This window comes from Nicotiana tomentosiformis, chromosome 8 (genome assembly GCF_000390325.3).
Source record: "Nicotiana tomentosiformis chromosome 8, ASM39032v3, whole genome shotgun sequence".
NCBI lineage: Eukaryota > Viridiplantae > Streptophyta > Magnoliopsida > Solanales > Solanaceae > Nicotiana > Nicotiana tomentosiformis.
In genome coordinates this window covers 110,743,096-110,815,184 of record NC_090819.1, presented here as the reverse complement: position 1 = coordinate 110,815,184, position 72,089 = coordinate 110,743,096, and the positions used below count along the sequence as shown (strand labels likewise).

The window sequence follows — 72,089 nt, the reverse complement described above, 5'->3', positions numbered from 1 at the left end:
ATACGGAGAGAGATATTTTAAATAAGAATTATCTAATCATAATTACAAAAGCAGATACCTCTCTGGGCATGAGACATTTAGGAATCACACTGCCAAGTGCCAAGAGAAAAAAAACAAACAGCAATATTAGTACTATAAACAGTTGCAAGAAAAAAAGGTCTAATATACAATAAATAATAGCAGCTTAAAAAGAGAAATTTGGTACCCTAACACGTGGCGGCCACCATTAAAAACAGCTTTAGCAATCAAACCCATCAAGCCAACACTCCCACCTCCATACACCAAGTCAATGTTCCTTTCAACCTGTCATTTTATTTCAGGAAAAATAAAATTTACCAAAAAATGATTACTTGTATTAGTATGTACGAACAAAACTGCACGCTAATCTTACATATAACCACTAATTGTGATAATCTTGTAACAGCTAATTTATCCACCGTACTTAATCCAACAAAAAAAGATAAAGAAAAAAAATGGAATGGCACTATTTGTGATCCCAAATGAATCTTGATCTAAACATATTTACTGGTCCTTTTGTTTTGGATTATGTTTTCTTGTGTTACCTCGCGAATCTCTTCATACTCAATGGTACAGTTCATAAAACAACACGTACAGTACGTATGCCGAATTACGCTGTGTACATAAGGTTACTACACGAATTACAAAACTCGTCTCTTGTTCCATTATAGAAATATTTGTCCTCCCATGCACTCGAAGTCTCAGAATTCAGATGGATTCAATATAACTCAGAATTACGTAATACCACTTCATATATTGTTAATTCTTTTCTGACAATACGTCATGGGAATATTTAAAAAATTATTAATATATACAGTCAAGTCAATGTAAAGAATATTTTACATTATCAAGTACGTCACCTTTAAAGCAGAAAGAAAAAGGATAGAGTGGAAGTGATAATATATACCAGTTGGTTGCCAAGTTGAATAGCAGCAAGTTGGTAAGTAGGTTTGTTGCCAGGGCTGCTGCCGCAGAAAACACATATGCGCTTGAATTTTGAAGGCTTTATAATTGGCTGAGGAGGAAGAAGAAGAAGTTGAGGATAATATTTGTGATTATTGTTATTTCCCATAACATGAAATTCTGAATATCAAACTCCTTCCCTACTCTTGTGTCAAGCTTCTTGTGACTCTTAATCTTAATTCACTAACTCTTTCTGCTTCTGCGTCAGAGACAAAGAGAGTTTGGCTGGTAATAGCTGTGGTCAGTTTAGAGAAAGTCAACAAGTTTCCGTTTTTTCTTTAAAAAAAAAAGGTCTTGGAATTGACAGGGAGAGAGAGGATATATAGCCAAAGGGGAATTTGAGCTCGGAATATGCGAGAAGCTCTCATTGGTTCCTTTTTATAATGAATATTCCACTTCGGAAAAATACACTTGGCCATTTTTCTCATAAAGTAGTTCCCATTTGTTTTTTCTGTAGAATCTTCAAAATACTAAAGAAAAACAAAATGAAAAATATAGATTTACAAATAATGCTTTTTGAAGCTACTACGATCTTACAATTATATTTCGAGTGGAATACTTATACTCTATATGGAATGAATTCATCTAGTTTTTTTCTCCACAACCAAATCTGTCCAACTTGAGCATTGAAAGGTTATTTTCGGTCTAAAGCGAAAGAAGATGCAAGAAAAGATGGGTGGGAGTTATAAGCAACACCTTTTCGTGTTTATTTCTTTCTTTCCTTTTCTTCTCTTTCTTTATCACGTAATTAAGTCTTGATCTTAAATACGAGTTTTTTGTAAAAATTATCATTTATCTTTCTTTTAAACGTCTCACTAGATTAACACCATGAAGTAGCAAAGGTAAATTTAAAACAAAAAAGGGTAGTAATAAACGTCTTCAAAGGACAAATATTTTGAGCATGCGTTCGAGTATGTGACTGTGATGTATTATTAAATGCTTTACTTTAAAATGTTTGACTTAAGGGGTGATGGTGTGGTTAGGAAAAGAACACATCGCCCGATCGAAAACTCAAAATGTGGAACCTTCATTATATTTTTGTATATATATGGTTTATTATATATAATCATTTTAAAGCTAGCTGTTTGGTTGAAGGAGTGTTGATGTGGTTATGGAAAGATTAACTAATGACAAACTGAACTCAAAAATCGGCAGCTTCATTAGTATATTATACTCTTATGCCTTATTGAAATTGTTATAGGCTTATAGCTGTTTGATTTAAGAGATGAAGATGTGGTTAAGAAAAGAACACATCCCGAAACTCAGAAAGTGGGACTTTTGTTATTTAGGGTGTGTTTGGTATAACGAAAAATGTTTTTCGTGAAAAATATTTTTCGTGAAAATATTTTTTTGGAAAATAATTAGTAATTTTACTCATTTTCGGGTGTTTGGTACGCAAATTAAGGAAAATAACTTTTCACGAGTATTCATAAATTATAATTTAGATACAATAAACATGAAGCCATAAACTTTCGAACCAACAAACTTCTGAACCCACAAATTTTATAAACTTCTGAACCGCTAAACTTTCGAATCCGTAAACTCTATAATTTCTAAACCCGCAAACTTCCAAACACATAAACCTTTGAACTCATAACTTTGGAACTCGTAAAATTTTGAACCTTTAAACTGAAAAATAAAAATTTCAGAACTGAAAATATATTTTAAAAAAGAATTGCGAGGGGGGGTTAGGCGGAGGGGATGTGCAGAAAAGCGAAAAAATAGAAAACAGAAAATACAAACAAAAGAAAGCAACAATAAAATAAATTGCGGAAAAAGGAAAAAACAAAAAACTAAAAATACAAAAAACAAAGTGTGTGTGTGTGTTTTGGGGGGGGGGGGGGGGAGGGAGCGTAGAAAAATGAAAAAAAAACAGAAAATTGAAATTGGAGGGGATTGGGGGTTAGATGTGAAGCTAGGTGGAGTTTTTGAAAAATATTTTTCTAACTTTTTCTTCTAGGGAAGTAATTTTCCTTCAATTTCAGAAAAATGTGATATCTAGGAAAATATTTTTCAAATTATTTTGTGCAATCAAACAGTGAAAAATGAAAAAATAATTTCTGAAAAATTGTCCGCCATACCAAACACACCCTTAATCTCTTGGATTAAAAAGGGATGAGGAGGAAAAATCCGACCATCACAGGTAAAAAGAAGAAAGTACGAAAGAATAGTAAACGGAGCACACCGCAGAAAGATTCTAAATATGAGAAGTCTCCTTTGGATTCGAGAAGAAGGAAATGAAGAACGGGAACGAAACGAAATAAAGTGTTTCTAGCTCTAGTTTCGGATGAGTTTCTCCCGGTTATCCCACCAACTAAATGTATACATAAATTATACATTAATGATAAGTGTTATACACATATTATACAAGGATTATATATATATATATATATATATATATATATATATATATATATATTTGCCAACTATTTTTAATTTAATTAATTGAAAATGACTAATTTAATTTAAATTAATTTTTCAAAATGGGAATTGACAGGAAAAGGATAGTGTTATAGACAAGCTGTGGGAGTCCAGCAGAAGTTCGCCGTCAATTTTCGCAGCATGTTACTCCGTAACTAGATAGATTAGCACGGATTCGGCTAAAAGTGCAACCACAGAATTACAAGTTCCAATCCTAATTATTTCTTGATTACCGCTACTCCTTCGATGCATTTTAATTAATTTTTTTTTTGTTTTTACGCATATTAAGAAATTTATTTTTTTAATATTAATTAATTAACAATAAAATTGACTATATTAATTTTTACTGTATTTTTAATTTATTCACTGAAATTACAACAGATACTTCGAGGTTCTTTACTCCAAAGACAAGTTAATTCCTTCTTGATATCTGAAAAAATCATATATTGTGGACCACCAAAAAAGGCCAAAATTTTAATTAAAGTGGACCGGAGAGAGTATCTATTTAGTCTTTCTTATTAACTATTTACAATTGAATTTATACGCGATTTAAAGGATATGTGATTTAATTTAACACGAATGAACTATGAACAATAAATAATTGAACTAAAGGAAATCTGAGCGATCAAACCAAATGCAATTGCTGATTAAGTCTAGTTTCGCAATGGAGGTTTGAATATCAGTTCTGATCTAGCTCTCGGAACGGGCTCGATTACAACTCAATAAGCAAGTAACAGAAGAACACTTTGAACAATAGCTAAAGAATAAAATTGAACTTTATTTCTTTGATATGTGTGCTAACAGTGGTCCTTAAAATATAAAAGTTCTCCCCTTTATATAGTATGAGAGTTTCAATCATAGTACAAGTCTAAATAAGGGGAAAAAATCTAAATAAGTTAAAAAAATTTCTCCTTCCGATAAACATTGATATGCAGTTGATATCGAGTGAGATTCGCGTCGTAATATCCGGTTGAGGGCGGATATTTCGGCCCCTCGGTCATCTTTTCTAACCTTCTTTTCCCTTAGTCTCTGCTCTTCACTCTTCTCAGGTCCAATGCTCGGTCGTGTCTGGTCCTGGGAGAACTATTCGTCCTCCCCGGGCTCCGAGACGTGGAATCCCTCAGCTTTACGCGGGGTCATGTCAGATCGTGCTTTCCTCTCGTTTCTTTACCAGAAAATCGGGGGTAACTTTATCCTCGATTTTACCCGTACACATTAACAAATCCATCTATTCTGTTTTTTATCTTTAATTATTAGTCTATTTTTAAAAATATGATATATTTCTATTTTTATAAATACCTTTTGGTACATGTATGTATAAAATTTTCTCTTCAACTATACATCGTGTCCTTTACTTTTCAGTATTTGCTTATGTTCAAAACTTCTACTTTTCAGTATTTCCTTTGTTAGAATATTTGAACGTTTTAACCGGACACGATTATTCTTTACCAAAGATGGCTCTTTTCATGGCTGGGTCTGAGGTAATCTTTCATAACTTAAAAAATGTATAAGGACCTTACTTTTTATGTACGGGCTCAGACATCTCCGAGCCGTTTAAGTTGGTCGTAACCTTTCATGTTTGAGCCATTCCTAGTAGGCTCGGTGCCTACGAAATTTGGTAGTCCGAATTCCCCGATTTGATTATCGGGTAGCAGTCCCCGGTCCGAGAAGGCCCGTAGGCTTAAGAGTTTTGAACCCAATATTCACTCTAAGTAACTAAACGGTAATATTACTGGTGCAAATATGAACCGATGAAACATAGAATGCAAACTTCTTTTATTACTTTGAACGTTGTGTACATAACCGAAGGTATAAAAGCTATCTGTCATGGCCAGAATGAGCTACACGGCCACGGTTCGTTCGACCGCTTGACCCTTATAATTAAGTCTAATATTCAAGCCTTAGATTTCAATATGCCTTCTAAATTTCTGAACTCGGGACCTTGACTTAAGGTGTGATGGCCCCCTAGTATTCAAAACAGAATTTGTGAAGGCTCGAATACTATTGGTCCAATACGGGTGATCCGCAGCCCCAACCTAAGGCCGGTCTTCAAATTTAAGGTAGCACGTTTTAGTGTTGCCTCAATAAAAACCTTGCCGTAAAACCCACTTCGAAAAAAATTGGTCCAAGGAAAAAAGAGTGTAGGACGTACTTTCAGACCTAATCCTAAGATTTGACCTCGACTGAATACCTGCACGGGTTAGTTCAAAGCGTAATAAACTACAAAGAAAATTGTGTTCATACCTTAGCAGTAGTACCGCTTTAAGTGTGCCACATTCCATTTGTTGGGTAGTTGTACATCGTTCCCGGACTCGAACTGGTATAAGCCTTTTCGGATTATACCATTGACTCCGTACGGTCCTTCCCAATTTGGGCCTAATTTCCCGTCACTCAGATTCTTGGTATGCAGTGTAACTTTCCTTAACACCAAGGAATAGCTAGCAACCTTCACCCAGCCACCCCTGCCAAAAAAATGTTTTGATATAGATTATTGATCACGCCCAACTCTAGTCCTAGGATAAGCGATCGCTGCAAATATAATCCGGTCTAAGAGTCCAGAGTCGAATCTCACAGAGAACTAAGATTTTGCCATAATTGTTCAATATCGCTAAGAAGACAAGCTCGAATAAATTTCTAAGTTATAAAAAATAAAATTCTTATATCTAACTAATTAACTAAGAAACTAAAGCAGTAAATTAACAACTAAAGATACTAAGGGTTGGAGATTAAATTTAGGAGGTCTAGAGTTATGATTTTTCCAAATGTTGGAATCCTTCCTACTTTGTTCCCTACAACTTCGCCTATGTATTCTCTACTGATCATGAGCATTTTAGGTGCCGTAATTCTCTCTCGAGCAGCTACAATAATTTACTAAACATATTCTCTCAAACTACGCCAGTTGGATTTATCTAACCGCTCATTATAACCACGTCAAGGCTTTGTTATTTCTAAACCTACCTTTAAACCCGCTGTATTGATTTCTCACATACGTTAGGAGTGACGTTGTTCAACAACCACCTAAATATGTATCCTTTATGAAGCAACACATAATAAATAGGCACAGTCAATCGATGGCCATTCAATCAACTGAAATAAGCACGTAGTTGAACAAGTAGACATATTCATAGGTTAAATTATATTAAAACATAACAAGAATTCATCCTCCAAGAAGTTCCATCAAAACCCTAGATAACAAATTAACTATTCATAATAGTATGCATAACTACAATACTAGAATTCATAAGCAATAATGAAAATAGGAAGAAGGAAGTGAAAAACTCGTAGAAAAATTCCCCATCTTACTCCTAGTGTGTTCTTGCCTCCTTAGGTCTAAATATGTCAAAAGTATGTCAAAATACTATTTTTCCATGTATATATACCAAGTAGGGTCGGGCCCAAATAATTATACCTTATCCTACGCGAAAAAGGACACTTTTCCAGGTCAGGAGGTCCACGGCCGCAGATTCAACCGCGGATTTGGCCGCGGATTTTGACCAGTTTCTGCCTCACATCCGCGGCCAGTTCGCGGTCGTGCACTTGTCGTGCATTTTTCACCATGTTCTGTTTGGAATTTGAAAAAACATAAAACATGCAAGTTGTAACCCTTTGAATTGTATTTCCAACCATATATTGTGGAGCTCAAGTGGAGTTCTGAGCGAAAGGTTATGTGAATTTTACTAGACAGTACGCAATATGCCTACTTGATTCTTCGTTCGTTCGTTCTTAACTATCAAATTTAATCCTCGAACACGATCCCGGCTTAATTCTTTGGGTTTTTACTCAGACTTAAAGCTCCAAATCACTTGAATTCATTCCCCAACATCTACATAGCTCGGAATCACACCTACAAGGCATAAAACACATAATTAGTGTAAAACACTAGCGATTAAAGCTCAAACTCAATTAAAGTGCAGTAAATTAGAGTGTAATAAGCGACTAAAATACGTAATTATAGCCTATAATCAACACCCCACACTTAAACCATTGCTCGTCGTCGAGCAATCAAACTACACTTTATATAGACACGACCTTTTTAAATAATTCTCCTAACTCATCACACCAAGAATACTTAAAAATAGACAAAGCACAAAAGCGTAACATCTTCACCTCAAGATTTAACTTGCAAGTACCACACATTATTCACAACTCACCCACTTACTCTAACATAGAGGTCATTGACATTATCTTTCCTTCATGAATCAAGTGCCCTCACACAACAAAAGAGAGTAGTTCCACACAATAAAATTTTAGAACACTTAGGAACTCAAGATAGAAAGAATTCGCTCACTCTCGGAAATATTATTCATATGCCATAAAAGATGCACCATAGGCTTGTCCGTAGTGTACTACTCTACTAATCGAGCTCATTCAGTCTAGGATCAAGTAGGACTTTATTTGGTTGTAATGTAGGCCGCGGGACGAGTAGGATACATTTAGATATAAGAGTGACTACACCTCCCTAAGCACTTTAATATATATACTTTAACATTCAAACCCCATACTTATGTTAAACCAAACTCCACCTTCACATCAATGTATATTACCCCATATTTCTTTAAGCACAATTATATCAAGAGTCACCACTTATCAAGGAATATTATTTTATTTTTTTCACGGCAATACAACTATTTTTTTTTCCTTTTCTTTCTTTTTCAATTCAAGTAGCTCTTACTTTTTCAAAACAGTGCACATTTCTCCTTATTTCATTAGTTACACTTAAAAATCAAACCATTCGCCCCATACTTTAACTTTATACAGTTCATAATAATTCAAGTGCTCATGAGAGGTTAGAAAGTTCAAATAGATGGTTAATTCAAACAAATGGGTAAGGCTTGTAATGTGGTTGCCAAAGAAACATGATTACATGCTCAAATGGGTTAACTACGATACATAATAATTATGGGGTAAAATATATATATGGCTCAACAAAGAAACGCCTATATCACTTCCAAGACTAAACAAAACTACTATTTCGCTTTTCAAACACATGGGGCAAGTTTTAGGCATCAAATGTAATGCACAGAATACCACCCAAACCTCACACACACATGGCACATAACTCACTTAGGATTGGATTCATCAAGACATTCTAGTCAAAACAGTTAAGTAAATTTAAAATCATACAATTTAAGGTACTTATACAAGAGTCAAGAACTGAGCCTAAGCGTCACAACCAAAGTACTCACTATTCTCAAGGCATAACAAAGGCAAGAGATATTGCTTCAATTCAAAACACAACACAATAGCTCATATTCCTAAAAAAAATAAAACTAGCTACACCGGTTCAAACAAAACCCTTGGAAATGAACCGCGGCACAAAGAAAAACCAAGGGAGAATTACTACACTACCTACAAAAAAAATCTTTTTGTCTTTTTTCTTTCGACATAAATCCCTCAAGAAAATATCTAATAGATCCATCGTCGGGAAAAGTCCAATCTTTTCTATTTTTGTAAAAATAATAATAAAAAATTATTCAATTAAACTAACACATCTAAAATAGCATGGAAAGTCACCCAAACAACCTCTTCACCCCACACTTAAAATTGTGCATTGTCCCCAATGCACACCCATACATACAAGAGGGTAAAAGAAACTCCCTGGAAGGCCAAAGGCTCGGCACTAGCATCTCATGGGGTACACAGACTTCTTCCAGTCCTGGTCCTTCGTGCGGGTACCTCACACTTAGTTCCAACCATCTTGTTTGTTGTTGCATTCTTCCAATGGCTTTGCCTTCCATGCTCCTAAAAAATCAAAAATCGATACTACAAAAATAATACTATAATAATAAATAAATAAAATAAAAAATAATAAAGTTGGGTTGCCTCCCAACAAGCGCTTGATTTAACGTCGCGGTACGACGAAAACTACTTTTTGTCTCCACCTTGAACTTATGAATTGGACCCCAAGTTTTGATTCTACTCTGTGACCATGCTCTTATGGCGATACAAATTGTTGCGAGCCAAAAATTAAATGAATTCTCATCCATGTTTTGGCTCTCCACCGAGGAATGTCACATTGCCTAGACGACCTTGAAAATTTCAAAATATAAGGCTCATCTACCTCTTCCCTGGACAGCTTTTTATGCTCGTAAAGATCCATTACCATTTCACCGTCTGAACATAATGTAGAGAAGTGTTTGGAATGAGGTCCAACGCGCTCAAATACATGAACTTCAAGATTTTCGACATCCTCAACACCAATCACGCTAGAGTCAACTAATTTTATATCCTCAACTTCCTTGGTTGACTCTAGTATCTCTTATACAACATCGACATCCTCAAAATCTAGTTCAATTGATTATTGGTGTTCTACTCTGTCCTCCTCCCTTAGCACCTCAATTTTTGCATCTAATAAAAGCTCCTTTTGGCTACTATCCACAATATCTGCTGGTTGAGCATTAAATGCTTCAACTAATTGACGCACTTATGCCTCCAGGTTGCGAATAGCAACATCTTGCCTTTTTATGTGAAGTTGTTTCTCATTATTTTGCTCCACAAGGCACTTTAGCATATCCTTGATATCTTTCAGGTCATCATCCCTGGGTTCTTTATTCCTATTAACTTCACAAGAAAAAGAAGAACCATCATAGTAAAGGGTTGGGGGAAGATAAGAAGTATAAGTACAGCCATAAAAGTGACCATCTTAACCACCATACATATCACACACATTCCACACATAAGATTGAGTTGGTGTACATAACTCGCTCTCGGGAATATTTTGATAATTTTGCAATGGGTGGCTTCTTCTATAATATGCATAAGGAGGATCAAAAGTAGAATTACCAACATCAAAACTCTCATAATTCCAAGATGCCATGTCTCTCAAGTTAAAAATAAAAATTTAAAAAATAATTAGATACAAAAAAACAAAAATAAAAGTTCAAACTTGCAACCTAGAAATATGTACACCTACAGTTACACCGTTAGTTCGCCGACAACGGTGCCAAAATTTAATCACGCCAACTCTAGTTATAAAAAGGATAAGCGGTCGCTGCAAATATAATCCGGTCTAAGAGTCCGGAGTCGAATTCCACAGAGAACTAAGGTTTCGTCATAATTATTCAATATCGCTAAGAAGACAAGCTCGAATAAATTTTTAAGTTATAAAGCTTAAGATTCTTATATCTAACTAATTAACTAAGAAACTAAAGCAGTAAATTAACAACTAAAGATACTAAGGGTTGGAGATTAAATTTAGGAGGTTTAGAGTTATGATTTTTCCAAATGTTGGAATCCTTCCTGCTTTGTTCCCTACAACTTCGCCTATGTATTCTCTACTGATCGTGAGCACTTTAGGTGCCATAATTCTCTCTCGAGCAACTACAATAATTTGCTAAACATATTCTCTCAAACTACGCTAGTTGGCTTTATCTAACCGCTCATTATAACCACGTCAAGGCTTTGTTATTTCTAAACCTACCTTTAAACCCGCTGTATTGATTTCTCACATACGTTAGGAGTGACGTTGTTCAACAACCACCTAAATATGTATCCTTTATGAAGCAACGCATAATAAATAGGCACAGTCAATCGATGGCCATTCAATCAACTGAAATAAGCACGTAGTTGAACAAGTAGACAAATTCAAAGGTTAAATTATATTAAAACATAACAAGAATTCATCCTCCAAGAAGTTTTATCAAAATCCTAGATAACAAATTAGCTATTCATAATAGTATGCATAACTACAATACTAGAATTCATAAGCAATAATGGAAATTGGAAGAAGGAAGTGAAAAACTCGTAGAAAAATTCCCCATCTTGCTCCTAGTGTGTTCTTGCCTCCTTAGGTCTAAATGTGTCAAAAGTATGTCAAAAGTACACAAAATACCATTTTCCATGTATATATACCAAGTAGGGTCGGGCCCAAATAATTATACCTTCTCCTACGTGAAAAAGAATACTTTTCCAGGTCAGGACGTCTGCGGCCGCAGATTCAACCGCGGATTTTGGCCAGTTTCTGCCTCACATCCGCGGCTAGTGCGCAGCCATGCACTTGTCACGCATTTTTCACCCTGTTCTGTTTGGAATTTGGAAAAACATAAAACATGCAAGTTGTAGCTCTTTGAATTAGATTTCCAACCATATATTGTGGAGCTCAAGTGGAGTTCTGAGCGAAAGGTTATGTACATTTTACTAGACAGTGCGCAATATGCCTACTTGATTCTTCGTTCGTTCGTTCTTAACTATCAAATTTGATCCCCGAACATGATCCCGGCTTAATTCTTTGAGTTTTTACTCAGACTTCAAAGTTCCAAATCACTTGAATTCATTCCCTAACATCTACATAGCTCGGAATCACACATACAAGGCATACAATACACAATTAGTGCAAAATACTAGCGATTAAAGCTCAAACTCAATTAAAGTGCAGTAAATTAGAGTGTAATAAGCGACTAAAATACGTAATTATAATCTATCATTAATTATTTTCTTGGCTAATTCATAGAACTTCTGCAAATGGTTAACTGATAGTATAATATGCCAATTAGTTGATAATTAAAGCAATGTGATTATTTACTTTTCCATTAGTGCTCGTGGTAAATCAAGATTGTTTACGCTGGTAGCCTTCAATCTCTTGAAGGGTTAATTTCATGAAAATGTCGAAAACTTAATCTTTTCTTTCAGCATTCCTTGATATGCAATTTCAAAAAATTTCCCTCTCCTACCCCACCCTATTGAGCCCCGCCCCGTTTAGACTCTTTTTTATTTATTTCTCTTCTTTTTTTTTTCGGTATGCTTTTAATTTCTTTTACCTTTTCAATTTTCTATTGAAATATTTAAAATATTGTTTAGTTGTTTATGCATATTGGTTGAATAAAATATTTATTGTTGGTTGAGATTCAGATATTTGCCTAGCTATTTGTTGTTTAATTGCTTTAGTGTTTTTTTTAAGTTTGTTATGTGTGACTGTTGACAACTGTTTTCTTGTCATTAAATGCTCTGGATTATTGTAGAGTCAGATAAATTCGACCAACAGAGTAAAAACATTCTACTGTTGAACTTGTGCAACAACATTTGCTTATATCATTATTTCCCAAACTAAACAACAACAAGAATTTGCGATATTAATTGCTAAGCAAAGCCTCTAAAAGTATAAGTAACGTCTGCAGCGTTGCACGCTGCACTTGAAGCGGCGCACACAAGGCTTCACATCTCTTTTTCCATTGCACGCTAACTTGAAGAGGAGGTTTACTGGTTTAGTGCTTCAGATCCGGAAGATTTCCTTTGTCGGATACCACACATCTAACTATTTGTTCTTCATCAATTCCATGCATTTATGCATCAACTTCGCCTTCAATTAATTCCTAAATCATTAAATACCAAAATTAACATAAAACTGATAATAAAATTAAGTCAGGCATAATTATTACGAAATAGAGCCAAAAAACGGTAAAAATTCGAGTAAAATAACATTAAAACATATACAAATATGTCTGAATACGGTCGAAATAGATTTTGGCTTTCGTACGATTGATCTAGGTCGAAACATAATGGATCGAATAAAGACTTTGTAATATCAAGATGGGTTCTGAAGATGGTATGAACGAGCTTCAGATTTCAGGTATAGGTCAAACACCGAGTTCGAAATCGTTATCGAGCTCGGGTCCGAATCGCACTATGATGAGATGATTTGGAGCTTAAGAGGAAGAGGTCAACCGATACCCATCCCGAATCATCACATGATTCCGAGTCCACATCGAGCTCTAGAAGCAATACCGACCAGCATCGAGGTCGATCGAGCCCGAATCATCACCTGATTCCGAGTCCACATCGAGCTCTAGAAGCATTACCGACCGGCATCGAGGCCGATCGAGCTCGAGTTCACAGACAAGAGCCGTTGCAAACACACTAAAGAAGAGAATCTCAGCGAAAATTAGGGAAAAATTAATTTATCATGGGTTCTCCACTATATATTTTAATTATATCTAAAGTAGGATCCTCCACTATAAAGAGGATGACTACATTTCTATAGAATGAGGGTAGTTTTTTGCTTACATTATAATTCAAGCATCATATTCTCCTATATTCAAGGATTATTCTTTTTAAGCTTCATTAATTGATTCATTGTGCTTAGTCCTAAAAATCATCTTCTCTTCAACCTTGTTTATTTTGCATTCTTTGCAATCCATATTTAATATTTCTATTTATCCCTATGATTTGTATCAAGCTATACCACATATCCTTAGAACTACGTACAAATCTAACTCTATCCATTTTTCGGGTAAACAGTTTGGCATCCACCGTGGGGCTAAGGATAACAGTGGTTATTTGATACGAATCTGCAAAAACACACCGTTGTGCGCTTGTTTCCGAAAGTATCTTGGATTTCGGATTAGCAACAATTAACTATCAATCAAATAGACTTACCTAGCGACAATGAAGCTGGTCTTCAAGATAAGAACAACAACTTGACACCCAGTACCGAAAGACCACTTGTCAACGTCGCTGGAGCTCGAATCGAAGTACCGATAGACATCAATTCGCATGTGGCCATTGAGGCGAACCTACTTTCTGAACCTGAAAATAGCGTTCATGGCGGCACTCGATCTGAACCTCGAGACACCCATAACATTGAGGAAAACAGAATCAACTTGCGTATAATTTTCGAAATGTTGCAAGCTCAACAGGTAGCGATAACTCAATTGCAGAGTCAAACACAGGTACCGAGCAGACCGGAGCCCACTCCACCCCGAGAGATCACCCGCAGAACAGAGCCAGTTGTAGCAAGGTCAAACAGGCAAGAATCGAGGACTAATCTAGGAGTTGTTAAGATGTTTGAAGAACTGATAAAACGGATCGAAGAAAACAATAAAAAGGTGGAAGCGTACAACTCCAGGGTTGATCAAATCCCGGGGGCACTCCCGATATTGAAAGGCTTAGATTCTAAAAAATTCGTACATAAGCCTTTCCCTCGAGCGCGGACCCTAAACCAATCCCAAAGAATTTTTGCATGCCGAATTTCCTAAGTATAATGGGACGATCGACCCCAACGAACATGTCACCTCTTACACATGTGACATTAAAGGAAACGATCTAGAAGATGATGAGATCGAATATGTATTATTGAAAACATTCGGTGAAACCCTGTCAAAGGGGGTAATGATATGGTATCATAATTTACCATCTAACTCTATTGATTCTTTTGCTATGCTTGCAGATTGCTTCGTAAAAGCACATGCTGGGGCCATAAAGGTCGAGACTAGAAAGTCAGATATGTTCAAGGTAATACAAAAGGATAACGAGATGCTAAGGGAGTTCGTATCTCGTTTTCAAATGGAACGAATGGATCTGCCACCAGTCACAGACGATTGGGATGTTCAAGCTTTCACTCAAGGCCTAAACGAACGAAGCTCGATGGCTTCACGGCGGCTGAAGCATAATCTGATCGAGTACCCAGCTATTACTTGGACCGATGTGCACCATCGATATCAATCCAAAATAAGAGTCGAAGATGACCAGTTGGTTTCTAGGTCCGTTACTAAAAGAACTACCAACCAAAGGTCGACCAGAGACCGATACCGGCCATATAACGGAAATCCTACAAGCTTAGTGTGATATAATGGCAATTAACTACCAAGAAATTGGAACGTGTAACGCCTAAAACGATACTACTGCTAAGTTACAACTCCCCCCTGTTCAATCATATTTCGAAACTAACCCTTGCAAGTGTTCGACCAAAGATGGACGGATTATTCAACTCGAAGCCTTTAGGCTAGAGAGCATGGTTTTTATCCCAAATGGGTTTTTCAGCAAGATGTTTTAACGAGGCAACCATTGATCGTGCTAACTTAGAACAATTCAACAGTATCCGAGGCCTCCTTACAATCAACCTCGAATACTGGGGGGCATTTTCATTGAACATATCTGTGATGATTATCAAGTTCGGTGCAAAGGAAGTTACTTCGTTATTTCATGGCAGAAGTGTCTCGACAAGAAAATTTGTAAGGGCCACATGGTCAAACGAGCCATGCCCATATAGTTGGCCTGAGCCCTGACACAAAACATGAACACATGTATAATGACTTACAAAGAAAAATTTCTTTTTTACCAATATCTTATATCCAAGAAAAAATCCTCTATTTTTGAGATCTATTATACAAAGCTGAAGGGCTACCCCGACTCGAGTTCGAGCAACCATTCTCACTCGGGGACTATCTACTAAGCCTATAGACTACCTTTATTTCGAGTTCGAGCAATAACTCACTCGACCATTAAGCCTACGGGCTATATTACTTCGAGTTCGAACCATTCACTCGACTACTAAGCTTACGAGCTACTTTTATTTCGAGTTCGAGCAAGCACTCACTCAACCATTACACGTACGGGTTACATTACTTCGAGTTCAAATCATTCACTCGACTACTAAGCCTACATGCTACTTTTATTTAGAGTTAGAGAAAGTACTCACTCGACCATTACGCCCACGGGTTACATTACTTCGAGTTCGAAACATTCACTCGACCACTAAACCTACGGGATACTTTTATTTAGAGTTCGAGCAAGCACTCACTCGACCATTATGCCTACGGGCTACATTACTTCGAGTTCGAATTATTCACTCGACTATTAAGCCTACGGGCTACTTTTATTTCGAGTTCGAGCAAGCACTCACTCGATCATTATGCCTACGGGCTACATTACTTCGAGTTCGAATCATTCACTCGACTACTAAGCCTACGGGCTACTCCTATTTCGATTTCGAGCAAGCACTCACTCCACCATTTCACCTACGGGCTACATTACTTCGAGTTCGAATCATTCACTCGACTACTAAGCCTACGATCTACTCCTATTTCGAGTTCGAGCAAGCACTTACTCGACCATTTCGCATACGGGATACATTACTTCGAGCTCGAATCATTCACTTGACTACTAAGCCTACGGGCTACTTTTATTTCGAGTTAAATGAAGCACTCACTCGACTCTTACGCCTACGGGATATATTACTTCGAGTTCGAATCATTCACTTGACTACTAAGCCTACGGGCTAACTATTACTTTGAGTTTGGGGCGAATCACCCACTAAACCAATCAATGCCTACGGGCTACATTACTTCGAGTAAGTTACTTATTATTTCGAGTTCAAACGAACACTCGGCTATTTAAGGCTGAAGGTTGTTCGAGCCCGATAAAGCAAATGGGACTACCCACAAGGCCCAAAGGCAACAGTGATTAAAATTCAAACTATCTATTTAGCTTAAAAGGCTATTTTGCTTCAAAAGGAAGAAAGATTTATATTTACAAATATTTGTACAAAGGCAACTTAGCCAAAAGAAGTTCTTTATACAATGACCGAAAGCGGTATCAAAAGAACGCAACAAACCTCCAAATTTGACGCCAAACAACTCGAAATTAGTCAAACATTACATAAACTTTTCAATCTATGCTCAAAAGTTCATATTTCCACTATTAAGGTGATTACCCAACCCAAATTGCAAGATTCCTAAAATTTACCCCCCGGGCCCACGTGATGCAACACCGAAGCCTACAAACAAAAGGAGAAACATTAGAATTACCTATAACTCTAAGTTCAAAAGAAGCGGCAAAAACGCCATCAGAGTTACCCGATTCAAAGCATGTTGGGCCTCGTTGAAGAGACAGGCGGGCCCCACTGCATTCATCACTGATTGATCTTCTTCGTTCACCAAGGACCGAAGGTAACTGGAAATCCCCACGGGGGGAGAAACAATTCAAGTATTCTCAGGTACGGAGAGCACTATCTTCCGCCTACGGTCGGAATCGACACTCGGGGCTGGGAATCAGTCCACCAGTTTGTGAACCGATGAAGGCTCGGTAGAACCCGACCATGATGCTTTTTTGGGTATCGACATTCCACTAAAACTGGTAACCTCCTCCGAGGCACCTAACTCAAGCCCTTCCAGAAAACCGTTGAGATCGGCTGACTTCTGAATGCCCTCATAGGACCGATCCTCCAACATGTTGGCCACTCGAATCATGGCATCCAAAATTTTAGGGGATCCGCTAATATCAACTATCCCACACTCATCCCTTGAAATATCTTCTACTTCCAGAGAAGACCCACCCCCGGCATCCCTTTCAATCATCTTAGCTCGAGAAGGGATAATCTCAGCTTCTTCTTGTTCTTGGATTATGGCAAGGGTTCCCTGATTTGGTTCCACCAAATTGGAAGACTGTTGAATCACAACATTAGCCCATACACAGGCTAAATTCTCCTCTTCTTCTTCGGGCTCGTCCCTTAAATGGTGGACCACTTACGAAGACATAGAACCAGAGCCCCCCTTCGGCTTTCGAGATCTTTTAGCCAGTTTCTTTTTTTCCGAGCTCGGGGAGCCCGGTACGTCTTTTCTCTTCCTTTCTTTTACCTGCTTCAAGGCAGGAACTTCTTCACCACCAGATGGGGGCCTCATGACTACATCTTTTCCATGTCCTACAAAGGGGGAAAAGGGAGATTTACTAGACAAACCGATAAAGAGAAAAATCGATAAAAAGATTTACCATGACTGCGGGCCTCCCATCGACCCTTTGATAATTTGACCCAAGCACGCTCGGAGTACGGTCTCTGCAACACTAGACCTTCGACCCATTGTTTAAGATCCGGGATCGGTTCCAGCATCCGAGCTACAATTGTGATAAGAAAAGAAAAATAGATCAACAAAATGAAAGGCAATCACAAAATCAAAACGGGCAAAGAGAAACGTTTACTCACGGCTCATATTCCATTTCTCGAAAAATGACAAGTCATCGGCAGGAATCAGGTCTGAGGTTTTGATTCGAACAAAACGGCTCGTCCAACCCCAATCCCGAGTCTCGTCTATGCTCGAGAATGGCGCTTTGGTTGCTCGGCGAGCAAGCTTGATCAACCCTCCTCGATAAAGTCGGGGACTATAAAGGCGCATAAGATGATAGAGGGTGAAGATACGCCCATCGACCTTATCAAGAAAAATCGAAGAAGAATCGCAATCCTCCAAAAGGAAGGGTGGATCTTGCCGAGGGTCACATTGTACCTCTTACAGAAGGCAACGATGACAGGGTCTAGAGGGCCCAACATGAAAGGATAAGCGTAAACACTTAAGAACCCTTCGACGTGGGTAGTAATTGATTCATCAGGCGATGGGATTACTACGAGTTTATTATCCCAGTTGTATTCTTGTATGACTTTCTCGAGAACTTTCTCGGTAATTGAACATTGGTACCTCGACATCGGCTCACACAGACCCGGTATCGGAGAAGGCTTTTTAATTTTAAAATCGCCTACAGTCGAGCACCCTACCGGAATGAATTCCTCAGGGCGGGGCTCTTCCACATCCTCGCCACCGGCAGGTCGAGATGAAGAAGCGTCCTCTTTTTGCGGAACCGTTTTTGACGTTTTTTCCATCTAAAATTCTGTGAACGAAGAACAGAAGTATTTGGTGTTTTAAGAAAGAATTTGCAGTAAAATTCACAGATTTGCAGACGGAAAACTCATAAAAGACGAAAAGGAACTTAGAAAATTTGGAAGATTGAAGACGTAGAACTGATGAATGGTAGAAGGAAGGCTTATTTATAGATTGAAGCAATGATGGTTCAATATCAGCGGTGGCCGACCACCGTATGACACACATTAAATGCCTTGGTAAAACTGAACCGATGGGACAGATATCACATACGTCATGGTCGGGATCGATGCAAACGCTAGCGTATATCTAATTGAGCTGTTGGGAAATCATATCGTTTCTCGCCACATCCTTTCCCGAGAAACGAGAGGACTATCTGTATACGGTCGAAATAGATTTCGGCCTTTGTACGATTGATCGAGGTCGAAACATAATGGATCGAAGAAAGACTTTGTAATATCAAGATGGGTTCTGAAGATGGTATGAGCGAGCTTCAGATTTCAGGTATAGGTCAAACACCGAGTTCGAAGTCGTTATCGAGCTCGGGTCCGAATCGCACTATGATGAGATGATTTGGAGCTTAAGAGGCAGAGGTCAACCGATACCGAGCCCGAATCATCACATGATTCCGAGTCCACATCGAGCTCTAGAAGCAATACTGACCAGCATCGAGGTCGATCGAGCCCAAATCATCACCTGATTCCGAGTCCACATCGAGCTCTAGAAGCATTATCGACCGGCATCGAGGCCGATCGAGCTCGAGTTCACAGACAAGAGTCGTTGCAAACACACTAAGGAAGAGAATCTCGACGAAAATTAGAGAAAAGATGATTTATCATGAGTTCTCCACTATATATTTTTAATTATATCTAAAGTAGGATTCTCTACTATAAAGAGAATAGCTACATTTCTATAGAAGAAGGGCAGTTTTTTGCTTGCATTATAATTCAAGCATCATATTCTCCTATATTCAAGGATTATTCTTTTTAAGTTTCATTAATTGATTCATTGTGCTTAGTCCTAAAAATCATCCTCTCTCCAACCTTGTTTATTTTGCATTCTTTGCAATCCATATTTAATATTTTTATTTATCCCTACGATTTGTATCAAACTATACTACATATCTTTAGAACTACGTACAAATCTAACTCTATCCGTTTTTCGGGTAAACAATGTCCAAAAAACACAAAGATGATTGATATGTAACATTTTCAAAGTATTGTTCAGGTATATTCAAAAAAGCAAACGAACTTGCTGTGCGATATGTTGATACTAATAATGTTGTATTCTTTGTGTTTTCTTACTGTTGTACTAAAAATGTAAAAGCCTTTTGGAAAAAAAAAATTATTCCTATTTTAACATCACATAGCACAACAAGTTCTTCGCCTTTTTGTATAAACCTGAACGACACGTTGAAAATATTGCATTGACTGCCTTCGTTTTCTTTTTGATCATTGGATTTTTTCCAACTTTATTTAGTCTTCTTATTCCATTGATAGAAAAATATAAGGATTATTGATCAATTGTTTTCGAGAATCGGCACACATAAGAAATGAGATGTCACAATTATTTATAAGCATAGAAAACTTCTATACGATGAACAACTGGATTTCTAACCAAATATCATAACTGAAAGTAACTTTTTTCATGATAAAATTATAGCAGAAAATTAAAATTGATTTGATACTTACAATATGATTTGCTTGTCAGCAATATCAATGAGATCTGAACTTTTAAATTTAAATAGGCAACTATTTTAATATACTTGATAAAATTTACTAAGCCGATATTAGTAAGTGTGAATAAATTTTGAAGGAACATTAACTACATCCCAAAATTTTGCTACAGGCAAATCAAATTCTCCACTTTCATTAACCAAATTATAAATCTAAAAGTTAACCTGATAAGGAAAATGCCTTAATGTGCTTACCAAGAATTTTACAACATTAACATATTGTTTGCATGCATTAACGTGGATAAGAAATTGTAAATTAGTTTGAATAGAAATGAATATTTAACTTTAGGTAAATATTTAATGAATTGCAATAATGAAAGTCAAACTTTGAACATCCACTAACACAACCAAATCAAAAAATTTCACTCAAATAAGAAAATATTTTAATGTACTTACTGAAACACTGTGATGTAGTTAGCCGAGAGAATTTTCAAATTGTACGATTAAAACTCTTTGAAATGCATTAACATAAATGAAATACGATATCTATAGATGTAAATGTTGTTAGTGAACTTGCTAAAGTTGTAACGACCGGTTGTAACGACCTGACCGGTCGTTTTGAGCTTTAGCGTTCTATTCGGTGGTTTGAGACTTTGAGTAGTTTTATATTATGTATTATGATTTGCGTGTATGGTGATTTTAGTTTTCAAGCGGTTCGGGATTGATTTGGAAGAATAATTCTCGTTTACTTATCAAACGTAAGTTTCGAGATCATCTAGGACCTGAATCTAGTTGGGACAGCTGCTGCATTTTTTTCTTGTTTCGGAATTTAGTTATTTTTTCTCACAAGGTTTTGGAGCTCTAATTTGGATTAGGGTAAGTATTTTTTACTTGGGTTTGTTATTATTTCATGATTCCAACCTCGATTTTAGTATTTGAATAATAATTTAAATTGGAAAAATTGAAAATTTTAGTAAAACCTTTCTAAAACATAAATTGATGGTTTGAAGACCGATTTGAGGTCGGAATTGAATGATTTTGGTATGATTGAACTCGTATCGAAATGGGTATTCAGAATTTGTGAGTTTTGTAGGGTTCCAAGGTGCATGCTCGGGGTTGACCTTTTGGTTTTCATTAAATATCAAAACTTTATTATTCAAAATTATTTCATATGGTTTTTATTAATGATATTAAGTTATTTTGGCTAGATTCGAGCCGTCCGGAGGTTGTTTCACATGGGAAAGGCTTCTTAGAGTATTGATTTAACTTCATTGAGGTAAGTATCTTGCTTAACTTTGAGGAGAAGGGGGGATACCCCTTAGGATTGGGTTTGATTGTAATATTTGAACTATGTGAAAGACATGTACATGAGGTGATGAGTGTGTACACGTGCTTATAGTAGGGGAGTTTCAATCCTAGTACAAGTCTAAATAAGGTAAAAATATCTTCTTCTTGTGATAAACATTGATATGAAGTTGATATCGGGCGAGATTAGCGCCGTAATATCTGGTTGAGGGCGGATATTTTGGCCCCTCGCTCATCTTATCTAACATTATTTTCCCTTAGTCTCGGCTCTTCACTCTGTTCGGGCCCAATGCTTGGCAGTGTCCGGTCCCGGGTGCACTATTTATCATCCCCGAGCTCCGAGACGTGGAATCCCTCGTTTTTACTCCATGCCATGGTAGATCGTGCTTTCCTCTCATTTCTTTATCGGAGAATCAGAGATAACTTTATCCCCAATTTTACCCGTACACATTAACAAATCCATCTATTCCATTTTTTATCTTTAATTATTAGTCTATTTTATGAAGGATGATATATTTCTATGTTTATAAATACCTTTTGGTACATGTATAAATAAAATTTTCTCTTCAATTATACATCGTGTCCTTTACTTTTCAGTATTTGCTTGTTCAAGACTTCTAACTTGTGTTTTAGTCCTTAAAATATGCCATCGATGCCTTAGCTTAAAATTTGGCATAGCTTAGACTGTTCGTTTCCCCAAAGCCTGGAATCTGGATGAGTCCTGGGTTAAGTAATAACTCCGAGTTGCTTTTACTTCGGAGGTCCTATTAATAAATGAAGTCATTATTAAAATATTTAAGCGTTTTAACCGGACACGATTATTCTTTACCGAAGGTGGATCTTTTCATGGTCAGGTATGAGATAATCTTTCGTAGAAGAAAAAATATGTAAGGACCTTACTTTTTATGTACGGGCTCGGACGTCTCTGATCCGTTTAAGATGGTTGTAGCCTTTCATGTTTGGGTCCTGCCTAGTAGGCTCGGTGCCTCCAGGATTTGGTAGCTCGAATTCCTCGATCTGATTATCGTGTAGCAGTCCCCGGTTTGGGGAGGCCCGTAGTCTTAAGGGTTTTGAACCCAATATTCACTCTAAGTAACTAAACGACAATATTGATGGTGCAAATGTGAACCGATGAAACATAGAAGGCAAACTTCTTTTATTACTTTAAACGTAGTGTACATAACCGAAGGTACAAAAGCTATCTGTCATGGCGAAAATGAGCTTCACAGGTACGTTTCGTTCGACCATTTGACCCTAACATAATTAATTCTATTCAAGCCTTGGCTTTCAATATGTCTTTTAAATTTCCGAACTCAGGACCTTGACTCACGGTGTGATGCCCCCTAGTATTCGAAACTGAATTTATAAAGGCTCGAATACTATTGGTCTAACACGGGTAATCCATGCCCCCGGCCTTAGGCCGGCTAGGGTAGCACATTTTATTGTTGCCTCGTTAAAAACCTTTTCATAAAACCCACTTCGGAAAAAAATTGGTCCAAGGAAAAAAGAGTGCAACACATGCTTTCAAACCTAATCCTCAGATTTGACCTCGACCGAGTACCTGCATAGGTTAGTTCAAAGCGTAATAAACTATAAAGACAATTATGTTCGTACCTTAGCAATAATACCGCTCTAAGTGTGCTACATTCCATTTGTTGGGTAGTTGTACACCGTTTCCAGACTTGAACTGGTATGAGCCTTTCCCGGTTATACCAATGACTCTGTATAGTCCTTCTTAATTTGGGAAAGGACCATGTGAATTTTTTCCCTCGGTTGACAGATCATCGGGGTGTGCCTCTGACATTTGTTACACTTTCGAACAAAGTCTTTCGCATCTTTTTCCATCCCATTCCAGTAATAAACGGCTCTGATCAATTTCCTAACCAAGGGCTCTGCTCCCGAATGGTTCCTACAAGTACCCTCATGCACTTCTCTCATCGCATAGTCAGTTTATCCCGGACCCAAGCACCTTGCTAATGGTCCGAAAAATGATCTTCGGCATAGTTTCCCATCAACCAAGCTAAACTTGGCAGCCTTAGTACGTAGGGCCCTCGATTATTTGGGATTCGATGGTAGTTTCCCTTTCTAAAGGTAGTCTATGTACTTGTTTCTCCAATCCCAAGTTAAGCTTGCTGATTTTACCTCGGCATGGTCTTCCCCTATCACTGAGTTCATCAATTGCACCACTTCTCTGGAATTTAATTCATCGGAATCGACAAACGACCCTAAATTAGCCAACGCGTCGGCCTCATTGTTTTGATCTCAGGGTACATGTTGTAATGTATATTCCTTGAATTGGTATAATGTCACTTGCAACCTATCCAAGTATCTTCACATTCAGTCTTCTTTTACTTCAAATTACCCATTAACTTGGTTAACGACAAGGAGGGAGTCACACTTGGCTTCGATCACCTCAACCCCTAGGCTCTTAGTCAGTTCTAGACCAGCAATTATAGCCTCATATTCAGCTTCGTTGTTAGTCAATTTCACAATTCTAATAGATTACCTTATTACGTTACCCGTAGGTAGTTTTAATATGATTCCCACCCCAGACCTTTTCAAGTTAGAAGCATCGTCCATGAAAAGGGTCCATACCCTCTAGCAAGCCCCAAGGCGAGCATTAATTCTTTCTTGAACTCAGGGATCAAGACCGGCATAAAGTCGGCCACAAAGTCTGCCAAAATCTGAGATTATATAGCAGTCTGAGGTCTGTACCCGATATCGTACCCACTAATATCTAAGGCCTATTTGGCCAGTCGGCCCGAGAGCTCGGGTTTATGCATAACATTCCTTAGCAGGTACGAGGTCATGATACATATGGGGTGACACTGAAATTACGGTTTTAATTTTCTAGATGCGCTCAATAAGGTGAGTGCTAATTTTTCTAAGAGTGGATACCTTGTTTCGGCATCGCCTAGGGTTCTACTAACATAATAAATAGGAAATTGCGACCTTCTTCTTCCTAAACTGAGACACCACTTACCGCTACCTTGTAAACTGCCAAGTATAGGTACAATTGTTCGTTCACTTTCGGGGTGTGCAGTAAATGATGGCTTGATAGGTATTGTTTGAGCTCATCTAAAGCTTGTTGATAATCCAGGGTCCAAAAGAAGTCGTTCTCCATGATCTGTCATGCATCTGACATTAGAGGTCAAGGTATCGTGTAATTATTATTATTAGGCACGATGTCTGCCGAGGTCGTTCCGCCCGATCCAGAGTATCGCGTACACTGTCGAGGGATGTGTGGCACGATCTATAGATGAATCTATACTGCCGAGGCATTCGTCCCGCTCCACAAGAATGTAGGCCATTTTCTTATGAACCACCGGAATGACAAGATATTATAAGATTAACACATAAGGATGTACAATTTCCATTAACAGTCAAATATGTTTTACAAGAATTCAAATATGTGAAATTTCAGTCTCTTACTATTTTCTCTAACAATTTACAGTATAATTCTAATACTTTAATTAAATAAAGGATACAATTATCACAAGTAATTCATGATTTGAGTCCTAAACTACCCGGACATAGCAATATTAGTAGCTATGTACGAACTCTCGTCACCTCGTGCGTACGTAGCCCCCACAGTTAGTAATAATTATTAATTTAAATCACATATGGGGTAAATTCCCTCTTACAAGGTTATACAAGAGACTTACCCTATCTTAAAGTCCACTTTCCGATCATCACATCGTGTTAAATTCTCAATTCGATGTCGAAAAATCCGAAACTATCCAAATATTATACAAAATAATTAATACATGCTTAATAATTCAAAATTAGACTATTAAATTAATTACCCAACCCAAAATGGTCAAATTCCTAAAATTCACCAGGCGGCCACTTGCCTGGATTTCGGAAAATTTTGGAGGAAATCTTTACCCATAATCTCAAGAACTCAATTATATAATTTTCATCCAATTCCATAACCATTTTCGTGGTTAAAATATCTTTATTATCAAAACCAAGGTATTTCATCTAAACCCTTGATTTTCACTATTTACAAGTTATAATCTACCCATAATTTATGTATTTAACCAAAAGTGTGTAGAATTAACTTACCTTCAAGTTGCTAGTTGAAATCTTCTCTTACAAATCTCCAAAAATCGTCCAAGAATGAAGAAATGAACAAAAATGCTCAATCCCCCGTTTTAACACTCATTGCACAGCGATCTTCGTGCCCGCGATGGGAAACACCGCGCATGCGGTCTTCGCACTCGCGGCAAAACTCTCACGCCTGCGATGGATTTCTTCGCGCCTGCACTTTCTCACCCGCGGCAAAACTCTCACACCTGCGATGGATTTCTTTGTACATGCGGTCTTCGCACATGCGGAAATATTCTTCGCTCCCGCGGTGCCTGGTTAGCCCATGCATTTATACTTCTGCGACGCATGCCTCACTTCCGCGAGCTCGTACTTGCGGCCCTTATTCGCGCAGGTGCGATCGCACCAGATGCCTAACTGCTTCAGCTCCTCCTCCAAATCCAAATTCGATCTGTTAAGCATCCGAAACTCACCCCGAGACCCCCGGGACCCCATCTAAACATACCGACGAGTCTTAAAATATCATACGAACTTAGTCGAGCCTTTAAATCACACAAAACAACGCTAAAAATACGAATCACCCTCCAATTCAAACTTAATAAACTTTAAAACTTCAAACTTCTACAATCAATGCCGAAACCTATCAAATCACGTCCGATTGATCTCAAATTTTGCACACATATCATAATTGACATTACGGGCCTACTCCAACTTCCAGAATCGGAATTCGAATCCGATATCAAAAAGTCCACTCCCGGTCAAACTTCTTAAAAACCTTCAAATTTCTAACTTTCGCCAAATGACTTCGAAATGACCTACGGGCCTCCAAATTAACATCTGGACGTGCTCCTAAGACCAAAATTACCATACAAATCTATTCCCGGGCTTGGAATCCCAAAAGGACATTGATAACATTAAAATACACTTCAACCTAAATTTATAAAAATTCTTTCAAAATACCAACTTTCCGCAATATGCGTCGTTAAGCTCCCGGGTCATCCAAAACCCAATCCGAACATACGTCCAACTCCAAATTTATCATACGAACCTATTAGAACCATCAAATCTCGATTCCGAGGTCGTTTTCAAAAGTGTTGACCGAAGTTAAACTTACCCTCTTTAAAGCCAACTAAGGAACCAAATGTTCTGATTTTAACTCGAACACTTCCAAATCCCGAACCAACTATCCCCCGCAAGTCATAAATTAGTAAAGCGTATACGGGGAGTCTTATTTAGGGGAACGAGGTTCTAAAAGTCAAAACGACCTGTCGGGTCGATACATTCTCTCCCACTTAAACATACTTTAGTCCTCGAACATGCCAAGAACTGCTCCGGAGTTTGCTGAAATCGTTGTTTCACTCCTTGAGAACCTATCTGTGCTACCACAACCTAGTTGATCACATTAGCTTGAGCCAGTCTAAAGATTCCCCCGTTTATTTGGCCAAAAGCCTTAGAGCTAAATTACAATATCTGAATTGCCCTACCAGGTCTGTTTCCAATATACGAACACTGTATCAATCATTACACATTATACCAAACATGATTGCATACCCTTACGGAATTCACACCATGTACCACACAGTTCACATGACCATAATAATGTCCTCTAACAACAATAACCATAATTCCACGAATCTAATGCCCACAACACACCTCATGACACGTATAAGTCTTGTTCCAACTCTTGCAATACTGCCACGATGGAAGAGATGTGTAGAAATTCATAACTAACTACATAGTCAACAAATCATTTAGTCCCTCCTCCTGACAGGAATCGTTACCTCATTATGAACAAAATAACGATATGTTCTCTTTAATGGAAGAGATGTGTAAAAATCCAACCGCACTGATCCTAGGTCCAAACAAATCTCGCCTCACCCAGTACAAGTCATTCCGGTAATAATCCACCACAATCACTACCAAAAGTCTCATATTATGCCACCATGTGCCAACAAGCCACAAACTCGAATGTGATATATAAGGAAAAATGAACTCTGGAAAGAACTACTCAACCCACGTAACAAATTAAACAACTAAAAAGGTGTTATGAACCTTCCTCAGAACATGAGAAATAAGACACGCAATAATAGATATGGGGAACTGTACTTAACATAATACTATTGTGGCGTGCACCCCAATCCACACATGATACCGTTGCGGCGTGCAACTCGATACAAACAACATACCCTTGGTGGCGTGTCACCCGATCCACACATAACAATAAATAGGGAAGTACCCATCAAGCCAAAATGCCTATACCTACGAAATACCCGAATGTCAACCACAAGCATGCCAAGTGCACAATACCATCACATAGCACCATGCGCTACAAAATTCTAGCACGACTAAGGTGCAATAAATGACCTGCATCTCGAGAGCCATCATGCTCATATAACACCGCAAACTATATGGGATCTCAATACGAGTGTGAATAATCAAACTGACTCACAACTTGCATGGCACAATAGAGACTGCATGGAAGGGCCGACAACAGAAATAATATCCAAGGCCTGAAGACCCCTCCGAAAACAACATTATGTTAAAATGAACACATCGAGCCTGATATAGAGCCCACATTCACATTTAGATCCTTCCACGGACCTCAAGCCAATTCTGATTGTACCAAACTGGGCTAATAACCTTTCAAGGATCCACAAAACTCCCTTTTCCCATGACATACAAGAACAGACGACAAATTCGAAACAAACTTCCATAGTCCATAACCAAATGAGTCAAGCACCCTTCAGGCATAATTTATCACATTATCAATAGTACCACAATCTCCATACTTGGTTTTAAATCTTTAATCAATGAAGTAACTACATGTCGCACTTATACAATCTTCCGGTGGGATACACTCCCACGACCTTACGCACCAGGTAACAAGTTTGCATGTCTATACCACCGGTCACACTAATGTTGTAAGGCAAATAAGGAATCTGTGATCAGTACGTAAAGATTCTTACACATAACAGCGATCTCAAGTGATACTAAAGATGATACCAACTTAATCTAACCATCTGAATCATTTCCTGCTCATACGAGCTCTTGACATTATTGTCAATACCAAACTATAACCTTGATCCTCAACTTCCAATTCTCATGTCGCTCACTGCACCTAACATACCAATACGTGAGAGTACAAGAATTCCAACATGACTCCTGATCCACTAATAGACTAAACACTCCATCACATAGCAACCTTTTACTTAACTCATTTCAGGAGAACCATTGCAACACGCGACTGAATTCCCTTAACCGCAGAAAATTCAATCCTCAAGTAGTGGTCTAAACCACCATAACTCTTTCGTGATCCATCTACATATAACAGGCCATAATACTCGAATGCCTCCAAATAAAATCAATTACGGCGACCGTCAAGCCTCGCACGTACTGCCAAAAATCACATGTATAACTTAACACATTGAAGGAACTGATTATTGTCACCATCAAGACAATTCAACCATTGCTAACTGATCCGACTGCTTCTAATTTTACCCTAGATTTTCCTAAGAAATAACAATAGCTCTATTCAATTTATATCGAACTCAATCCTCACTCACCCCGAGTGACTACATTTCACGAGCCCACATTGCCTCAAAACCCATGAACGATCTCATACCCTCCCTATGCGCACATGTACATCTTCAACTGGTACACCCATTGTGATAATTCCTCTATGAATTCGAAACCATTTTCTTCCATTCCTCTAATGCTACACCGAAACCCGAAGATAACGTAGAACACTCCAAGCCCCTTTCATAATCTGCTATAAAAGCTCGATACTTAACCATACTACGGACTCGAAATCCTTAGGCACCACACTTAATTTTTTTGAATCCACTAAGACCGTTGTTGAGAGTCACTCACTCTGACTTGGTATCGACTATAATCAAACTCCAATGCCCTGCTAGCACATGAACACCCTCTCAAAGAAGTACCCGGCTGGATCACTTTATTTATACATCACCTCTAGAAGAAGCATAAACCATGAGTCTTCCTATAGCTTGAACATGAATCGATAAGGCCAATTAAAGCACACATTCCTCAAATTATTTGCTCAAATTACCACTGATGCTCTCTTTCCTTAGTCGTAATAACTCATCAGTATGTTGATAACCAGAAACCTCACAAGTAGATAATCATGCAATCCAATCGTATGTGGTGGGGCTCTCCCACTTAGCTTGGAGCTAACATTGCATAACTCTGGAACCCACCAAGACTCTTTATCCCCCATTGACATGATTTTGCACAATCAAAACGCCAAATTCCTCGAAATCCTTCTGTTAATACTTCATGAACACTCTAAATCACTAGCCATATTTACATATCCAAGCTCTTACCGGATAGCTAGTACAATCCTTCGTAGAATCTTCGTCAACACCACACGACTGATAACCTGCTCACAGGAGATAACCCACCTGTGGAAATTATATGTTGACATCTTCCAACAACGCTGCACCAAATACAATTACTATGAAATCAATAAACCACCCTGAGCCCATGCACATTCACCAGCTGTACAAGTCCGTTCACTCCCCATTGACATCAACAAAAGGTGCGACGATACATTCCAATCCAAAGTCATGTTGCATCCATCTTCATATTAAGCAACTCCATCCCGTCACACCCAATCTTCCTCAATATAGCATCCAATATTCCAAATTAAGCTCGTAGACCTAGTCACTGTCCACCATGAATCCCAAATCACTCTAACTTTCCTCAAGACGTGTAGTTATCCTACCATGTAACCCATATGCTTCATTTCCACTCTCCCATTTTTGGTCAAACCCTCTCCTTTAAGCAACTACTCAGCTTCTGTTTCTCACACTTGGCCTTCTAGGAACCTAACCACCACAAAACACCTTCCATATGTCCTTCCACATCCTTCGCTGCCCAATTATTGCCTTAAATCAAAATCTATCTCGGTAGCATTTGAACCAATCTATCGCTACCAACTTTAAACCTTTCTGAGAGTCATCTTTCTCTAGCCATCAATACTAGGAACACCGCTTCGGTCCTGAACCACTGCACATCGCGGTATCAGACAGCCGCTTCCCCGGCATCATTTCACAATACCCTGCCCCAAAGGCGAATTGAAGAAGACCATAACACCAATGAACTTAACATATTCCATCAAGGACGACGTCACCACATCACAAATAAAAATTCCACCGCGCTCGAAAATACTAAGTTTCGTTAACCCATCTACCCAAACCTGAGCATTCGTAGTCCGATTGCCTTTCCTCCGCTAGAAATAAAATACTGAATCTCTGAAACATACACTGAGTAAAACCTACTTTCAAACCATTCACTGCCTCGATGCATAGACAAGAATCCTACCATTACACGAACACTATGTTATAGCAACACACGAATCGTCATAACAATCAATGCCAAATCTTAAAACCTTAGGTAATACTGATATTGAGCTGAAATGACAGAGCGGCCTTCCGCAAGGCGACGACAATAGCCCAATCAAATACACAGGGAGAAATATCATGCACTACATCTGTAGTACCATTAAACTTCCTCGATTCCCAATTTATAACAAGCATTTCATGTCGCATAAGATTGAATAGGAAGGAAATGAAGGCATAAGCCTCAAAGGAATCGAATCGCACGATGAGGAATCAAGAAGGGAAGTGCTCCTAACAGCCCTCTAGCCTCTCGAAGATAAGTGCAGACGTATCCGTACCAATCCGCAAGACTCTACTAGACTTGCTCATAACTCGTGAGACCTAAGTGAACCTAGTGCTCTAATGCCATGTTGTCACGGCCCAAAATCCATTAAAGGTCGTGATGGCGCCTAACACCGCTGCCAGGCAAGCCAACCATAATTAATTAACTTAATTACTCATTTTAGTATTTTTAAATCGATATTTCCTTCAATTAAATAGTAAAAGATAGAACTTACAGAGTAAGTGATAAATATTTTCGCAACAAAACAAATACTAAACAACACGTAACCACTCCCAAAACCCGGTCTCACAAGTGCATAAGTATTTACTAGGGAGTAAAATAAAATACAACATCTGTCCGGAATACAAATTAGATAGAAAAAATATAAATAACTCTGAAGGAGACTCTGTTGGCTGCGGATCGTAATATAGAATGCAGCTCGCCTAAGTTCCCGCATTAACCACACCTCTGCGCCCACAAGGCCGCTAGACATATATGTACCTGCACAAAAATGTGCAGCAAATGTAACATGAGTACGTAAACAACGTGTACCGAGTAAGTATCAAGTCTAATCTCGAAGAAGTTGTGACGAGAGGTCGACTTTGACACTCACTATAGGTCAATAATATTAAATAGAAATATTTAAATAAACATGATTTATAGAAATAACAATAATTTTCTTTAACCAGTAGAGATAATTAATTCTTCCAATTCCAATAATTTCTAATTTATCAATTAACTTCACAAGTTACAATAATATATCAAGGTATCGTGTAATTATTATTATTAGGCACGATATCTGCTGAGGTCGTTCGGCCCGATCCAGAGTGTCGTGTACACTACCGAGGGACATGCGGCACGATCCATAGATGCATTTATACTACCGATGCGTTAGGCCCGCTCCACAAGAAAGGAGGTCATTTTCTTATGAACCTCCGGAATGAGAAGATATTATAAGATTAACACATAAGGATGCACAATTTCCATTAACAATCAAATATTTTTCACAAGAATTCAAATATGTGAAATTTCAATCTCTTACTATTTTCTCTAACAATTTACAGTATAATTCTAATACTTTAATTAAATAAAGGATACAATTATCACAAGTAATTCATGATTTGAGTCCTAAACTATCCGGACATAGCAATATTAGTAGCTACGCACGGACTCTCATCACCTCGTGCGTACGTAGCCCCCACGGTTAACAACAATTATTAATTTAAATCACCTATGGGGTAAAATCCCTCTTACAAGGTTAGACAATAGACTTATCTTGTCTCAAAGTCCACTTCCCGACCACCACGTCACGTTAAATTCTCAATTCGATGCCGAAAAATCCGAAACTATCTAAATATTATACAAAACAATTAATACATTCTCAATAATTTGAAATTAGACTATTAAATTAATTACCAACCCAAAATGGTAAAATTTCTAAAATTCACCCGGGTTCACGTGCCCGAATTTCGGAAATTTTCGGAGAAAATCGTTACCCATAATCTCAAGAACTCAAATATACAATTTCCAACCAATTCCATAACTATTTTCGTGGTTAAAATCTCATTTTTATCAAAACCAAAGTTTTTTATCTAAACCCTTGATTTCCACGATTTACAGGTTATAATTTACCCATAATCTATGTATTTAACTCAAAGTGTGTAGAATTAACTTACCTTCAAGTTGCTAGTTGAAATCCTCCCTCAAAAAGCTCCAAACACCGTCCAATAACTTACATGTGATGTTCATGCCTGCGATGGATTTCTTCGCACCCACGGCAAAATTCTTCGTGCCCGAGTAGCCTGGCCAGCCCATGCATTTCCGCTTCTACGACTCATGCCTCGCTTCCGCGAGCTCGCACCACATACCTAGCTGCTTCAGCTCTTCCTCCAAATCCAAATTCGATCTGTTAAGCATCTGAAACTCATCCCGAGTCCCCCGGGACCCCATCCAAATATACCGACGAGTATTAAAGCATCATACGAATTTAGTCAAACCTTTAAATCACATCAAACAATGCTAAAAATACGAATCACCCTCCAATTCAAACTTAATGAACTTTGAAACTTTAAACTTCTACAATCAATGTCGAAACTTCAAATTTATCAAATCAATGTCGAAACTTATCAAATCAATGCCAAACTTAATTATAAAAGAAGTCTTTTCTTGGTCGCCCGGGTCCATCTGAATTTGGTTGTACCCGGAAGAGGCATCGAGAAAAGTTGGTGTCTCGTGCCCGGCCGTGGCAACGATTATTCGATCGATGTTATGCAAAGGAAATGAATCTTTCAGATATATCTTGTTTAGGTCCTTATAATCTAAACACATTCTAAGTTTGTTTCCTTTTTTTAGGCACAACCACTACCTTAGCTAACTAAATCGGGTATTTAACTTCCCGAATGGAACCTATTTTCAGAAATTTAGATACCTCTTCTTTGATGAACGCGTGTTTGAGCTCGGACTGCGGGCTCCTCTTCTGTTTGATCGGGTGAATTTTGGATCCAAGCTTAATTTGTGAGTTGTCACCTCCGGTGGGTTACCTATCATATCTAAGTGGGACCAAGAAAAACAATCGGCATTAGCTTTAAGGAAATCAATAAGTTTTTTCTTGAACTCGGGAATTAACCTCGCGCCCAGGTATACCTTTATATCCAGTATGTACTCGATCAGTATGACCTACTCTAATTTCCCAATAGTTGATTTGGTGTCATCGGTATCATCGGGTACTATAAAGGATCTCGGAACATCGGAATCATCCTCCTCGTTTGTTGTGTGTTCCTCTTGTTGTCCCGACCCGATCAGGATCGGGGCCACTGAGTGCTATTTGGTTTCTTTCTCTTCGACTAGTCCCCTACTTTTTGATGTCGTGACTACGGGCACTGAGATCACTTCCTCGACAACGAACATCTTCTTTGCGGCCGGTTATTCTCCGTAGACCATTTTGATTCCGCCCGAAGTGGGAAACTTCAATGCTTCATGTAGGGTCGAAGGCAATGCTCCCATGTTGTGGACCCATGGCCTCCCGAGTAAAGCATTGTATATCATATCCCCTACGATCACATAAAATTTTATTTCCTGGGTGGTCCCGTCAGTGTTTACTCGTAGGGTTATTTCACCCTTCGTCGTCTCGCATGCCATGTTGAGCCCGTTCAATACTCGTACTGACGGCACGATTTGGTCCAATAATCCCAATTGTTCTACGACCCTTCTTCAGATGATGTTGGTCGAACTATATGTATCGACTAATACACGCTTAACTCGAGATTTATTGATAAGTATGGATATTACTAGTGCATCATTGTGAGGTTGGATGATGCCCTCGACATCCTCTTCGCTGAATGAGATGGATCCCTCCGGGATGTAGTCTCGAGTACGTTTTTCCCTTGTGATAGAATATTTGGCGCATTTTATCATTGGCCCTTGTGGGAAATCCACTCCCCCAATGATCATGGTGATCACGTGTTGAGGTTCCTTTCACTCAATTTGTTTGTTGGCGTCCCTATTTTTGACATGCTTTTTGTCCCTCTCACTTAGGAATTACCGAAGATGCCCATTGTTGAATAGTCAAGCCACTTCTTCCTTTAGATTTCGACAATCTTCGATCATGTGACCGTGAATACCATGGTATTTATATACCAAGTTATGATCCCTCTGTGCGAGATCGGACTAAAGCGGTCTAGGCTATTTGGTCTCTTTGATGCGACTAATAGCTGACACTATATTTGCAGCATCCATGTTGAAGTTGTATTATGATAGTCTTGATGCTTCCCTACCCCCGAGTGATCTGTCAAAACCGTTCTTACTCATTAGACCCCGGTTGCTAGGTCCTAGATAACTTCTCGTGTCGTTTCTAGTTGGGTGTGCGTTTCCCCTTCTGTCCGAGTTGTATGGTTGATACCGATCTCGGACTGGCCTTAGCTCCTGATCCATAATTATTTTAGATCTATCGTTCACTCTATTGGGATAAACAGACCCCGAGGGGGGGCAAGCTAGTACTCCTCGACTCTGATCTTCGACCGATACTTGTTATGAACATAGGCCCAAGTAACAGTCGGGTACTCTACCAAGTTTTGCTTAAATTATTGACAAGCGATGGAACTTTAGGGTTTGAGCGCTTGAGTGAACTGCTGAACAGACTAATCATCTGCAACCGGAGGCATGTCCATTCGCTCCATCTGGAACTTCGACACAAGCTCTCTAAGTATCTTGTTGTCTCTTTGCTTGACTTTGAAGAGGTCTGATTTCCTCGTCTCGACCTTGATAACGTCGGTATAGGATTTAACGAAGGCATCTGCAAGTATAACGAATGAATCAATAGAATTCGGTGTAAGATATGGAACCATATCATTGCCCATTTGGATAAGGTTTCCCCAAACTTCTTCAACAACACTGATGCAATCTCGTCATCTTCTAGGTTGTTGCCTTTTATTGCGCATGTGTAGAAGGTTACAGGCTCGTTTGGATCTGTGGTTCCATTATATTCGGGAATATCGGGCATCCAGAATCTCTTCGGAATTGGCTTCAGTGCCGCACTTGGGAGGAAAGATTTCTAAATGAATTTTTTATAATCCAGCCATTTCAATATCGGAGGCGCACCTGAGATCTAATCGAACCTCGAATTGTAAGTTTCCACCTTTTTTCATTTTCCTCTATCTTTTTCTCACTAGACTCCACCCTCTTTGTTAGCACTTCGAGCATTTTCATCTCTTCGAAAGTTTCTCCGGGCCCAAACTCATCTGGTACTGCGATAACCTGTTCATCCCTTCGGGCGTCTTCTCTAACCCGCTCGGGTTTGGTGCTGTTCTAGGTGCGTTTTTGAGTCTATAGTTGTGCTATTGCCACTTTCTAAGCCTGTAGCATTTCAAAAATCAATCGTAATCTAACTCCATCACCTTCCTCTTTGGGTGCTTCTCGAGTCGATGGTCGGGATGCCCCGTGAATGTTGTTTTCAGGATCAGTTGGCAGGTTGATATTGATAGCGACTTCTAAGTTAGCGTCGAGCGGGTCAGCAATTGGAACACCATTAGGATCAACAGGGGTACGTCATTGCTTGGTACCACGTTGTTGTTTTCACCGTGGTGGTCTGACTCACCATCAACGTTCAAATAAGCAGGCTGAGAGTTTGACATTTTAAGTGAACCTGAAATCAAACTTCAAAGAGCAAGCGCAAAATAGGGTGTGTTATGAAAATTCGTATTAAATCACCATTATTATCCTTAGCTCCGTAGTGGGCGCCAAACTGTTTACTCTTAAAATGAGTAACAATTGAATTTATATGCAGTTTAAAGGATATGTGATTTAATTTAATACGAATGAACTATGAACAATAAATAATTGAATTAAAGAAAATGAGAGTGATCAAACCAAATGTAATGGATGATTAAGTCTAGATTCACAATGGACGTTTGGAAATCAGTTCCGATCTAGCTCTCGGAACGGGCTCGATTACAACTCAATAAGCAAGCAGCTGAAGAACACTTTGAACAATAGCTAAAGAACAAAATTTAGCTTTATTCCTTGATATGTGTGTCAAAAGTGGTCCTTAAAATATAAAAGTTCCCCCCTTCATATAGTAGGGGAGTTTCAATCCTAGTACAAATCTAAATAAGGTAAAAAAATCTTCTTATTCCGGTAAACATTGATACGCAGTTGATATCGGGCAAAATTTTCGCCGTAATATCCGGTTGAGGGCGGATATTTCGGCCCCCCGCTCATCTTGTCTAACCGTCTTTTCCCTTAGTCTCGGCTCTTCACTCTGATCGGGCTCAATGCTCGGGCGTGTCCAGTCCCGGGTGCACTATACGTCTTCCACGGGCTCCGAGACGTAGAATCCCTCGGCTTTACTCGAGGCCATGTCAGATCGTGATTTCCTATCGTTTCTTTACCGAAAAATTGGGGTAACTTTATCCCTGATGTTTCCCCGTACACGTTAACAAATCCATCTATTCCGTTTTTTTATCTTTAATTATTAGTCTATTTTGAAAAGGATGATATTTTTTTATTTTTTTAAAAAAAATAATTTAAACTTTAAAATTTACCTTTTAATAGCATGCTTTTATGAAATCTTATGATATGCATAATACCATAAGTTCTAAAAGTTCTTTTTTTTTTTAAACTTTGTACTCAATCAAACCCGTCGCATAAATTGAAATGGAAAGATAATATGAAAGAAGAAAAGAATAAAAGTAATTGGTCTTCTCCTATACACTTGCGAATTGGGCCAACTTAGAAAAGAAATTAGAACCTTCAGTTTTCTGGTATTTTGTGCTCATGAGAAATTGAAGATGATTCGATTAGAATTAGTTGTGGCTAAATTGGAATAAACTTTTGCATAATGTTTCATAAGGAATTGGAAGCCAGTTACAATCTAAATTCTAAGCTCGTTTATAATTTGCTAGATGTAGGAATGCATAACTATCAAACCCATTTAAAAGAGAAAACAAACGTCTAGTGTTAAAAGACTTCAAATCATTTTGGGCTTTCTAATGTGGAGGTGCTTTTACCCGATAGATTTGCACGATAGCATCATTTGAGACCGATGTTTATATTTTGTCTCTATTAAGGAAGTTTTGCAAAATAGTCAGGTGGGACATAACTTTAATACTATCTTTATTTTACATATCTTGTTAAATCGTTCACAAACTCTATCGACAATCTTGCTTTGCTAATAATAAGTTATGTCTGACATAGCTTGTATACTATTTTTATTCTACATATCTTGTTAAACTGTATATGAGTCTCGTCGGATTGGCAAATCTTGCCCTTATTATTCAATTGTTCACAAGTTTTGCGTATGGGCACTTAATTTTGTTCTTATTCTACTTATCTTGTTAAATTATTCACAAGTCTTGCTACATAGACAAATTTGAACTTTAGGAGATTTCGCCAAGGATTTATAATTTTCTTTGCATTTCAAACTTGGAGAGAGCTAAGGTCTCAAAACCGCGATTATTTTTTACGCCAAAGGGTCAAATCTACTCATGTATTATGACAAAAGGTTTAAATATATCATTCGTTATACTTTAGGTCCAAATATACCCCTGTCGTAATATTATTGGTTCAAATATACCCTTCTTCTGTTAAGTTTGTCCGAGGTGGACATCCAATCATATGTGGCACTTATATTTTATGAGGTGGATACCACATGACATGTCATCTTAGCGCCCCTAATCCATATATAAAGACTAAAATTTGAAATACAACATTTTTTATGGTAGCGGTAATGGTAGCAATAGTTGCGGAAGGGAAGGAAATTTTAGGGGTGAAAAAAAAATAGAAGGGAGGGGGTAAAATGGGTTAGGGGTGCTGAGGTGGAGAGTCATGTGGCATCCACCTCATCAAATATCAGTACCACGTAGGATTGGATGTCCACTCTGAAAAAACTTAACGAAAAAAGGGTATATTTGAACCAATAGTATAACGACAGGAACATATATAGACTCAAAGTATAACGATGGATAAATCTAAACCTTTTCTATAGTGCAAGGGTATATTTAGCCATTTTCCCTATCTTTTAATACTAGCGTAGTTAGGGGATATATTTAGAAGTTCTTAAGGGATCATGAACATGTTTGCGCCAATTAGCATAGGAGCATCAAGATATAGTAGAACTCAACATTAACACTAAAAGCTTTTTCGAGAAGTTATGAAGCTTTTTCACCTCACTAAACCCCTCAAGTTTATATAGAAAGAACTCACTGCCTCGTTAAGCTTACGTGCAGCTTCCAATCTCTTAACTTTGCCGCATTAGCTCTACGCATTCCTCAATTTGCACTTTGACATGTCAAAATATTTCTATATAGAAACTAGGTTCAAGTCATAGGAAGTCTCAGATCAACCACCGCAAAAAATAATTGCAAAAGTAGGCAAACTCTTTAACACTACCAAGTCTCGTCCCAAACCTCTATACAACAACAAAGTATTTCGCATAAACACATTAACATTGGTATATAGGGGCATAAACCACGTCAACTATATTCTCGTCATCATTGTCGATGCAAACTATATTATTCCGCCACCCCTCGGTCAGCTTAAAATGATAGCATATCCAGCAGCATTAATTTGGTCTCTAGTCCTCGAGCTCTTCGACAGCACCCTCCTCCGATGAGGCTGTCTTGGGAAAGAATTCTTCACCAGAGTAAAGCTCTTCAAATATCTACACAAAAATAGCACAACACCAAATGGGTCAGTGTGTCTGAGGATCTACCCTTCTCCTACATCACTATAAGCCCTACATATATGCATGCAAACAGGCCATGGCAAAGTAAAGCACAAGAAGAAAGAAGAAAAAAGGCGGCAACTATCAGGGGAAAAAGAGGATAGAGACCAACGTAAAAGAGGTCCATTTAAGAAAAGCAGAATGCATATTACCTTTTCTGTAGCACCCAGAAGATCGTGGTAGTATGGACTCCCATCTGGCATGGGGGTAGAAATGATGTTATCTAGTACATCCTGAAACTGATGGACAAAAATTGGAAAAGTCAGGACAACACGCCAGGCATAGATTTGTATCAGGAATCATTTGGTAGCATGTCGCATATGAGATTATTAGCCCATCGATAAATGATTAATTATTTGGGATCGTAAGGTGTATCACAACCTGATATTCTGTGTTTGCCGTTTGGTACAGTTTGCTTAATCCCATGTGGTACCTTAACAGTAGCCCACCCCAATATCTTGCATTTTACACAAAAATTGAAATACCAGTCCAAGAATAGTCTTCATGCAAAACAATGGTTTTCTCTAATCTATACGAAACTAGATTTAATAACTACACTATAGTATTTGATTTTTCCATCACAAATTCATCTCCACTCAATGTCCATCAATCTAACACTAATTATCCATAATTTTCAACCATGACCTATAATGTACAAAAGAAGAATCACAACCTGGATAAAAGAATATAATAATTGTTGGGAAGAAAATAGAGAGAGAAGAAGATTGTTGCATATTAGCAAAACTTATATAATTCAGGACATAAAAATAAAATGTTTTTTTGCGAAAAGGAGAAGAGAAGAATAACAAAGGGAAAAATCAAAAGGAAAAAAAATTAAGGGGTGGAGAACATTAAATTGCAAGGGCAGGAGAAAGAAATACAAGGAAGACAAATGAAAGGAAAGAGACAGAGCAATCCACTCAAGGGAGGGAACAATAGGAGGAGATAGGAGGCAGAAAATCATAATGTCAGCTACATGGCCTTTTTTCTCTTGGGGATGTGGATTGTGGATCAACTGACAGCAGGGTAAAGCAATCTGCAAGGAAGAGGAGTAGCCGGAGGTAGCAAGATGTAACTGGAGAGGCTGTGTTGGAGGGAGATGAAGGGTAAGGAGGAAGAGAAATGAAGCAAAAGCTATTTTAGCCCTATTTATAAGTGGGGATCTGAAGGGTAATTCTCACACATTTTGAAAAGGAATACTCACACTTAATCCCATGGAATCTAATCCATGGATTTCGATACCACACCTTCCCTCCGGGACAAAATAATGAGTGAATTGGGCGATAAGCAACTGCTATAGTCTGACTTTCAACTCTAAACATAACACGGGTGATAAACTTCAAGAGTAATTAATTCCTATGTGGCAACCAACTAATGTACTATGCTCAGTGACACTAAAGAACATGTTTTCTTTTTATGTATACACTAATGAAAATGTTAGACATTCTATATGATAAGTTGAAAACCTCTATCTAAGTGTGCAGAAGATTCCAGGCCAAAATAAACAAGATAATCAAAAACCCTGAAGGAAACAAAATTGACTGAAAGCAAAGGCCCAAAAAGTGAACTGGCTTGATAGCCGTTTCAGTATTTTTACAAACAAAAAGCATTATCAAAATGAATTGCACATTTCCTTAAATGAAAAAAGAACCGAGGAAAATTCATATAGAAACAAAATGGAAGCTGGCAGTTGTGTAGAGCAAAACCAAAAATAAAAAGGGGTATTGCAGATACCTTAGCAAGCTCTTGAGTATACAAGACACTCCAAAGTAAAGCAGGTTTTGCATCTCTAGTTTCACTTTGGTTCTCCGCAGAATTATCATTTTCAGAACTTCCAGAAACAGGAATGCAAAACAGTGCGTTGATGGCTGCATGTAATAGCTTCTTCCCCTGAACATCATCCTCACATATGGCTGAGAGATAAGTCAAAAACCTGAAAGAGAAAGCAGCGAACCAACTGGGTTAGTGTAAGATACTTGAGGAATTAACTGAGAATTTGTAACTCCAACTCCATACAACTTAATTTTACCAATTACTTCTATAATTAGAGAAATTCAAAATCAAGTGTCTGAAACACGTAGTTAACATGGTTTCAGAAGCTTGACGGGGAACACTCGTATATATAGGTAGCTGAACAAACTTGATAGATGCCTGTAAATTACTCAGGTTGAGTTATATACACGACTTGCGCATACTTCTTGACACCAACTTGGTGTTTATTAGTGAAAGTTTAGACTTAATGGAAGGAAAAAAAAGGGTAGTGACATGGGCACTAACATTCTAAAAGTGAAAGGCAGGCTAAAGAGCGCATCCTAAAAAGATAATGAATTCTGAATAGTGATATGTTAACACCGATGTGTCAGCAGACCCTACAGCACTAGAATAGTGGTGACTAAATAGAAATTAGGCAGGTGAACTCACATTCCAGAGGGGCAAACAGCAACATTGCTACTCAGCTGAAGGACATGGATTGCTGTGACTTGCTCAGGGAAGAGAGCTGGAGAAAAAAATTGATAAGGTAAAAAATTTGAAATATTAAAATCACTTAAAAACAAAAAAGTGTGTTATGCATATATCTTACACCGAGGTGGAAAAAATGCCAAACAATTGGCTACATCCAATTTCAAAGAGTGCTTTGTGATGCATACGCTCCTAGCCAGCTTCTCAGTTGTATTGTTTGAGCCAAAATCACAATAAACAATTTGCAGAGCATCAGGTGAAGCATGAGGTGGTGGTAATTGAAACACAAAAGATGGAGCTAATATCAGCTTATGGCTGAATAATTCTTGTTCCGAAGCCAAGCGAACACCCTTGTAATTCCCAGTAGCCTGTGAAATCATCAAGGTGACAGGTCAACAACTCATGCACTTCAAAAGGGTTCAGTTCCACCAAATGAGGACGGTTAAAAGTCATTAAGAAACAACAAGAGCATCACTTCGAACCTTGTCCATGAGGAGAGAATTAACAGGCATCCGAAGAACCTGGAAACAAAGTCGAAGTAAAGATAGAAATTAGCCTCAGGGAAGACTACTAATGACACAACAATTCAAAGAATTCCAGGAAATTAACATTAAATAACAAATACTGAAGAATGGACACCATAAACAACTTTGAATCTGATGTTTAGCACAATAAGAACTTCATTTTGCAAATATCCGAATACAATGTATAGTATAAGTAATGATGAAGAAATCAAGACAGATTACTTTTCGACTACACGAGAAAAGGTAACAGAAGAGAAACCAATCAAGATGATATCTTCTATTCGATGTCAAATGAAACGTAAAAAGCTGAGCTCATTCAACTTACCAAAAAATTAAAAGTTAAGCTCATTCAGCAGCTGTTCAAATTAAAGATTAATTGAGTTTGCCTAAACAGTAATCCTTCAGGATGTAAACAACAGTGTCAATGCTCCCGAATGCTTGAAAAAAGCTTCTTTCAGTACTTGTACTACAAGCAGGCTCATTAACATTTCTCATCACAAATGTATATCTAGCATTGTGAGGAATAAGAAAGCAAGGCCACAACTAGATGCAAAGTTGTTTAATACACTTCCTGGCTAGAGCTAAGCTCCCTAAGTTACATGCTGGGAGAGTTCTAACTGCAAATGTGCGACCTCTAGGAGCTCTAATTGGTCCTATGTTATGCTTATCACTTCCCTACGGGAACGTTATGATGGAATTTTAACAAAACAAACTTTTCTCTATTTTTAGGAGGATGGCAGGGTGTAAGATAATTATACTACCAAAACACAAAAATGATCAGAAACATAATGCATATTTGGACATTGTCTACTCTCCGCCATGCATTGCAATTAACAACGCAAGGATAAAAAAGGTAAAAAATCTCATTGGAACAAAAATGCAAAACTAAGTGATAATACACTGGAGTTATCCAAGGAAAACACATGTTAAAGGACTTACATAAATGCATCCTTTTACTGCAGCACGACGACAAAAGGCCTGTGGAAGTTCCCCTTGACCATAAATGGGGTAAATCATAGCACCAGATGCATTAGGAAACCTAAAGATTGTAAACAATGGGAAAACTAAATAATTTGGTTTACGAGGAGGAAGCATATGACCACAAGATGTAATGGCATACAAAGATAACTTTCCATCTCAGAGGGTCAATGATTATGATTAATTAGTGTCATGATAGAATCCCTTCTATTTTTCTAACAGTTCCAAAAAATTATTAATTATTCTTGCGAGTATTTGCATGTCAAAAAGTCAACCCTATACATAGAGCTCCCCAGGTTGACTTTTGAATCTCAGTTACCCATCTTACCACTACAAGATCAAGGTTTTGACATAGCATATAGATGCTCCGCGAACAGTTGACAGACATGAAAACACATATAAGTGGGTATTCCAAGGTTGGACCTCTTTCATCCACACGTGCAAGTATAACCCAAGAATGCATCTAATTGAACTTATCATTTTCATTATCAGAGATGTGAATGGACAATAAAATTAGATTAGCCTAATAATATCATTTTCAGGATTTCCACAGTTAGGAGCGTGAGCCGTGAAGTTCAATTGTGGACAAAGAAGAAGCTAAAGCTAAACAGCCAGTAAATGGAAAGGTACTTTCATGATTAGTACACTACATTCTAAGTACAAATGGGCGAGGTACATTCAGGATTAGTACACTACTAGACTGTTTTATGTACAAAAATGGAAGAGGTACTTTCATGATTTCTACATGACTACAAAGGAAGGGTGAGAGTATAACCTGCCAACGGATGAGTGATAAAGGGCCAACCGATCAATACCATCTTTTGTATTAAGAACACTTTTGCAAACATCCCCATTCTCTTGGTCATAATCTGCCATTGTTATTGCATACAGAATAATCCTAAAAAAGAAAATATCACTACTAAGTCAGACGAATATAGCTAGAATCTAACCTACAAAAAAATGAAATTTACTCTGATTCCCAAATTCTGGATAAACAACCATAAACAGAAAAGTGGGAACTAACAGTCTCGCGTCCATTGAAATGCAAAAAGGTGATAAAGATCGAAAAGCAGTGTCAGTTACATATTAATTAACCATTTTCTTCTCCATATGTGGAAAAGAAAAAGAACAGCAAAAACTATTAGTCAATTATCCTCACAGATCAGTTTGTTTACAAAGCAGTTTTAGAAAGTAATTGGTCTGCTTAATTGGCATGCTTTCAATCTAAAGGAAAAGCTTCCTACTTTATTAGGCTGCAACATCACAATCATACAGAAATCACACAATCAATAATGCTTAATATTTGATTAGGACTATTTGATTCATGAAACAAGCATACGACACAATCAAACACAACGAAAGCAAAAAAAAAAAAGGAATAACAGAAAACAGGAAACTGTGACTAACAGAGAGAGAAAGGCGATTCGATCTGTACGATTTTAGCTTAGAAGAAAGCCCCATTTTGCTTAAAAACTCCACAAACGGACTGTCTAAATCCTCCTCTGAAATGCTCTTACTCTCCCCACCATCAGTAGCAAAAGCTTCAAAATGCCCTTGCACCAGCTTGAAGAATCCCATCAACTGATTCTTCTCTGTAAAGCTTAGTTTCCGGTCCTTAAATATCGCGCTACGCGAATCAGGTACATTCTCCAAATTGCCCTCACCATCATAGAAAAAATTCCCGTCAATGCTCTTGAACTCCATGTACTGATTCACCTCCGATTTCAAAATTAAATTAATCATAGCATCAGCACACAACAAAACCCTGGGCCCACTCAAATCAATGTTAAACTTTCGAGATTGTTCCAAGGGTTCCGAGGAGTAAGAGGTGATTTCTACGGAGGAGTAGAGCGAGCGGGTGGTTAGAGGAACTCGGGTAAAACCCGAATCGGCGTCGGGTTGTGGAATTGAGGGTTCGGAGGAGGATTGAGATTGGATATATGAAATGAATTCGTGAAGGGGAAAAGAAGCATAGTGGCTACCGTATGAAGGGTTAGGGTCGAGGTGAAGGACTGATTTTCCGGCGGCGGCGGCGGCGGCGGCTAGTATGGACTCCGGCAGACCGGTGCCGACCACTATAAGATCGAAATTGGATGGTTCAATAGGAGGATACGACGCAGTTTCATCCATCAGCTTGGCGAACCACGAGTAGACTGTCAATATACAGAGAAAATAACAAAACTGGTGCTTTAAGTTTAGAGGAAGGTCTAAGATAACGGGGAAAGTGCACAAATAGCCGTTTTTCTGACCCTTATTTAAAGATTAACCAAATTTTATTTACCCAAATTTTTAAGTTTAGCAGCCTCAAAATAAAGTCGAGTTTGAAGTTGAAATAGCCGTTTAGAGTGTTGATCTTTGGGAAAATAGTAATAAGATGTAAATTTGAGAAAACAAAAATCGATATGTGTCATAGTATAAACATGATTTAAATATATAAATATTATGGTAAATATATGTACAAATGAATCGTTATGTGACAATGATCGAAGATATAAAGGAGTTTCAAGATCGTGACTCACGGGTTTAATAGCCTCTTTGGCCCTACTACTTTTTAGCCAAAAATATTTTTCTAAAATTAAGGTATTTGGCCAAGTTTTTAGAAGGTAAAAACGGTACTTTTGAATTGCAGCGGAAGTAATTTTTAAGAAATAGAAAAATCTTAAATTATGGAGCATTGCTTTAGAGCGTAAATGTTTTCAAACAAGTATAGTAACATTAAATATATTATTTATAATTTAGCCAACATACTGAAGTTTAGATAGGGCTAGATGGGATTGTAATGTGCAAACACAGACAATTCAGATTTCTAACTTGGTATTCCAAGATAATGTTACGATAAATAAAGATGTTACACAATGAAATTGATAAGTGCTATTAGTGTTAAGCGATATAATAAGACCTATCAAAGTAAAAGACAAGTTCTATAAAATGATAGTAAGATTGATAAGAATGTTAGGTATTTAAGATCCAACATATTCATAAGATAATCGTCACATAAAACATATAATTCCCAGTTATATAAAATAGAGAAAATGACAAAAATCGTTCCTTATTTTTAAGAGTAGGTTTTTTATAGTCTCTCAAATATACATTTACCGTTTTTAGTCCTTTAACTATTCAAAAACTTATCAATTTTGATCTCCGTCTACTTTTAACCAAGCACTGTCAGTTTATTTTAATAGCTTGAAAATAATTAAGCGTTTCTCTCTTCCCGTTTCTTTTTTCCCAAATTCCTCTTGTGAAAAAACCCTAACCTCAAGGATTCAGCATGGTCGATCAATGAAAGGAGATACAGGTCCTAATTTCATCCAATGAAAGGTGGAAGGAAGCATATGATTGGAATCAATCTGATATGGCATATCAATTCCAACTTGAAATCACATGGTTTAAGAATTGACTTGATATTTGAATTCATGCTTGTCATGGGCAAGTCCTTAATTTTCTTGCAGCAATTTTCACTCTCTTTTTTTATTTGATTATTCGTTGGTTGTCGCGACACAGTGAGTTGCAATCGGCCATAATTTGATTCACTTTTTTTGACACAAAAGAATACTACTATATTAGAATCAGATAGTACTATAATTTTCTTAATTTTGAAAGGGCCAAATTTGTTGATTAAGTGATAGCTCATATTGTGAGTTGAGCTGATTTCACTCACAGCGCATCCCCCATTAATGGTGGTCCAAACGAGTAAGTTGAGTTTAAGGGAAGAAGATGAACATGAGAAAGAATAGTTGGTGAGAAACTTTCTATATTGAAAATGTAATTATACACACACACATGATTACTATACTTTATGTGATAGACCCAAAATGTCATCTTTAAATTTAATAAGTAATTTTGTGTTCTAAGACCTTGAAAAGCACCATTTATCATTCATCTACTTGCGTGCGCAGTCCGTAAAATTCTCCGAAAAGTTTTCATGTGAAGAATAAATTAAAATGTGAAATAGAGTTTTAAAACTCAATTGAGTTGACTTTAGTCAACATTTTTAGCAAACAGACTTGGATCAGTATTTTGACAATTTTAGTAGGTCTGTATCGTAATTTGGGACTTGGACGTATGTCCGGAATCGAATTCCGGGGTCCCTAGCCCGAGATATGGAATTTTGATGAAAAATTAAAAGCTTGAAAGTTTAATGATTTCTAAGAAATTACTGATGTTGGATTTATTGACCTCAAGTCCGTATTTTAGTTCTGGAGCCCAGTATAGGTCCACTATAATAATTATGACTTGTCTGCCGAATTTGGTGAGAATCGGAGTTGATTTGACGTGATTCGGACGCCCGATTGTAAAAATATAAGTTTTAAAGTTTTCTAAAAATATTTCTTCGATTTGGTGTCTGATTCGTAGTTCTTGGTGTTATTTTGGCGATTTGATCGAGCGAGCAAGTTCGTATGATATTTTAGGACTTGGATGCATGTTTGGTTTGGAGCCCCGAGGGCTCAGGTTGGCTTCGGGTGGTTAACGGATCATTTTTGGACTTGAGGAAACTGCAGAAACCTGCTTTTGGTTTCCTTCTTCGCGTTCGCGAGGGGAGTCTCGCGTTCGCGAAGAGCAAATTAGGGCTGGCACATTTTTTGCTTCGCGTTCGCGACAGAGAGAACGCGTTCGCGAAGGCTTGGGATGCGAATCTTCGCGTTCGCGATCGAAGCCTCGTGTTCGCGAAGGGAAAGAGACTGGCCAAGTCAATTGCCTTCGCGTTCACGAAGGCCAAGCCAAGCAAGCTTCACGTTCGCGAAGAGTAAAAGTTGGACAACACAAAGTTGTGTTTCGCGAGAGTACCTTCGCGTTCCCAGAAACAGAACTTAAGTTCTAGAAATGGGGTTTCGACCCATTTTCAACTCCTTCCCATTTTTAAGCTCGGGTAAGGCGATTTTTGGGCGATTTTCTCGGAAAAACATTGGGGTTTGATTATATTTCATGATTCCATACTCGTTTATATCATGAATCCGTAAATTTATGGAAGAAAAATTATATTTTAGTAAAACTTTCCAAAAATGAAAAATTAAGATTTGAAGGTCCATTTGATATTGGAATTAGACAAATTTTATATGGTTGAACTCGTATCGAAACGGGTGTTCGTATTTCACGAGTTTTTCCGGGATTTGAAACGTGGGTCCCACTGCCAAATATTTTAATGAATTTTAGATTTTTATTCAAAAAATTAATAAATTCATATGGAATTAATTCCTATGATTAGTATTGAATATATCGAATTATTTGTAAATAGATTTAAAGCTTTCCGAGTCAAATTTAAAAGGAAAAGTTGTGGTTGAATAATTGATTGAAAATTATAAAGCGAGGTAAGTGTCGTGGTTAACCTTGACTTGAGGGAATAGAACCCTTAAATTATTTGTTATGTGAATTGCATGTGAACCACGTATAGGTGAGGTGACGAGTGTCTATACGTCATCAAATTAATTGTTTGCCTGCTTACTTGAAAAGTCATAAATTATTTTAAATCATGAATTAATTATTATAATAATTGTTTCTCTCCTATTCTTTGTCAAACATTAATTCTTGAATTCTTGCATTAATTGTTACATGCTATTTGAATTATGTGTCTTAATTGTTATTTGACATTTAGTATATTAAATATGAAACTGCCTATTTTTTCCGTGATTTCCATAATAATTTGCTATTTGTCATTGTTTGTTTCATAATTAAATTATAATTATTGTATTTTTGTTGTCTTATAGGTTTATATTAATTGTTGCATTTATCGTGAAAGTTTCTTCTATAAGAATTGGTAAATGAATATGTTGGAGGAGCGGGTTGCACGCCGTAACAGAATTGATTGAAATGGATATATATTGGAGGATCGGGTTGCACACCCAACAGACTTATTAAAAAGTCAATATTGGAGGATCGGGTTGCATGCCGCAACAGACTTATTAAAAAGTTAATATTGGAGGATGGGGTTGCACGCCGCAACAGACTTATTAAAAAGTCAATATTGGAGGATCGGGTTGCACGCCGCAACAGACTTATTAAAAAGTCTATATATATACTTGATTGAAATAAATATATGACAAACTTGATTAAAAGGAATATATTGGGAGAGCGGGTTGCACGCTGCAACAGAATTGAATGTGAATATATTGTGAGAGCGGGTTGCACGCTGCAACAGAATTGGTTGAATTAATAATGGATTATGACTGCTGAGTTGGCTTCAATTATTATAAATGAGTTACCTGATTTATTTCTATTATTTGTTGTTGTTATCAATATTGCGTACAGGTTAATGTAAGTGAACCACCTTAGCCTCGTCACTACTTCGTCGAGGTTAGGCTCAGCACTTACCAGTACATGGGGTCGGTTGTAGTGATACTACACTCTGCACTTCTTGTGCAGATTTTGGAGTTGGTCCCAGCGGCGTACCATAGACTTGCTCGGATTTCAGCTACCACAGGAGACTTGAGGTATAACTGCATGGCATCCACAGTTCTGAAGTCCCCGTCTATTTTACTTTAGCTGTGTGTTCATTTCCAAACAACTTTATTTTATTCAGACCTTTATTTGTATTTATTCTAGAAGCTCGTGCACTTGTGACACCAATTCTGGGATGGTATTTAGACACCGTTATTTTTTTATGGATTATTTCACTATATTTCAAACTTTGCTTCCGCTTTTGTTCCTTGATTATTAATAATTTAAAGATTGTTTAAAAATTGGTTAATATTATTCTAACATTGGCTTGCCTAGCAAGTGAAATGTTAGGCGCCATCACGGTCCGAAGGTGAGAATTTCGGGTCGTGACAGTTGGTATCAGAGCACTAGATTACATAGGTCTCACGAGTCACGAGTAAGCTTAGTAGAGTCTGAAGGATCGGTACGGAGACGTTTGTACTTATCTATCAGAGGCTATGAAGTTTAGGAATAATATTTTCAGTGGCATCAGCCATCTCACAGGCTGAGGGAGGAGCACAAACTCCCACTACTCCCGCTCCGGAGCAGATGGCTCCCCAGAATCAGGCTCCAGCAGCCCCGCCAGTTGGGGTAGTTCAGCCAGTTATTGCGGCACAGATCGGTGATAGGCCCGCCATGTCTTTTGAGGCCTTATTGAGACTGGATAAGTTTTCCAAGCTCTTTCCAGTTCACTTCAGTGGTACACCTTCTGAGGACCCATAGGATTATCTTGAACGCTGCCTTGAGGTGATGCGGAACATGGGTATAGTTGAGACCAATGGGGTTGATTTTGCTATATTTCAGATGACGGGTTCCGCCAAGAGGTGGTGGAGAGATTATATATTGACCCGACTAGTCGGATCGCCTGCACGTACATGGGAGCAGTTCTCTCAGCTATTTCTGGAAAAGTTCCCCCCTATCAGACTAAGAGAGGAATTCCGCAAGCAATTTGAGCGTCTACAGTAGAGCAGTATGACTGTTACTCAGTATGAGTCCCGTTTTGTGGATTTGGCCCGTCATGCTCTCCTTTTACTACCTACGGAGGGAGAGAGAGTGAGGAGGTTTATTGAGGGACTCACTCACCCTATCAGACTTCAGATGGCCAAGGAGACCGGAAGTGAGATTTCTATTCAGGCGGATGCTAATGTCGCAAGGAGGATCGAGATAGTTCTTGCACAGGAGAGAGGGCAGAGGTCCGATAAGAGGCTTCGTCAGTTCGGTGGTTTCAGTGGTGCCTCGTCTGGAGGCAGGGGTAATTTTGGTAGGGGTCATCCTCCTAGACCGTTTCATTTAGCACTTCATGTATCTCCCGGTGCTTCAGGGAGTCATGGTCCTATTATGCCTTACTCTGGGCAGCCAGTATTCAGTGCACATTCAGCTCCTATCAGTGCATCACCACTCCAGAGTTACTATAGCAGTTATCCGGCCCATTTGGATCAGCTTCAGCTTCAGCAGCCACGACATCAGGATGGGTGTTATGAGTGTGGAAACATTGGTCACATCATGAGGTATTTCCCTAGATTGGCGAGTAACAGATCGCGGCAAGATTCTCGTGCCATTATACCGGCACCGGTTGCTTCACCGCCTGCTCAGCCAGCTAGAGGTAGGGGTCAGGCAGCTAGAGGTGGAGGTCAAGCCATTAGAGGTGGAGGTCCGTCCATTAGAGGTGGATGTCAGACTGTTAGAGGTGGAGGCCAGCGAGTTAGAGGCCGTCCTAGAGACGCAGTTCAGAGTGGTGGGGCCTAGCCCTAATTTTATGCTTTTCCAGCTAGGCCTGAGGCCGAGTCATTCGATGTTGTGATCACAGGTATTATTCCAGTTTGTCATAGAGATGTTTCAGTTCTATTTGATCCAGGATCTACATATTCCTATGTGTTCTCCTATTTTGCTTCATATTTGGTTGTGCCTTGTGATTCTCTGAGTACTTCTGTGTGTGTATCTACACCGGTGGGAGACTCTGTTGTAGTAGATCATGTCTATCGTTCGTGTGTGGTTACTATTGGTAATCTTGAGACTAGTGTGGATCTTTTACTTCTTGATATGGTAGATTTTGATGTCATCTTGGGTATGGATTAGATGTCCTCTTATCATGCTAGATTGGATTGTCATGCCAAGACAGTGAACCTAGCTATGCTGGGGTTACCTCGGTTAGAGTGGAAAGGAACTCCTGGCCATTCTGCCAGAAGAGTTATTTCTTATATGAAAGCTCGGTGTATGGTAAAGAAAGGGTGTCTAGCCTATTTGGCTTATATTCGCGATCCCAGTGCGGATGCTCCTTCTATGGACTCAGTACCAGTTGTTCGTGAATTTCCAGAAGTATTTTTTGCAGATCTGTCGGGGATGCCACTCGACAGAGATATTGACTTCTGTATTGATTCGGCTTCCGAGCACTCAGCCCATTTTTATTCCACCATATTGTATGGCCCCGCCAGAGTTGAAAGAATTGAAAGAGCAGTTACAAGACTTGCTTGATCAGGGATTCATTAGACCCAGTGTCTCGCCCTAGGGTGCACCAGTATTATTTGTAAAGAAGAAAGATGGCTCGATGCGGATGTGTATAGACTATCGGTAGTTGAACAATGCCACTATCAAAAACAAATATCCGCTGCCAAGAATTGATGACTTATTTGATCAGTTTTAGGGTGCCAAGGTATTTTTGAATATTAATTTGAGATCTGGTTACCATCAGTTGAAGATTAGGGCATCTGATGTCCCTAAGACAACTTTTCGGACTCGGTATGGGCATTACGAGTTCCTAGTGATGTCATTTGGGTTGACAAATGCTCCAGCAGCATTTATGGATTTGATGAATCGGGTGTTTAAGCCTTATTTGGATTCTTTTGTGGTTGTATTCATTGATGATATCTTGATTTACTCCAGCAGTCGAGAGGAGCATGAGCAGCATCTTCGAAGTGTGCTTCACACCTTGAAGAATAATCAGTTATATGCCAAATTTTCAAAATGTGAGTTTTGGTTAGACTCAGTTGCCTTTTTGGGACATGTTGTATCGACAGAAGGCATAAAGGTGGATCCTAAGAAGATTGAGGCTGTTCAGAATATGCCTAGACCTACTTCGGTTACAGATATCCGGAGTTTTCTGGGTTTGGCAGGTTATTATCGTCGGTTCGTGGAAGGGTTTTCATCTATAGCAAGCACATTGACTAGACTAACCCAGAAGGGTGTCCCATTCAGATGGTCAGGCGAATATGAGTTGAGCTTTCAGAAGCTCAAGACCGCTTTGACTACGGCGCAAGTGTTGCTATTACCCACAGGTTCAAGATCGTATACGGTATATTATGACGCATCTCACATTGGGCTTGATGCAGTATTAATGCAAGATGGCAAGGTAATTGCATATACGTCGCGGCAGTTGAAAGTTCACGAGAAGAATTATCTTGTTCATGACTTAGAATTGGCAGCCATTGTTAATGAGTTGAAGATTTGGAGGCATTACCTCTACGGTGTCTCGTGTGAGGTATTTACTGATCATCGTAGCCTCAAGTATCTGTTCAAACAAAAGGATCTTTATTTGAGGCAAAGAAGATGGATGGAGTTGTTGAAAGACTATGATATCACCATTTTGTATCACCCCGGAAAGGCCAATGTGGTGGCCGATGTCTTGAGTAGAAAGGTTGTGAGTATGGGCAGTCTTGTGTATATTCCGGTTGGTGAGAGTCCATTAGCTGCAGATGTTCAGACTTTGGCTAATCAGTTCGTGAGGTTAGATGTTTCAGAACCCAGTTGGGTTCTAGCTTGCACAGTCGCTCGGTCTTATTTATATGAGCGCATCAGAGAGAGGCAGTATGATGATCCTCACTTACTTGTCCTTAAGGACATGGTGTGGAACGGTGATGCCAAACAGGTTGCTGTGGGGGAAGATGGGGTTCTGCGAATGCAGGGTCGTATTTGTGTGCCTAATGTGGATGGGCTTCGTGAATTAATTCTTGAAGAAGCACACAGTTCCAGGTATTCTATTCATCCAGGTACCGCCAAAATGTATCAAGATTTGTGGCAACATTATTGGTGGAGGAAAATGAAAAGGGATATAGTCGCACATGTAGCTCGGTATCTGAATTGTCAGCAAGTAAAGTACGAGCATGAGAGACCTGGTAGTTTGCTTCAGAAGTTAGAAATTCCTGAGTGGAAGTGGGAGCGTATCACTATGGATTTTGTTGTTGGGCTCCCACGGACTCAGAGAAAATTTGACACAGTTTGGGTCATTGTGGACAGGTTGACCAAGTCAGCACATTTCATTTCAGTGGCAGTTACCTATTCTTCAGAGAGGTTAGCTGAAATTTACATTCGTGAGATTGTCTGCCTTCACGGTGTGCTAGTGTCTATTATTTCAGATCAAAATACGCAGTTTACCTCACATTTCTGGAGGGTTGTACAGCGTGAGTTAGGCACGCGAGTGGAGTTGAGTACAGTATTTCATCCACAGACAGACGGACAGTCAGAGCGCACTATTCAGATATTGGATGATATGCTTCGCGCTTATGTTATAGACTTTGGAGGTTCTTGGGATCATTTCTTACCACTTGCAGAGATTGCTTATAATAATAGCTACCAGTCGAGTATTCAGATGGCTCCATATGAGGAATTATACGGAAGGCGATGCCGATCGTCAGTTGGTTGGTTTGAACCGGGAGAGGCTCGGTTGTTGGGTACCGATTTGGTACAGGATGCCTTGGATAAGATCAAGATTATTCAGGATCGATTTCGCACAGCTCAGTCTAGGCAAAAGAGTTATACCGACCGTAAAGTTCGTGATATTGCATTCATGGTTGGAGAACGAATATTGCTCTGGGTTTCACCTATGAAAGGTGTAATGAGGTTCGGAAAGAAGGGCAAGTTGAGCCCTAGGTATATCGGACCCTTTGAAATTCTTGAAATGGTGGGTGAAGTAGCTTACATGCTTGAATTACCACCTAGTTTATGAGCGGTTCATTCGGTGTTCCATGTGTCTATGCTCTAGAAATATCATGGTGATCTGTCCCATGTGTTAGATTTCACCTCAGTCCAATTGGACAAAGATTTGACTTGCGAGGAGGAGCCGGTGGCTATTCTAGCCCGACAGGTCCGACAGTTGAGGTCAAAGAGTTATCCTTCAATTCAGGTGCAATGGAGAGGTCAGCTAGTAGAGGCATCAACCTAGGAGTCCGAGTCGGACATGCGGAGTAAATATCCACACTTATTTACCAACTCATGTACTTTTTTCTAACTCCGTTCGAGGACCAACGATTGTTTTAGAGGTGGAGAATGTGATGACCCAAAATATCATCTTTAAATTTAATAAGTAATTTTGTGTTCTAAGACCTTGAAAAGCACCATTTATCATTTCTCGACTTGCGTGTGCACTCCGTAAAATTCTCCGGAAAGTTTTCATGTGAAGAATGAATTAAAATGTGAAATAGAGCTTTAAAACTCAATTGAGTTGACTTTAGTCAACACTTTTAGCAAACAGACCTGGATCAGTATTTTGATAATTTTGGTAGGTCTGTATCGTGATTTGGGACTTGGGCGTATACCCGGAATCGAATTCCGGGGTCCCTAGCCCGAGATATGGAATTTTGATGAAATATTAAAAGCTTGAAAGCTTAATGATTTCTAAGAAATTACTAATATTGGATTTATTGACCTCGGGTCTGTATTTTAGTTCTGAAACCTGGTATACGTCCACTATAATAATTATGACTTGTCTGCAGAATTCGGTGAGAATCAGAGTTGATTTGACGTGATTTAGACGCCCGGTTGTAAAAATATCAGTTTTAAAGTTTTCTTGAAAATTTTCTTCGATTTGGTGTCCGATTCGTAGTTCTTGGTGTTATTTTGGCTATTTGATTACGCGAGCAAGTTCGTACGATGTTTTAGGACTTAGGTGCATGTTTGGTTTGAAGCCCCGAGGGCTCGGGTTGGTTTCGGGTGGTTAACAGATCGTTTTTGTACTTGAGGAAACTGCAGAAACTTGCTTCTAGTTTCCTTCTTCGCGTTCGCGAGGGGAGTCTCGCGTTCAGGAAGAGCAAATTGGGGCTGGCACATTTTTTGCTTCGCATTCGCGACAGAGAGAATGCGTTCGCGAAGGCTTGGGATGCAAAGCTTCGCGTTCGTGATCGAAGCCTCGCGTTCGCGAAGGGAAAGAGACTGGCCAGGTTAATTGCCTTCGTGTTCGCGAAGGGCATCTCGCGTTCGCGAAGGCCAAGCCAGGCAAGCTTCGCATTCGCGAAGTAGCCCTCGCATTCGCGAAGAGTAAAAGTTGGACAGCACAAAGTTGTGCTTCACGTTCGCAAGAGTACCTTCGCGAACGCGAATGGTAAAAAATCGAGAAACAGAACTTAAGTTCTGAAAATGGGGTTTCGACCCATTTTCAACTCCTTCTCATTTTTGAGCTCGGGTAAGGCGATTTTTGGGCGATTTTCACGGAAAAATATTGGGGTAAGTGTTCCTTATCCTATATTGATTATATTTCATGATTCCATACTCGTTTATATCATGAATACGTAAATTTATGGAAGAAAAATCAGATTTTTGTAAAACTTTCCAAAAACGAAAAATTAAGATTTGAAGGACCATTTGATATCAGAATTGGACAAATTTTATATGGTTGAACTCATATCGGAATGGGTGTTCGGATTTCGCGAGTTTTCCCGGGATTTGAGACGTGGGTCCCACTGCCGAATATTTTAATGAATTTGGGATTTTTATCTGGAAAATTTGTAAATTCATATGGAATTAATTTCTATGATTAGTATTGAATATATCGAATTGTTTGTGAATAGATTGGAAGCTTTCGGAATCAAATTTAAAAGGAAAAGTTATGGTTGAATAATTGATTGGAAATTACAAAACGAGGTAAGTGTCGTGGTTAACCTTGACTTGAGGGAATAGAACCCTTAAATTATTTGTTATGTGAATTGCATATGAACCACGTATAGGCGAGGTGACGAGTGTCTATACGTCGTCAAATTAATTGTTTGCCTGCTTACTTGAAAAGTCATAAATTATTTTAAATCATGAATTAATTATTATAATAATTATTTCTCTCCTATTCTTTGTCAAACATTAATTCTTGAATTCTTGCATTAATTGTTATATGCTATTTGAATTATGTGTCTTAATTGTTATTTGACATTTAGAATATTAAATATTAAACTGCCTATTTTCTCCCTGATTTTCATAATAATTTGTTATTTGTCATTGTTTGTTTTATAATTAAATCATAATTATTGTATGCTTGTTGTTTTATAGTTTTATATTAATTGTTGCATTTATCGGGAAAGTTTCTTATATAAGAATTGGTAAATGAATATAATGGAGGAGCGAGTTATACGCCGAAACAGAATTGATTGAAATGGATATATATTGGAGGATCGGGTTGCACGCCGCAACAGACTTATTAAAAAGTCAATATTTGAGGATCGGGTTGCACGATGCAACAAACTTATTAAAAAGTTAATATTGGAGGATCGGGTTGCACGCCGCAACAGACTTATTAAAAAGTCAATATTGGAGGATCGGGTTGCACGCCACAACAGACTTATTAAAAAGTCAATATTGGAGGATCGGGTTGCACGCCGTAACAGACTTATTAAAAAGTCTATATATATACTTGATTGAAATAAATACATGACAAACTTGATTAAAAGTTATATATTAGGAGAGCGGGTTGCACGCTGCAATAAAATTGTATGTGAATATATTGTGAGAGCGGGTTGCACGCTGCAACAGAATTGGTTGAAATAATAATGGATTATGACTGCTGAGTTGACTTCAATTATTATAAATGAGTTACGTGATTTATTTCTATTATTTGTTGTTGCTATCAATATTGCGTACAAGTTAATGTAAGTGAACCATCTTAGCCTCGTCACTACTTCGTCGAGGTTATGCTCAACACTTACCAGTACATGGGGTCGGTTGTACTGATACTACACTCTGCACTTCTTGTGCAGATTTTGGAGTTGGTCCCAGCGACGTACCATAGACTTGCTCGGATTTCAGCTACCAGAGGAGACTTGAGGTATAACTGCCTGGCGTCCGCAGTTCTGAAGTCCCCGTCTATTTTACTTTAGCTGTGTGTTCATTTCTAGACAACTTTATTTTATTCAGACCTTTATTTATATTTATTCTAGAAGCTCGTGCACTTGTGACACCAATTCTGGGATGGTATTTAGACACCGTTATTTTTTTATAGATTATTTTACTATATTTCAAACTTTGCTTCCGCTTTTGTTTTCTTGATTATTAATAATTTAAAGATTATTTAAAAATTGGTTAATATTATTCTAACGTTGGCTTGCCTAGCAAATAAAATATTAGGCGCCATCACAGTCCGAAGGTGGGAATTTCGGGTTGTGACACTCTACTAACTTAATCCCCAATTAACTAATGCCAACTACTGTAACTACTCTAACTAACTGGTGACAGCTGGCTAACTGCCTTGCCCAGTTGTCATACTGCCTCATATTCTCACACTCCCCCTCAAGCTGGAGGGTATAGAATGTTAAGCACTCCAAACTTGCTCAACAAATATTCATTATGTACTCTCCCAAGTCCTTTAGTTAATAGATCTGCCTGCTGCTCCTTTGTCCCTATGTAATGAGTCTTAATTTTGCCATCTTTGATCTTATCTCTAACAAAGTGGCAATCAATCTTTATATGCTTTGTCCTTTCATGAAATATAGGATTGGCTGCAATCTCTAGGGATACCTTACTGTCACAAAACACACTCACAGGTTGCTCAATTGAAATGCCAAGCTCTATAAACAACCCAAGTAGCCAAACTACTTCTGCAGTAGCTGTTGCAAGACTTCTATATTCTGCTTCTGCTGAGCTTCTAGACATTGTCTGTTGCTTCTTAGATTTCCATGACACCAATGATTCCCCAAACTTCACAAAGAAACCATTTACTGACATTCTGGTATTAGGACATGCCGCCCAGTTTGCATCACAAAAGCAAGTCAGATTGTTTGCACTTTTATTGCTCAGTAGAATTCCCATTCCTGGATTCAATTTGATATATCTTACAACTCTTATTGCTGCTTCTCAGTGAGATTTCTTGGGTGACTACATAAATTGACTAAGTGTTTGCACAACAAATATTATATCTGGCCTTGTGATAGTTAGATATATTAATCTCCCAATCAATATCTGATAACTTGCAGCATCCTTCATCAATTTATCTCCAGATACCCCAACATGTGCATCAAATTCTGCTGAAGTAAACTATTGATTCATATCTATTGGAGTGGCCACTGGTTTAGTAGCTCCTAACCCCAGATCAGAAATCAATTGTAAGACATACTTCCTTTGGTTTAGTAAAATCCCTTTGTTGGATCTCATAACTTCAATTCCCAAGAAATACTTTAGTTCTCCCAAATCCTTTAATTTGAATTTGTGATTTAAAACATCTTTGGTTTCCTGAATGAACTGCTCATTGTTTCCTGTGATGAGCAGACCATCCACATACATAAGAACAGCCATAAAGTCTGCTTCTTTCTTCTTGGTAAATAGTGAATAGTCATATAGACTTTGCTTATACCCAGCTTCAAGAAGTGCCTCTGCAAGTTTGATATTCCATTGTCTTGAAGCTTGTTTTAGTCCATATAAGGACTTTACTAGCTTGCACACCTTAGTCCCCCCTGTCTTCTAAAACCTTGAGGCATTTCCATATATACTTCTTTATATAAGTCTCCCTGCAAAAATGCATTATACACATCCATTTGATACATAGTCCACCCTTTTGATGTTGCTACTGCAATAACTGATCTCACAGTTACCATTTTGGCAACTGGTGAAAAGGTTGCATGGTAGTCTAACCCCTCTTTTGTGGCTATATCCTTTTGCTACTAGCCCGGCCTTGAATTTTTCAACATCTCCATTAGCTTTATACTTATTTTATACACCCATTTTGATCTAATTGTGTTCTTTCTCTTGGGCAAGTCTACTATCTCCCATGCCCTGTTGTCCTCGAATGCCTTGATTTCCTGCTTCATTGCTTCAACCCATCTCTTGTCTCTTGATGCTTCTGTGAAGTTCTGTGGTTCTGTGAGTGTTGAGACCTTTGCCACAAAGCTTTTACATGCCTGTGAAAGCTGATCATAACACATGTAGTCTGAAATAGGATATAATGCCACATTATGTGCTTTGCTCTTGATAACATTATCTTGCAACCATAAAGGTTCTTTGGTGCTTCTGCCAGATCTTCTTGGCTCTTGACCTCTGATTTTTTAGGGTACATAATTAGTACAGCATCTATGCATTCAACATCCAGAGATTGGCCTGGTGCAGGATCATTTTTTGCATGCTCATCATATTTAGCTTGTTGAGGTTCAGATACTTGTTCAGATACTGCAGCATCAGCAACATTGCCTTCTTCAACATGAGAAATGGGGGCATTTTCACAAACTGCATCAACTTCATCATCTTCATAAGCTTCATGGACTGTATCATAGTCATCAGCTGTATCAGTTTCACCTTCAGATGCATGATCTGCAGCAGGTGTCTGCAATGGTTCAAGTGTATGATCTGCATCATGTCCCTGTAATAGTTCATGCTCAAATGATACACTCCCCCTAGCAGGAACATTAACAGGATGCAATGAGGAAGACTTAGCAAATGGGAACATATGCTTTTTGAATACAACATCCCTGCACACACAAAAATAATTAGTGGCAAGGTCCAAGAATTTATAGCCCTTTTGTATTTCTGAATAGCCCAGGTGCACAACAGGTTTGGCTCTTGCTGAGAACTTGTTATCATGCATCATAGTAGTGGCATAGCACATGCATCCAAAAACTCTTAAGTGCTCAAGAGAAGGCTTCTGATGATGTAGGAGTTCATATGGTGATTTGCCTTGCAGAATGATAGAAGGCAGGCTGTTTATAATGTAAACAACAGTAGTAATACATTCTCCCTAGTACTTAGTTGGTACATTTGCCTGGAATTTTAGGGCCCTTGATGTATCTAATATATGTCTATGTTTTCTCTCAACTACCTCATTTTGTTAGGGAGTATATGCACAGCTACGTTGTTGTATAATACCATAGTATTCAAGTAATTGAATGCACTGTTTACTAAAAAACTCTTCTCCATTATCAGTTCGAATAGTCTTAATTGCTACACCAAATTATGTTCTTAGCATAGAGAGAAACTTTTGTAACACAACAATTACATCACTTTTCAACTATAGTAAATGTACCCAAGTATACCTAGAATGATCATCCACAACTGTTAGAAAGTAGTATTTTCTATCATGCGTGGGAAACGTGTATGGTCCCCAAACATCCATGTGCAAAAGCATTAAAGGATTACTACTCCTTGTAACACTTCTAAGAAAAACTAGTCTGCTCTGCTTAGCTAAGGGGCATACAAAATAATCTTTATTCACATTAAGATCTTTAAGTTGTAAGGATTCTATATTTTTCATTGTACTAACATAGGTGTGACCTAATCTTTTATGCCAAAGAATGCCATCTACTTCTGGTTTCTGGACTGCTGCAACTGATGTTTGCCTCAAACCTCTAGCAATGTGCTCATCCTTCACCACATACAAGCTTCCCCTTTCCTTACCAATCCCCCTCACCATGCCACTCCAAAGGTCCTGAAATACACGGAAGTCAGGATAGAGGTGAACAGAGCAACTGAGTTCTTTTGTGAGCTTTGACATAGACAACAAATTAAATTTGAAGTCAGGAACATATAAAATATTCTTAATCTCCATGTCCTTAAGAAATGTTGCACTACCAATGTGAGATATATACGTCTTCTCACCAGTGGGTAAATGTACTTGATCTCTACCAGTTTTCAACTTAGTCTTAGAGTGTAGTATATCTAGGGAAGCATCTATGTGATGAGTCGCACCAGAATCAACTATCCATTATTTACTAGGATTATCAGTCATTAGTGCAGTAGCAATACCTTCCATGTTGACTTGTGGAACTGTAATGTCTTTATTCAGCATATCCAGGATTTATCTATATTGATTCTCAGTGAAGAAGTGCCCTCCTGCAGGACCATCATTGTGTGCTCTTCCTCCAGCCATGTGTGCCTGTTCCTCATGCTCAGCATTACTAGTTGCACAATTAGCCACAACTTTCCTTTTAGCATTAAAATTTACACGGTAGCCTATCAACTTGTAGCAATTTCCTTTCAAGTGTCCAGTCATCTTATAGTAGTCACATTTCATGAATGGCTTCTTCCCTTTGTAGCCTTGTCCTTGTCCAGCTTGCATAGTAATAGGATCTCTTCTAGCTCCTAAGGTTGGATATGGACTTGATCTTTGACTTTCATCCTCAATTATCAACACATAGGATTGGTTCAAGGTTGGTTCAAAAGTTTTCTTCAGAATCTGCATCCTTGCCTACTCATAGGTCTCATTCAGACCACTGAGAAACTGAAGTAACCTTTGACGATGAAGGTGTTCAATATAGTCCTTTGATTTAGCATAATCACAACTTGGTGTGGGAAATAAAGCATCATGCTCCGACCACATTTCCTTCAGTCTCGTGAAATAGGAATCAACAGAATTAGTTCCTTGGGAAATCGTTATAATTTCTCTGTGCAATTGAAAAATTCAAACTCGATTGACCTTATCAAATCTCTCCTTCAGGTCTTCCCAAACTAAGTGCGCATCTGATGCATAAGCTATTCCACTGACGAGGTTCGTTGATACAGTGTTCATGATCTATGAGATTATAATCGCATTGCATGACTCCCATTCCTTATGTAATTCCTTCTTAAAGGTCTCCTTCTTACATGTACCAGTTACAAACCCTAGCTTTCGCTTAACTTGGAGAGCAATTCGTATCGTCCTACTCCATAATCCATAGTTTTCAGACCCGATGAGTTCAATTAGGATCATAACTGAGCTCGGTGTATCAGAAGGATGCAGGAATAGAGGATGCGTGTGATCAATTTTCTCGTCTGCCATTACTGAATTTGAGCAAGAATTTGCATCACACAAACATGAAATTACTCAGCTAAGAAGCAACCAGTATCGATTGCTCTAATACCATGTGAGTTGAGTTGATTTCAGTCACAGCTCATCCTCCATTAATGGAGGTCCAAACGAGTAAGTTGAGTTTAAGGGAAGAAGATGAACATTAGAGAGACAATAGTTGGTAAGGAACTTTCTAGTATATTGAATATATAATTACAAAATCTTATATACAACATATATATATATATATATATATATATATATATATATATATATATATATATATATATATATATATATATATATATATATATTTAATCCCAATTAACTAATACCAACTACTGTAACTACTCTAACTAACTGGTGACAGCTGGCTAACTGCCTTGCCCAGTTGTCATACTGCCTCATATTCTCACACATATTATTTAGGTTATGAAATTTTCATTTTTTTCTGGCTTGCTAATATACTACTAAAAGAAGCAAATGCTTCGTGCTATTGAGTTTTCCTTTTTATTTTTGTTTTATATCTTTTGACTGTTTTTGTTTCTTGATCAAGAACATTTGGTGTCTTGCAATAATCTCACTTTGTAGGCTTTTCAACTGATCACATTATTGACAAACTAAATTAGAGTGTTGCTCAGTGGTTGGAAATTAGTTATACTAAAGTTCATTTCTTTTTCTACTATGTTGGTTCCAAATAAAGATGAGACCAACACTATTGGCTGCGAAGAAGTGGCAAATTAGAGTTCGGATACACCTATGGTGCAGCTGGACACAAAAGAGCACTAAGCTGTAAAAGGCGTATTGCAAGGAAGAGGATTCGATGAGCAAAAGATGGAGATGAAGTCATTTTTTTTGGTAAATTACAAGTTGTTAAGCTGAATAATAAATATTGCAGTTGTCATTCTCAATGTGTAGTAGTATTTTGGGGTTCGCTTTAGATTATTAGTTGAAAGACAAGCAAGGATAACAATCCTTTGTAATTAATTATGTAATGAACGTATCGCAATGGTTGGTTATTTTGTATTTTATTTATTTTGAGTGCATATACTCTTGGACATCATTTTATTTGAGTTACTTCGATATGCTAAGCAAGTGGAATGCTAATAAATAGTCAAGAAATTGCAGAAAATATTGCTGTAAAATAAAGAATACAATTGAGCCAAAAATATATTGTCATTTTCATGTTAATATATAGTCATTACATCAATGAAACTGTCGAAAATTGCACAAAATTACAAAAAAAAGGCATAAAACTAGAAAAACCAGCATCAAATTGCATAAAACAATAGCCAAACTGCAGCAAAAATCAGCAACTGAACTGTACAAAAAATGAGCACCACACTGCACCAGAACCAGCACCAAACTATGCCAAAATTCAGCAACTGAACTACACAAAAACTGAGCACTTCACTTTGTTGAGTTGAGTGCATATTAGCTTGGGTCTCTGGAACTCTTTGAACCTAGACAAATAAATAATATCATTACACAAGTTGAACATAATTATTTGAGTGTAATATTCTATAAGTTAAACAAGAAATTACTGGTAGTTTTGCTCGAGGACATGACGAAGATGATTCCATGAATTGCTGAGTACCATTCTGTGAATCAGTCTGCCCCAAATTATACTTGCAAGTCCTTTTGTTATGTCCAGTATTGTGACATATACTGCATCCTAAAGTTTTCTACTTTCTTCTCATTTTTGTCCTACTTGCTTCCGTTTCATCTGGTTCTTTTCTCTTTAACTTATGTTTTCTCCTTAACTTCTGTTTTCTCCCTTTCGTACTTTGTGTTTCTATTTTTGGAGGTAAAGGAGGAATATTATCATGTTGTGGCCACATGTTTTGACCACTCATAGGAAGAATGGCAAATTCATAGATTCTTCTGTAGGTGTCCACCTTATAACGATCATCAACATAAGAATTAATTTCATCATTTTTAGCCCAAATTGCAGCTATGGCATGCTTGCAAGTAATTCCTGTCAAATCTCATTTTCTACAGTTGCATTTTCTATTTAGTAAGTCCACATCCCGATTAACAGTTATGCTAGCTCCTATGAGCTCATAGTTCCACTGATTTGCCTTTTATAGAATATATTCGGCAGTAACAACTTGACTTTTGTGCAACACATCCTTAATCCTAGGGCAAATATCATCAGAACTCCACATGGCAGATTTATCCCTATTTGCTTGCATTATTGTCATAAGTAGATATCGAATTTTCTCTAAAAGAGTGATAAAAGGCTTATCCCTCTCCTCCAATATCATATTGTTAAAATATTCACACATGTTATTTAATAAGGTGTCATGTGCATTTCACATTTTCAGAAAAGTGAGATCTAGACCATTCACTAGGTGACTTCTCTCTCAACCAAGAAGCAGCTATGGGGTCTAAATCAATTATTTCAAGCATGCATTTATCAAACCACTTTACTGTTGTTGCAGTAGCAGTTTTTCACAGTGTATTTCTCAATGTGTTACCACTAAATTTTACCCCCTTAAAGTTATTACGCAAGTGTCTCACACAAAATCTATGAGCCATAAATGGTAGTATATCATTAAATACTTCTATCAAACCTTTTTGCTTGTCTGGCATGAAGGTCCAATTAGCTCCATCATCTATCTCCAAATCAAGCTTTAAATAATTCAGAAACCATGCCCATGACTCGCGACATTCTTTCTCCACAATTGCATATACTATTAGATATATATATATAAATATTATTAGGATCAATCCCAATAGCAGTTAATAATTGAGTACCGTACATTGGACCCTTGAGCCAACAACCATCTACTCCAACTATTCTTCTGCAACCACTCTTGAAAACTTCCCTGCAAGCACTAAAACAAATATAAAATCTCTGAAATCTTTTAGGCTTGCTAGGATTCTCATTTTCGGCCAACTTTATATAAACAGAAGTATCTGGATTTGTTCTTACTATTTCATTGCAATAGTTCCACAACAATTTGAATTGATCTGAAATATCTCCATCGATCATTGCAATGGCCTTCTTCATTGCCCTTCTACATTTAAATAAAGTTACATGTGCTCTTAACTGTACACTCATATGATCTCTAAATTTTGAGATCTTTCAATCCTTATTTGATTTTATGACATCAAGATATCTTCTAGCAATGAATGAAGATGTGACAATATTGTTATAATAATTCCAATTCTTACAATCATGGGTGAAATTATATATTTTTATCTGAAAAAGCGCTATCCCTATATATTTTAGAAGCCATAATCTCCCAATTGCAATCTAGTTTCACACATTTTGCCCTTATCTTTTCTCTATCGTTCTAGCACCATTCTATATACTTTCCTTGATTAACTTCATGAGTAGTAATAATATTCTTGAACTCCTTTTTATTTTCGAATATCATTTCGAGTGCCAAGACTGGATGTAACCCATCTGTTTTTGAATTGAACTTAGGAAAGTTTAGACTGTCAGAATCAGAATCATTTTCCAAGCTCTTAAACCCCTCAGAGTTAACATAATCAGAATCTCCTTCTTCATTAGCCATCTTTTTTTGAGCTTCTTCGCTAACCTCATATCTATGCTCCTCATTTTCACTCCTTCTTAAGATATCATTTTCATCCGAAAAATCATTATCCGAGTCCTCAAAATCATCAGCACTTGAAGAATAATCAGCTCTTGCTCTAATAGATTCTTGGTATTCACTTGGTATGTCGTTATTTTGTCCTTCATTGAAAGTTGCCTCAACATCCACTCCGATATAAGAGTCTAAATGTTCAAAGGAAACCTCAATTATCCTATCTACATGGATGTTCGTCGATACCAAATTATCTTCCAGGTCGGTTGAAATAAGTCTCATCCTCTCACTGAACCTACCATACTTATGCCAAAATGCGACTGAATCATTATCATATCCACATATCGCAACCATAGTCTTGAATTGTGATAGCTTCATTTCTAAAATATCAACATAGTCGATGAACTGTACACGACCCCCAACATAATGTCTTCGAGAATGGTACTTCATAACACCGTTGTGGTTTACTTTAATGCTAATCTTTGATACATCTTGTACAGGGTCTGATAAACAAAACAGAGAAAGAAAAATTTACTTTTCTATTCATATCAGCTAGTATATTTTACTATATTAAGAAAAAATAAAAAGCAAGATTCAAGTATACACTTAAAAATATAACTTTTTGACAATTTTCCACCAATAAAAAAAGCACATAAAGATTGAAACGCATAGGTAGAAATAAAATAATAAAAATAGCACACGCATGCAATTTGTTTGGTATCTCGACCATTTTTAGCAATAAACAAAAGCATTAAAGATGTAAAGAATCTGATATAGGTGATAAAGCTAAAAACATAGAGACATAATAAATTCACATAGAGATTTCATCAAATCCCCAACAAAGAAATACATCTGAAAATATTCTTCAAAACTAAACAAAGTCCCACATCACTAATACTGAAAAGTCACCATAAAGAGGAGTTGTACCACCTTCAATTCGTAAGATCATTGTCCTAGATACCTTTCACTAACCACACTTGGTATATTTGAGGTTAGATCTTTTTTTAGAATAGTAATTTTGGGGGGAAAGAAGCGGGGAGAGAGAAAGAATTGGGGAAGATCGAGTTTTTTATGTTTTGAAGGTCACGTGAGGCTAAAGTGGGCTAGCTGTTAAAATAAACTGACGGTGCTTGATTAAAAGTAGACGGAGACCAAAATTGATAAGTTTTTGAATAGTGAAAGGACTAAAAATGGTACGTGCATATTTAAAGGACTATCATAAACCTACTCTTAAAGATAAGGGTCGATTTTTATTATAAAATAAGTCACGAATAAAAATGAAGTGAAGTTGATTAGTTGGGTTTAGAAGTTACAGTTTTGCTGGAACCGGGGATGTCCAAGATTCAGTTTTTTGTTTGGATACTTGTAGATAATGTTTATTTAATGATAAAATTATTTATTTACCAAAAAATATTATATATTAAAGTATGTATTTGAAGAACAATTAGACAAAAGGGGGTCAAATTTACCTCGCTACTTTGAAATATTATTCATATTTACCCTTTGTTATACTTATCAGGCCAAATCTATCCTCACTGTTAGTAAAGTTTTCAAATACACCTTCTAACCTAACGGGAAGCTCCAAATCCCAAATTTCTTTTATTTACTGCACTTCTTCCTCCTACATTCCCAATAGCCACAAGATAGAAGTATATTGTGGTTTATAAGGACATTTTTCATGCTAATGAAAAGGGAAAAGAAGTAAAGAAAAAAGAAAGTTCCCAAACAATCATACGAGTCGTCTTTCGTTTCTTATAGCGATATTCTTTTGTACATAGTTTGGTATCAGAGAGAGGGTTGGAAAGAAAGAAGGGAACTGACAATCGGCGTCTGCTTAAATCACGATTAAAGATCTAAGTACTGAAAATTAACTGATTATGTGTGTTACTATGAACCTTTTAACTTTAACGAATGTTAAGACTTAAAATATTCGTTTGCATGTTCTAACCTGTTTTAATTGAAACTAATAGTTGTTTAATATTACTCCACTTTGACTTCACAGTTTGGTTCCATTCTATAGATGTCGCAACATCTATTTGTGACATTACACTTTTAAAACACTGCATACAAAGTTCTCTAATATTGATATATGATTGCACGGAAAATATTTCTCTGAAATTTAAATTTTAATTAGGGCGTGATCTGAAATTTCAACCTATATGACTACAACAATAACAACAACAATGCAGTGTAATCTCGCAAGTGGGGTTTGAGGAGGGTAGGATGTATGCAGCCTTACCCCTACCCTGGAAGGGCAGAGAAATCCAACATGTATAACTGCATGGAGAATATTTCTCCTCAATTATTTATCTGTGATTTAACCTTTCATAAATATTCTGTTTCTAATTGAAAGAAATACAAGTTTTTGATTCAGTTTTATGTATCATTTCTACACAATCATACACGTCTGCTAGTTGAAGTTAAAGATTTTAGTGAAACTTCCTATCCTCTGGTTCCTAACCTACCAAACTGAATTGTGTAATGTATGTTCCTTTCACTAATTTTTTATTTTCCTCTTTTATCTTCCTGTAGTGCATGTTGTGGCCCTTCTGTGAAAAAACGTGCAGACCTCTTCTAATTTGTGAGGAATAAATGCAGTAAATAAAATGAATTAGGAATTTGGGATTTTTCGTTAGGTTAGAGGTATATTGAAAACTTTGCTAACGATAAGGATATATTTGATCTGATAGTATAATAAAGGATAAATGTGAATATTTTTTCAAAGTAGAAGGAAAAATTTGGCTCTTTTCCCTTTTTATAATTGCGAGAAAAAGCTGAAATGGCTTGATCTCCCCCTTTTTGATGATGACAAAATAACAATGAAAATACTTCACTATTGATCAGCCGCCTTGAGTGTGTTGTAGTCAACTCTACTTTAATCCGCATTTCTTGGTAAATGTGTCTAGTCGACTCCCCCTCAGTTGGACATTCTGTTGTGCCTCATTCCCCTCATTTGTAGTTAACTCCCCCTCGGTTGTATACCGTATGATGTACCTGTAAGTTGAAAACAGAGCACAAACACAGAACACAGAACACAGAAGCAGAAAATACATAGAACTGTAGGCCTTAAACTTGCTTACTATTTCCCCCCAAAAACAAAAATAAAAGCAGGGAAATAAAAAGTATTTGTCCTAATAGTACACCCCATGACTAAAACATCAGTCGCAAAAATACGGCAAAAAGGAAATTGTCTTCAACAACCAAACATCAACGATGCAGAAAGTAGGTAAGGGTGTTGCATACTTCCTCCTTGAGGCGACCAAATCTCGCATTCACTGTGACAGAGACCCAATCAATTCTGTTGTGCATCTTTTTGAAGGCCCTTACTGCTTTTTCTGTAGTCTTGAGAATCTGCACTCGAATCTTGGACACGTCGGACCCTATCTCCTTGCCATTCCATGGATATCTTCAATCTGACTTTGCATAGAGGTTAAGGAGTTCTTTATGACAAACAATGTTTCATTAATGGAGACAAGCTTTTCTGAGAGGTCAGAATCACTTGTACTGGGTTGAGACACATGAGTTTTTGCCTTGGAATTGGAGGGGACATTCTTGGTTTCACCTTTTTGTTTCTTGACCCAGGAACCCTTTACAGAAATATAACCCATGCTAGCAAATCCCCTTGAATTGTAAGACTTAGTGACAGTGATGTAGGGATGGTCAACACGGGATATGTTATTGGCTTCAAGCAGATGGGTGATAACCATACCATAAGGAAGACTTATGGGATCATCAGCACTTTCTATCATGAAATTGATGACCCATGAGGACAATTTGACCTTGTGCTTGGTTAGAAGGCAGTAAACTAAGAAGGTATCACACTTGGAGAAGGTAGAGAAGTATCATGTTCTTGGAAGAAAAGTGGTTGCTACAATATGTGCTAATACACGAGTTTCAAAACAACATTACTTGGTCCTAGTTAACTAGGAGAGAGTTAGAGGGTGATTCAGCTATACACCTTTTAGCTTGATCAAAAGAGATTTCAAATCCTCAGGCCAGGTATTCTTAAAGAGCATAGAAAAACTAGAACAACTATATTGAAAAATAGTATCAAACAGAGCACAGTCCAGAACAATGCGTTTGCCAAGAACCAAGGTTTCTAATTTATCAGGTTTGCTAGAGCAAAGATTGGTATAGAACATTCTAACAAGGGCTTTATATACCTTTGGAGGAGGCAAGGAGAGAAAATATTTCCAACCCTGGAAGTCGAAGAGTTCCTTCACTTTGCAGTTGAGGCTGTCCATGACATTTAAGTCGACAACTCTGCCACGAGCGACATGCTTGTCTTTGAAAGCAATGAAGGCATACCTATTTGGAGTATCCCAAAAATTTAAGTCAGACTCAAGAGAACTAGAGAGATCAGTTTTGGGATTTTTGGGAGTGAAAGTTTCAGGAAGGTCTGCCATGGGTCATTTTCCTAGGGCATTCTCGTTGAGACTGTGAGCATCATCTGAGAGATCTTGAGAGGAGGAAAAGTCCTCGGAGTGTTCTGATCCTAGATTGACTGGTACAGGAGGTTGAGAAAAGGGTTTTGCCCTAGAGCGAGTGCTTTTGCGGGTAGAAGCAGAGAGATTTTTGGAGTGCTTTTGCCATGGTAGGGTTTGGAACATGGTGTTAGAGATACAAACAATGTGATAGAAACAAAAGAAGCTTTAAACTTAAAACAGGTGATAAACAGCGGTTGAGTACAAACGAAAAGGTGTCAGAGATTTGACGCAATGATTGACCGGTCTCTGAAAGTGCGTGAAAAAGGAAAAGCAACAGACACATAATTAATGCATCTTAGACACTTAAGGAAATAACTAAACTAACATACAATAATACTTAAAAATACCACAAAGGCCCTAAAGTTATGAGTTTATAGAAATAATGCCAAGAGAGTCTCGTAATATACAAAATCTGTCTTCTAGTAAGGGTTTTGTAAAAATGTCTGCTAATTGATCAGTGGAACTTATAAATAGTAATTCAATATTTTCTTTAAGAACATGATCTCTAATAAAATGGTGCTTAATATCTATATGCTTAGCTTTAGAATGATGCACGAGATTCTTTGATAGACAAATAGCACTAGAATTATCACATAATATTTGAACATGCTTAAAAAATAATTCATACACTGAATTGATGAGACATCCATAGCAATTGAGAAAAATATTGTCCAATTGCAATGTACTCTGCTTCAGTTGTGGAAAGAGCCATTGATCCCTGTTTCTTACTGTTCTAGGAGATTAGTGCTTTTTCCAGTAATTGGCAAGTTTCACTTGTGCTTTTTCTGTCCTCCCTGTCACCTGCAAGATCAACATCTGAAAAACCCTCAAGTTTAAAATTGTTAGAGTGAGGATACCAAAGTCTGTAGGAGGTAGTTCCAATGAGATAGCGAATAATTCACTTTACTGCTGTTAAGTGAGACTCTTTAGGAGCTGACTGAAACCTGATACATTTACAAACACTGAACATGATATCTGGTCGACTAGCCGTAAGATATAGTAGAGACTCAACCATTCCACGATATTTGGTTTCGTATATTGATT

General features: G+C 37.9%; 4 protein-coding genes across 5 annotated transcripts in view; all 4 read right to left on the bottom strand.

Annotated features, from left to right (window-relative positions):
- The window catches only part of LOC104101866 (cytokinin riboside 5'-monophosphate phosphoribohydrolase LOG1-like), a 4,595-nt gene extending 3,299 nt beyond the window's left edge, over window positions 1–1,296 (bottom strand). The window contains exons 1-3 of the mRNA XM_009609399.4: window positions 926–1,296; window positions 206–303; window positions 59–89 (exon numbers count right to left, since the gene is read on the bottom strand). Coding sequence (XP_009607694.1) covers window positions 59–89; window positions 206–303; window positions 926–1,090 — 294 coding nt within the window. The 5' untranslated portion in view covers window positions 1,091–1,296. The remainder of the gene's footprint in view (window positions 1–58; window positions 90–205; window positions 304–925) is intronic.
- A 37,958-nt stretch (window positions 1,297–39,254) lies between these two features.
- On the bottom strand, window positions 39,255–45,855 carry LOC104101867 (rab escort protein 1). Of its 2 annotated transcripts, none has more exons than XM_009609401.4 (9): window positions 45,089–45,855; window positions 44,429–44,551; window positions 43,615–43,714; window positions 42,634–42,672; window positions 42,273–42,519; window positions 42,113–42,188; window positions 41,426–41,624; window positions 39,844–39,930; window positions 39,255–39,628 (listed from the first exon to the last, which is right to left on the bottom strand). In XM_009609401.4, the coding sequence occupies exons 1-9, from the start codon at window positions 45,781–45,783 to the stop codon at window positions 39,542–39,544; spliced, it is 1,653 nt and encodes a 550-aa protein (XP_009607696.1). In that variant the 5' UTR covers window positions 45,784–45,855; the 3' UTR covers window positions 39,255–39,541. The 2 variants fall into 2 exon arrangements, with proteins under 2 accessions (XP_009607696.1, XP_070038765.1); XM_070182664.1 differs by having other exon boundaries at window positions 45,061–45,816.
- A 16,567-nt stretch (window positions 45,856–62,422) lies between these two features.
- On the bottom strand, window positions 62,423–62,992 carry LOC138897990 (uncharacterized). The gene is made up of 2 exons (XM_070184020.1): window positions 62,835–62,992; window positions 62,423–62,618 (listed from the first exon to the last, which is right to left on the bottom strand). The coding sequence occupies exons 1-2, from the start codon at window positions 62,990–62,992 to the stop codon at window positions 62,423–62,425; spliced, it is 354 nt and encodes a 117-aa protein (XP_070040121.1).
- A 3,160-nt stretch (window positions 62,993–66,152) lies between these two features.
- On the bottom strand, window positions 66,153–67,580 carry LOC104085078 (uncharacterized). Its single transcript, XM_033653167.2, has 2 exons — window positions 67,489–67,580; window positions 66,153–67,061 (listed from the first exon to the last, which is right to left on the bottom strand). The coding sequence occupies exons 1-2, from the start codon at window positions 67,505–67,507 to the stop codon at window positions 66,304–66,306; spliced, it is 777 nt and encodes a 258-aa protein (XP_033509058.1). The 5' UTR covers window positions 67,508–67,580; the 3' UTR covers window positions 66,153–66,303.
- Between the last annotated feature and the right edge of the window lie 4,509 nt (window positions 67,581–72,089).

Excerpts from the sequence above, each read along its gene's own strand:
- LOC104101867 (XM_009609401.4), bottom strand. The coding sequence starts at position 45,783 with ATGGATGAAACTGCGTCGTATCCTCCTATTGAACCATCCAATTTCGAT. Across the intron at positions 44,552-45,088 it reads CTTTCTTCTAAGCTAAAATC|GATTATTCTGTATGCAATAA; the intron begins GTACAGATCGAA and ends TTTCTTTTTTAG. Across the intron at positions 42,189-42,272 it reads GGCATTTTTTCCACCTCGGT|CTCTCTTCCCTGAGCAAGTC; the intron begins GTAAGATATATG and ends TTTTTTCTCCAG.
- LOC138897990 (XM_070184020.1), bottom strand. The coding sequence starts at position 62,992 with ATGGCAGACGAGAAAATTGATCACACGCATCCTCTATTCCTGCATCCT. Across the intron at positions 62,619-62,834 it reads CAAGTTAAGCGAAAGCTAGG|AGAAATTATAACGATTTCCC; the intron begins GTTTGTAACTGG and ends TCAATTGCACAG.